General features: G+C 33.0%; 1 long non-coding RNA gene across 1 annotated transcript; it reads left to right on the forward strand.

Annotated features, from left to right (window-relative positions):
* Nucleotides 1-14,453: 14,453 nt before the first annotated feature.
* Nucleotides 14,454-45,697, forward strand: LOC127710415 (uncharacterized). The gene is made up of 4 exons (XR_007986176.1): nt 14,454-14,526; nt 26,328-26,370; nt 31,834-31,924; nt 45,654-45,697. It is a non-coding gene; the product is annotated as an uncharacterized LOC127710415 (long non-coding RNA).
* The last annotated feature ends 26,392 nt before the right edge of the window (nt 45,698-72,089 follow it).

A 72,089-nucleotide genomic window follows, 5' to 3' on the forward strand; every position in this document is an offset into this window, starting at 1 on the left:
GAGATGTGAAGGCTAACATAAAAGATGAAAAAGCACAGTGATGGAAATGAAACGTCAAGCGTTAGATAGGTCAACTACATCGCCATCGTTTGAGATGTAAATTCAAGTTCTAGAAATAAAAAAGTCTTGCGCAAGAGATGTAAAGTCAAGTGAGATTAGAATTCCGGTGTTTGACATTAAAAGTCAAATATTGGCGATGTATAATCTAGCGCTGGAGATGTCATAATTTAAGATGTAAAGTCAAGGACATGTTTATTCCAGTACTTTAGATGTTAAGTCAAGAGCTTGAAATGTGAAATATTTTACGAGACCAGCAGGTCCGTACTAAATAGCCTTGTGTTGAGGCGTTCAGTAATTGAGTGAGACATAAAATTCTACGTTTGATATTGATTCCAGCAATTAATTGAGATGTAATCTTTAGCGCTTTTCGTAAAATTAAAGGCTGGTGATGTAAGGTCCAGTAATGCATATGTAAAATCTGTTCGAGACATGTTCATTCTAAATCCTCTCGTCTAAACAAGATCAATGTATATCTATTAAACATTATATCTAGTATATAGATATATATTAAATTCTTACAAAGACTATCAAAGATCTCACATTGGCACTAAATTTACAGAAAGGACAAATCAGTAGAGCAAATGTTTTTCCTCAATCATGCGTCAAATCCATGAACAGATGACTTCAACATTAAAAAGCATAAATGTAAAAAGACAGCTGAAAGATACCAAACAAAACGAAACGAAACGAAACAGAAAACGGCATCAAAAATGTATTGTGAGAAATGAAACAGAAACACAATGAACGAAACGAAACGATACTGAGTTGTGCTAAAATGAGAAACGAAATAGAAACAATGAACGAAACGAAACGAAAAATGGACGAAATGAAACGAAATGAAATGAAACGAAATAAAAATCATTTTATATTATTCAAAAACGATCGAATATATGTAAACATGTATGAAGAAAAAACAAACGAAAGTCAATTATGACAGAGAGCTACGATCGACAACAACTTAGTTGAAATCTCCTGATTAGGGACAAGCACATAAAAAATGCGGCAGGGTTAAACAGATTTGCATAATTGTCCGATTCGTAAATGTTTATGATCTGCTAACTTTCCGGAGCACATAGGATCAAGCAGGATTTTTTTGGGGGGAAAAGGGTGTGGGGTAGGATTCGTGTTGCTCAGTCTTAAGTTTACTATGTAGTGGTTTGTGAATTTGTTTTTTTTTTGTTTGTTTTTTTTTTTTTTTTCGTTTATTGCCATGGTACTGTGAGTTTCTCTTCGACTTATGAGTTTTGAAGTGTCATCAGCCTTTTTTTTACCATTTTGTGGTATACTCGAAAACCAAATAGCAATTTTGGCATTTTATAGTCTAACATTTAGTTCTAACCTGTCCCGTTTACTAAGTGCCTGTGTGGTGCTTGCTATTCCAGTGCACGGTTGTTGTTTGTTATCTCACATCTTTGTAATGCAAATTGTCTTTGGTGTCAGTAGTACTCGCTTAGAAATCCCAGTAAAAAATCTCTAAACTGTAACTTACTGGTAATATAAAAATGAGAAGATGTAGTATGATTGTCAATGAGACAACTCTCCATCAGAGACCAGAATGAGGTAGAAGGTTAGCGGCTATCGGCCACTGTACGGTCGCCAATAATGAGCAAAACCTTACCGTATAAAAGACATCGAAATGACAAATATGTAAAACAATTCAAACGAGAAAACAAACAGCCTGATTTAAGTACAAAACAATAAACGAAAAACAAATATAATATATGCAACAAACGTTGTTTTTTTTTTTGTGTGTGTTATAAGATGTGCTCATTGCATACCATGTACTGTATACAGCTCATGAACATGAATTATTACGACGTTTATGCATGTTTACTAGTGAAAGATGTATAAAAATTGGCATCACTTTGCATTGACATTTCTAGTATACATGTTTTTTTCTCTAATATGGAATAAACGTATAATAAAATAAATCATGACAGACGGAGATGAAAATCTTACAAATAATTTTATATGCCTTATGTTCTAAAACTAAGTTTAACGTTATTCAGATAGATGATATTATTATTTCTGTTTTTATTCTCCAACCTTGGTGTTTGTCACGTGAAAAGGTTCTCCAAACTCTTGGAATTTGCGATCTTCCCAACTAAAAAAAGAGCGTTAAACGTCATGTCTAAAATTTTCAAGTCACAAAGTGTAGGCGTCTTGATTAAACTTTACATTTAAGTCAGATGCGGATCCAGGATTTCGAAGGGGCAAACTAGGCAACATTTGGAGTGGGACAAATAAAAAGTCTATGCATTCACAATATATGTAGCTCCATAAGAGGGGGGCGGTTCACCTCCCCCTAAATCCGCCTCTTTGTGTTTTTCGTCACAAAATGACTTGACCATACACCATAGGCACATGATAGGAGCTCGACCATTAGATTTTAAGAGTGTCATTTTTTGCATGCCCGGCAGCATTTATTTGTCTTTGTAAAAATAAATTTCTATTTGTATCCGTCAATAATATCATAATTATTTTTATTTGATATTTTTCACATTTTCTTAGTGACACATTCTTTTTTTGGGATCATGCCCAGGCCATTTTATATCAAACTATTAAAAATTCGTGTAACTAGGCAAAAAAAAAAAAACAACCAAAAAACACCAAAAATAACAGAGAAAATAATAATTGAGCGACACGAACCCCACCAAAAACTCATGAAGAGGATTTCTGATATTCCTGTAGGATCAGTAGTTCCCAATCCACTAGTGACACCAATTATGTAACCTTTGCGTGAAATAACCATTGATGAGTCATTATTCTGTATAATGAGGCGTCGTAAGAAAGAAGATTGGATATTTTTGTCTTGTCTAACTAAAACCAAGGCATAACCAAATGCTTCAACCGTCGGTACAAACCCGAAATTGTTAGGACAAATTTATTGGATCCATGTAACTTGACGGATCGCGAAATATCCAGTCGATATTGTTTTGTACATATGCCTCCACGGAATAAACTGTAATATGTTATTGTGTTCACTTAGTAGAATAGGGTGCTATGTGGTACTCTTGCTCCAAAAAGTAGAACATAAACAATAGGAATCCATTTACAACAAATATAGGGATGAACTAGGTGCCTTCAGTAGGATAAGCAGTTCCTGCTTAGTGTAATCCGTATGACAAAGAATAATATTTTTTTTATTCCGGAAATGAATAATTTCACCGAATATCTTCGATTTATTCTTACGGTGTGCTTTTGATGCAAAAGAAAGAAATGATTATGTTTTGCGTTTATAAGAACCCAAAATGTAATAATATTAATAGATAAGCATGCAGAGAAAGAAACAGCACTGGTGATGGAACAGTTTTTCTAATTGTTCGATCATATACATTAGACATACACCACCAGAGTATATTAGTACAAAAGGAGTCACTTAGTAAATGATTTTTACAGTACAAAAGTAACTTAATGTAATTTGAATGTTTCTCTAAATATGCATGAATTATTTGTCACTGCATTGTGTGTTTTTTTTTTATATATAGGAATGTATAAATACCCTGCCACGTCTGGTCTGTGTTTTGATAGATATTTTTTTTTGTTGCTTTGTATCGATCTGATGAGCTAATAGATATAAGAAGATGTGGTATGAGTGCCAATGAGACAACTCTCCATTCAAGTCAAAATTTATAAAAGTAAACCATTATAGGTCAAAGTACGGTCTTCAACACGGAGCCTTGATTCACACCGAACAGCAAACTATAAAGGGCCCCAAAACTTACTAGTGTAAAACCATTCAAACGGGGAAACCAACGGTCTAATCTATATAAAAAACGAGAAACGAGAAACACTTATGAACCACATCAACAAACGACAACTACTGAACATCAGATTCCTGACTTAGGACAGGTGATTAAGCCCTTTTCAGCTGATTTGGATAGTTTGTTCATATTTTTTGCTGTAACACCCTTGTCTCAGGCTAGGGAGGCGTGGGGAGGGGTGAGCTTTCACAAACATGTTCAACCCGCCACATTCTTTATGTGCTTGCCCCAAGTCAGAAACCAGTAGTTTACTGGTTGTCGTTGGTTCATGTCTGTCATATTTTGTTTTCGTTAATTGTTACGTTATTAAATAGCCGTTAGATTTCTCAATTGAATTGTTTCACATTTCTCATGTAGGGGCCATGTATAGCCGACTATACGGTGTAGGATTTTTTTGTCATTTTTGAAGGCCGTAACGTTGCCTATAATTTCTTACATACACTGATTTTACACTTAGGCGGATAGATATCTTATTGGCAATCATATCACATCTCCGTAATTCTATATGATATATTTGCAACTGGACATTAAACAATCAAGTAGATATAAAAATAAATGTTTATATATAAATATACTTATGCAAGAGGTTAAACGCTTAAGACTTGCACGGATTTGGTTTGACTTTCTCAAGAAGCTTACAAATTTCAACTGTATATTTTAATAGATAAGCATGCAGAGAAAGAAACAGCACTGGTGATGGAACAATTTTTCTAATTGTTCGATCCTGCACCAAAAGAAAAATTATTATATAATACGGTTGGTAGTAAAGTGTGTCCCTCGGACTTTTTCCTTAAGTAAGTTAGTCTATGTTCATAATTTTGATAGGACATTAATTTTCTGTGGAACCTTTCCTTTGATAATGAGTCCATGGTAAGATGAATATGTCTGGAAATTATTTTCCTTGTTTTCCATGTGAAATTCTTCATATATCAACGTGCTTCGTTTTCTTGTAAAACACGGAACTAGTCAACCAAGGAGCAAATTCGAATTCAGTTCATGGTTATTATTGTTTGTGAAAAGTAGCAAAAGTTCAATATTATTAATTACTTGAAATATATGAAAAATTTAATAAACAAAACCCCGTAACTCGTAAACGTTTAATCTAAGATTTATAAAAATCGAAAGGGAGCTTACATTAATGAATATAAACAATTCGCAAAGGTTGCATGTTAATTTGTTAAAGCGTTTTTGAGTTATTGTCCGACATGTTGACCGACTGACGGACAAACAGACAATACCCTCATATACATTAGACATGCACCACCAGAGTATATCAGTACAAAAGGAGTCACTTAGTAAATGATTTTTACAGTACAAAAGTAACTTAATGTAATTTGAATGTTTCTCTAAATATGCATGAATTATTTGTCACTGCATTGTGTGTTTTTTTTTGATATATAGGAATGTATAAATACCCTGCCACGTCTGGTCTGTGTTTTGATAGATTTTTTATTTTTTTTGCTTTGTATCGATCTGATGAGCTAATAGATATAAGAAGATGTGGTATGAGTGCCAATGAGACAACTCTCCATTCAAGTCAAAATTTATAAAAGTAAACCATTATAGGTCAAAGTACGGTCTTCAACACGGAGCCTTGATTCACACCGAACAGCAAACTATAAAGGGCTCCAAAACTTACTAGTGTAAAACCATTCAAACGGGGAAACCAACGGTATAATCTATATAAAAAACGAGAAACGAGAAACACTTATGAACCACATCAACAAACGACAAGTACTGAACATCAGATTCCTGACTTAGGACAGGTGATTAAGCCCTTTTCAGCTGATTTGGATAGTTTGTTCATATTTTTTGCTGTAACACCCTTGTCTCAGGCTAGGGAGACGTGAGGAGGGGTGAGCTTTCACAAACATGTTCAACCCGCCACATTCCTTTTGTGCTTGCCCCAAGTCAGAAACCAGTAGTTTACTGGTTGTCGTTGGTTCATGTCTGTCATATTTTGTTTTCGTTAATTGTTTTGTTATTAAATAGCCCGTTAGATTTCTCAATTGAATTGTTTCACATTTCTCATGTAGGGGCCATGTATAGCCGACTATACGGTGTAGGATTTTTTTGTCATTTTTGAAGGCCGTAACGTTGCCTATAATTTCTTACATACACTGATTTTACACTTAGGCGGATAGATATCTTATTGGCAATCATATCACATCTCCGTAATTCTATATGATATATTTGCAACTGGACATTAAGCAATCAAGTAGATATAAAAATAAATGTTTATATATAAATACACTTATGCAAGAGGCTAAACGCTTAAGACTTGCATGGATTTGGTTTGACTTTCTCAAGAAGCTTACAAATTTCAACTTTATATTTTTGCAAATGATCAACCTCTTTTCAGAAACAGTTTATCTAAAATTGAGAATGGAAATGGGGAATGTGTCAAAGAGACAACAACCCGATCATATTTGCCTTCTTGTTGTGGGATGTATGAGTACCCTGCCATGTCCACTCCGTGTCTTTGGTAGATTGTATTCCTATTTGTATCCATCTGATGAGTTTAGCCTTTTTCAACTGATTTTTATAGTTTGATCTTATGTTGTACAGTAACAACACTCTGGCAGGTTAGGGGAGGGTTGGGTGCCCGCTAACATGTTTTACCTCGCCACATTCTATATGTCCCTGTCCCAAGCCAGGGGCCTATAATTCAGCCGTTGTCGTTTGTTTCTGTGTATCATATTTTTTTTCGTTAATTATTTTTACATAAATTAGGCCGTTAGTTTTCTCGGTTGAATTGTTTTACAATTGTCCATTTCGGGGCCTTTTATAGCTGATTATGCGGTATGAGATTTGCTCGTTGTTGAAGGCCGTACGATGACCTATATAAATATAGTTGTTAATTTTTAATGTCATTCGGTCTCGTATGGAGATTTGACTCATTAGCAATAATACCACATCGTTTTATTTTTTTATTGGCACTGACTGAGTTTGTGTTCTACAGCAACTATCTAACTATGTTAAGAGCCTAAACAACGCTTCGTCGGTTTTGAAGGTAGAATATGCTGTAGCAAAACCCGAATCAGGGTTGAATTAAACATATTATTATCACATCACCGACATTGTTAGTCTTTAAACAACATTTTTTTTTCTGACGGCTTTAATTTAGCTGATTGTGTGTAGTGGGTGAACCTACTAGTTGCATAAGTAATATTGCATGACTATTGTACTATTTCGTGAAATTCCCCCTGTTAACCTTACTGAAATGTTCCTCTGGGGAACACATAGCGTTATATTCGTCTAGGGACACATCTATCATTTATTGAAATGGTATCCTGGGAACACATGACAAAAGTTATCATTTAGTGAAGTGTTCCTCAGGAGAACATTGTAATGAAGACTACATATACAGTATAAGAATTATGACTTACCCGAGAGTTATAGATTAGTCAATGATTTCTCTTTTATAATATTCTCCCCCAAAATTGGCAAGTCTTAAGTTATTAAATATTTACTGCTAAGAGGGATATCATATTGATCATTTAGTCATTTAATGTGTTCCCCAGAGGAACATTTCACTAAATAGTTCTCCTGGGAAATATTTTTGTGTTTCAAAGAGGAAAATTTCACTGAATGGTAACTTTTGATGCGACCCCTTTAGATACACTTAGCTGCGTGTAAATGTTTTTTATGGTAACATTTCTTTATGGCAACTTTTATCGTGTATTCCCAGAGGAACGTAACAATGGAAATTTGAAACCAGTGCGGCAAATTTTTAATTTTTAATCCAATGCCGAAGAGACAAAGTCGAGCACTGTATCAAGCAATTAAAAAACTGTCAACCTTCAGTTCCCAAAATAGGCTTTGAACAATAGACGCATATACTTATTAAATGGGTTAGCTTTTTTCTATTCAAATATTATTCGTACGATGTACTTAACATCAGCAACCAATGAGTTTACGTCTCCAGTGTCAGAGTTTAAATTTTCATATGATATTCGCACTCATATAATCATTACATGAGTGAACTTGTTATTCTAATGCTATGGGAAAAGTACCACTTAACCTGTGTACGTACTATTAACCATGTTTAAACGACGGGTACCATTATTAGAGCATGAACAAGTCACTCATCCGGAGCATCAGAGTTCATCTACGGATTTAGTTTAAACATATTTATTTATAGTGGAATGGGAAACAAGTTATTACAACTTATATTAATCCCTTTCCACTTTGCTGGTGCGAGTGCTGCCTTGTATCGGCATTAGCCTGTTCTTTTTCGATATCTACAAGGGTGTCTTTTAAGTGCAAAATATATTGCTCTCTCTTAACACGGGTCAGCCATTTATAGTCCCCTTCCGACGGACTATCATCATTTCTCAAGACCATTCTCGCAAATGGTGTCAAGGGAGAGCGGAAAATTCAGCCCCTAAAATTTTCTTCCCGGAACGGAGATCAAACCAGGAACCTTTTTTGTTTGTAGTCCGATGCGCTAACCACTACACAATGGATTTGATGCTGTTATATAAAAATAAGAAGATGTGGTATGACTGCATATGAGACACCTCTCCACCAGATTTCGAATGACATATAAGTTTACAACTATAGGTCACCGTACAATACCTTCAACAATGAACGAAACCCAAACCACATATCAGTTATAAAAGGCCCCGAAATGACAAATGTAAAACAATCAAACGAGAAAAATAACGGTCTGATAAAATAATGCAATGAACGAAAACGGATATGATATACATTAACAAACGACAACGACTGAATTATAGACTCCTGATTTGGGACAGGCTCATGCAGAATGTGGCTTGTTGGTGCAAAACCCTCCTCCAACCTGGGATCTTTCAAAATAAAATTCTTAGTATAAAGTTTTTACTGTTGTTTATCCTTTTGATGTTTTTCTTTTGACAAATGTGTTGTGCATTTTTTTCCTTGACATGTTTTTTTTTTTTATCGCTGGGTTTCTTTCGTCCCCTTTCTTTTTATATATGTCCAGAACGATATATGTTTTGTTTGCATTAAATCCTGAATAGAAATTCATGACAAATATAAAGCAACAGAAACACGTCGGACAGCATGTTTTGCTTAATATACAGTGGCGGGTCCAGAAATTGTTTTAAGTGGAAGCCCACTGACTGCATAAGAGGGGGTCGCTCCAGTCATGCTTCAGTGATTCCCTAAATAACCAACTAAATTTTCCCACAAAAAAGAGAGGCCTGCTCCCCTTAAATTCGCCTGTGTTATATGTATATATACCGGTGTCCGATATTTTTTATACAGGTATGACCGGACTATTTGGACTGTGCAGTGTGAAAATAGTTTTAAACAACATTTTATTTATTCAATTGTTTTAATGTATATTTAGGTTTTGCATTTATTTTATTATTCTGAACTTTGTCGTAAATTTAGGCATAAGTGTTTTACACGGATTATGTGTCATAATCTTGGACAAAGGACTTAAATTCATTTACTCTATTCATTTAATTATTTATTCTCTGTAACAGTTTAGACAATAATTTACTTATACGTGTCGGACACCAATTACTCTTCTAAACTATTGTTATTTCTATTTGGCATATGTTAATCATCTTAATCCTTTAATTGCTTGTGCTTATATATATTGTTATTGTTTGTATGTTACTTTACATTTGGTTTGGAGTTTGTTGTTCGGTCTAACCGGACTGCTGAAAGAAAAGTTTAAGGAGCGAAATATTCCTTCTTGATTTCCATTTAGCCGGAACGCCATTTTACCCGGCTATATCTGGTGTTAGGACATCCGGGCAACGCATCTATCGGATACCTTGTTCTACCTGTAAAGCTGATCCCCCAGCAAACAGAAAAATGGATACGCGGAGAACCAGAAATTTTGGCCGAGACTGGAGATACCTGATGTCTGATCATGGAACTATTTTTTAGGCAAGAAATTTTCAACATATGGACAACTACCTATGTAAGTTTTGTGGAAAGACTGTGAACAATCAATTTCATTTTAGACAATGTATAGCAAAAACGTCATTTTGCTATAAGTGCAGAAATTTTGGACATTTCGCCAGAATGTGTAACTTTCACAGACAACCGGACGTGAAAGTTGTTAAAGTTAAATCCAAATCGAAATTACGTCGTGACGCAGAAAGAATGATAAAATTCAAAGAACAGAGAGCTATGTCAATTTTTCCTTGTGCGGAACTCAATACTATTGAACTGATGGACTTCTTTCCAACCTTAGAATATAATAGGGACTTTATAGATAACGTTAGACTCAGGCACGACCGAGTGAATTCAGAGAGAGTAAAATTTAAAATCAAAAGTGAACACTATGAGAAGAAGTTTAAAGAGTTAAATCAAAAGCATACCAGTGTTGTTAGCAATCTAGAAAAACTTCAAAAACAAGGTGCAGATGATAAAAAAGATATGGAAAAATTACGGGAACGCATTACTGATCTTGAAGAAGCTAATTTTCGGATTTACGATCAAAGATGCGAAGCAATCGACCAGCAATACCAATTACAACGCGACAAAGAACATATGCGGGATCGAATCACTGAACTAGAAGACGAATTGGACAATTTTCGAAATAATACAAGAGAAGATAATCATCCAAACCAAAACTATCGTTACAGAGGACGCCACAATCACAGAAGAAACTTTCGGAACAATTTTAGATGAACATTAAGACCCGGGTCGTGTCTTCAGGGGCCGCGGGAATATATGACCGGACTATTTGGACTGTGCAGTGTGAAAATAGTTTTAAACAACATTTTATTTATTCAATTGTTTTAATGTATATTTAGGTTTTGCATTTATTTTATTATTCTGAACTTTGTCGTAAATTTAGGCATAAGTGTTTTACACGGATTATGTGTCATAATCTTGGACAAAGGACTTAAATTCATTTACTCTATTCATTTAATTATTTATTCTCTGTAACAGTTTAGACAATAATTTACTTATACGTGTCGGACACCAATTACTCTTCTAAACTATTGTTATTTCTATTTGGCATATGTTAATCATCTTAATCCTTTAATTGCTTGTGCTTATATATATTGTTATTGTTTGTATGTTACTTTACATTTGGTTTGGAGTTTGTTGTTCGGTCTAACCGGACTGCTGAAATAAAAGTTTAAGGAGCGAAATATTCCTTCTTGATTTCCATTTAGCCGGAACGCCATTTTACCCGGCTATACAGGGACTCATATCAACATTATATACTTGTAAAGTGAGAAATACATGTAGGTTAATATAGTTTAATTTACGTTCTGTACTTAAGAATTTGTACTAAACTATGCATCTCATTTGCTACACTCGTAGTTACGTTGTAGCTATGTCGAATCAAAGCTCAGCTTATGTTTTTACAGTTTGTTAGGTAACATATTGACTGCAAATAAAGCCAACTTATTTTAACGGTTCTATGTGGTTATAGTAACCTCAAATTCTGACACACATATACCCTCCCTTCCTTTCGCCAATTTAAAATTTCAAGTTAAATGATAACAGATTATGGACCATTTTCGTTGGTTTTTGATGCATTTTTTTTTTATAGCAAGCCTGAAAGGAAATTGAATGAGTCGCTTTGAATAAACGGTATAAAAAGACGCAATGAAGGTATTAAATCATAATGATAATGACAAAAAATTGGATCAGTATTTTTTGTTGAAATACATGCTTTAAAATATCAACGATATTGATGATAATTAAGTCAGTATATATGGTAAAAAAAAAAATTGACATAATGATACGGACGAATTTGAAATAATAAGTCTTTTCTCGGCTACAGAAATGACCCTCCCCCTTTTCCCCTTAAATTTCATTGTTGCGTTCTTAATTCCAGTTTTTGTAACATTTTGATACTTTAATTAATAATTTTCTTCAATTAAAATATTTATCAAAATATTGTATTTCATTTGGAAAGATTTTAAATGATAGGAAATGTTCAATTAGCACAATTTTACTGTATTTTCACACTTGTCAGGCGCGTCATAGGTTTTTCCGAAATTTGGAGCCTCGAATTTGACACAAATTATTTTTGAATATTTGTATGTTCTGCCATTTTGTAAAATTTGGTAATTTGAATATATATTTATTGCATTCGTCGATTATATCGATATTTTGCTACACAAAACAAGGAATTAGCTATCATTTATATAGTTTATTTGTTAAACGGAAGCGTTATCATTAAAAAATGTGAGTATTTGATATGATTTAATGTGATATGTGGATTTTATGATAACCAAGCAACTTTCGAAGTTTGCATACAGAATATATACAAAAAGTTTAGTATTTTCGGGAAGATTTCATGTAATTTCAGTAGTGTATACGTAGTATGAAAATGAAAAAGGTTTCATGTATGCGTTAAGCATTTTAAGTACACAATTACTAATCAAAATATAAGGCATGCAAGTATAATGTGTGACTTATTTGTGTACAGTTTCCTGTAATATATTCCGGCCAATTTCATTAGCGACAATACAACAAAAGGTTCTTATGTGATTATCGAAATGAACTAGAATTCAATTTTATTAACCATTTGTTTAAAATAATTGCAAGTATGGCATTACATGTATTCATAATTTGTATTTGTGAGCATGGTGAGAAAGAAAACATTAAGCTGTCAAGATAAATCATCGGTGATAAGAGTGCAATGAAATAGATGTTGAAATGTGGTAATAAAAATAAGATATACAGTCGGGTCGCTTTACAGTACTGAGGATGGAAACAGTTTCTTAATCATAAATGATATAAATATTGAATATTTACTTTCTAGCCAAAGTATCAAATCCAATATTGCGCTAAAGACGAAAATTAAAGTGGTACATTAATCAGAAGAGATACTATGCTGTTATTTTATTTCTTTTTTAAATCACCTTTCCTTTGACAAGGTGTGCTTTTGCCAACATTTGGCGTCCGTCGTCGTCCGTCCGGTGTAACATATTCCAAACAACTTTCTCTGAAACTACTGTACCAATTCGCCGTTTCAGAATCTCATGCATTCTGGGTAATATTTTCACAAGCGTACATCAAAACGTTGTGATTGGTTTAAGATGTTCTAAACTATGGAAATTCAACCAATGACGTAACGTTATTTTCATTTTGGTGTACGAACAATGGTCCTTAAGATTCTGAAAAGGCGAATTCAAACCACACTTAAGCGGAATATCTGTAGGGTATCGAGAATAAAGTTTGTGTTTTATTTTCTGTTTCGTCAAAAACATGGCCGCCATGGCTATTTAAACATAGAACATATGGGGAAAATGCAGTTTTTTCGCTTATATCTAAAAAATTAAAGCATTTAGAGCTTATCTGTTTTAAGGGATAGTCAAGTTCTATTAGCCCTGAAATTTTCAGATGAATCTAACAACAATTGGGTTGCTGCCACTAAATTGGTAATTTTAAGCAAATTTTGCAGTTTTTGGTTATTATCTTGAATATCATTATAAACTGTCAACCGAAAAAATGTGCAGCAGAGTAAGATATACAAATAATTTTATATGACCAAAATTGTCAACTGATCCCTTAAGGAGTTATTGCCCTTTAAAGACAATTTTTCACACTTTGTTTATCTATAGATTTCCAACTTTGAAAAATTTTCTCCTCTGAAACTACTGAACCAAGTTAAACCAAACTTTTTGGCATTTTTAATTAAGCCACCCATTAATATATATTGAAAAGCAAAAAATAATCATTGATGAAAGATTTAATCAAAAAGTACAGGTGAGCGATTCAAGCTCTCGAGAGCCTCTTGCTTTTATATCTTTCTGATTTGTAATGAGATGATATAATGGAAACAACTTTATAACTTCAAGTAATTTCCACACCAACGGGATATTTATTGGTGATGTGTGTTGAGTAGATTATATGTTTTGGATAAAGGATATTTCAATTGAGAGCAGCAATAACTGGTATTCGATTCCTAATAAACAAAACATATTTAATTTAAAGGCAACGAGACAGCAGCCCAAGACATAACTTTAATCGAAATTAAATTGGTGACTGAAATGTAATCTCTGCTGGCACAAAGCATAAACGTGTTACTTTTTGTCGATCAGGATGTATGCATTATACTGTTTTTATTTTGCATATTTAATTAATTTGGCTAGTTTTTTCGTAATGAATTATGTTAAACTATGTCGCCGGCAAAGATAGAAAAAAAAAAAACAACAGATAGAAAAGTGATATTGCACAGTCAGTTTTTTTTCAAATATCTTAAATTTAAAAGCTTCAATTCCTTCAATCATGAAAACCAATCAAACGAATTCCTGCTTTATTTAAGACATATTCAAAAAATATATATCTAACAAAAAAATAATTTTTTGTTTGTCACTGTGTTAAAACAAGGAATTGTATATTTTAGATATACAATTCCTTGGTTAAAATATGTGTATCCTTCTGCTGGAAAACATAGTGATACGTTCACAGACAGTAGATTTGTTCAAGATAAAAATTAAAAAAATTAGAATAACACAGTATAAATTTCATGTACACGAAACGATTTTTTTTAGGATTGATCTTCGTTACGAACGCTCAAAGTCGAACATTTGTAAGGGCCCGAAATCGAGATACAGTCTGTCTCATCTGTATACAGAACAGACACGGAAAAAAAATTAAGATTCCCCGTCACTGAGTCTTCATATTATACCCATCTAAGCTTTTGAAAGTTTATGCAGACGGAAAAGTTAAAAATAGTGGATCCTTAAGACATGTTATTTTGTACAAAATGAAAGCAGATCGAATGGTAAGAACGCGAATAATATAGAATACTAAGATGTTTGTGAAACTATAGTGCATTTTGAGCGGGTTGACGACTCAAGGTATACGTTCAGAACAGACATGGAATTATTTCGTGTTGTTTTCATATTATTTCCCGTACATTAGATCACAATGCCTATGCTATTATGTTACTGTTACACGCCATTATTCCGACAGTCCATTAGCCCGACAGCTCATTAGTCCGACGGCCCATTCTTCTGACAGCCCATTAGTCCAACAACCCAAGTCCGACAACCCAATAATCCAACAACCCATTGCTTCGACAGCCCAATAATCCGACAACCCATTAGTCCGACACTAAGAAATAATTATTGTGCGGCATCAGGGTAAAACAAAAAATGTCTGTCTGTATTATAACGTATATGTAATTACATATGTACAGAAATAATTACGTATATATGTACTATATGATAGGTATAGTTTGAATACTTTTTATATACTTAATTCAAAATCTGTATATACGTAATTAAAATTTGTGTATAGAGGTATATTATTCAATTATGTATTTTCGCGCCTTTTCGTATATACAGAAATCGTTTATGTATTTACAGAATTAAAAAAACGGATATACAGAACTATTTCTGTATGGATCGAATTCCGTATATACTGAATTATGACGTAACAATTTTTTTCATACGCAAATGCAGACTCAGTCTGACTATACAGAATTTTAATTAAGTATATATATACATAATTCAAATTATGTTATACAGGGAATTTTTTATACGGATTCTCATCAAACTATTTTCAACAAATTAGGCGGGGTCAGAATATGATTTGCATTATAAAATACAGAATCTATTCTATATATTGGATATTGTGTGGCTCCAATTTGCCCATATCTGACTTGTTTCCTTAGGGATTAGGTGGGCGTTTCTGTGTCTCATGTAAAACAACCTATGACTTTTAAAAAAAAAAATGATTGATTGGTTGATTGGTGATTGCTTTACGCTGCATCAGCACAAAAAGACTATATCGCGGCGAGAAAAAATCTTAAATTTGCTTAAAAGTGAGACAAACTGATGGATGCATTTTTTTTAACGCAACCTAAGGGATTCTACTGGGGCCCCTTATTGTGATGCATTAACATCAGTGTACATTTTACAAGATATTGTCAATAATAGCAGTATCTGTTTTCTTCAATATTCACATTTTGCAATTGACCTTCAGCATCACACGCTTTTTTCAGAAACATCTTTCAATCAGTTTAATTGAGGTCTGGAGCTGGCATGTCAGTAACTGCTAGTAGTCCATTGTTAATTTATGTATCATTGTCATTTTGCTTAGTTTCTTTTGTTTTCTATTCTGACATTGGACTCGGACTTCTTTTAAACTGAGTTTTACTGTGCATATTGCTGTGTGTTTCTTTATTCTACATTGGCTTGAGGTATAGGGGGAGGGTTGAGATCTCACAAAACATGTTTAGCCCCGCCGCATTATTGCACCTGTCCCAAGTCAGGAGCCTCTGGCCTTTGTTAGTCTTGTATGTTTTAAAATTTTAGTTCATTTGTATGTTTTGGAGTTTAGTATGAAGTCTATTTTCACTGAACTAGTACTCATTTTTATTTAGGGGCTAGCTGAGGCCCACCTCCGTGTGCAGGATTTTCTCGCTGCGTTGAAGACCCATTGGTGGCCTTCAATTGTTATCTGCTCTTTGGTAAGGTTGTTGTCTCTTTGACATATTCCCCATTTCCCCAGTTTACTCCAAAATTACAAAAAAATCTATACATTAGTGTTATGCACAGTCAGATTGCCTCAACAATTTTCTTGACTTAACCAATGAATGGCAGACAAACCAAGCGTTAGTCCAGGAGAAGGGAAATCATTTGACAAAGACTAACGCGGGACAAGAAAGACCCACAATGTCTTAGACACATGATTTTTTTATTAGTTGTTATTGGCTTTGAACTAGTATCAGTAACTGCGAGTACTCTCAGATCTGTACTTTGTGTTTTTGTTGTAATGAGGGATGTATTATAAATACCCTGCCACGTCAATTGTTTTGTTATAAATTAAGCTGTTAGTTTTCTCAATTGAATTGTTCCATATTTTTCATGTCGGGACCATTTATAGCATTATACGGTATGGAGTTTTCTCATTGTTGAAGGCCGTACGGTTGCCTATAATTGCTTACATCCACTTCATTTGAACTTTGGTGGTAGTTGTCTTATTCATTTTATTAGCAAGCAAACCACATATCCTTACTTTTATATTACACAAGAACAAACAGCCAATTAAATTCAATAAAGAAGTAGTCACAGTTTGCAACGGTCCAAGTTTGTTGTGGTCCGAGATGTCCCTATAGCTTGAAATAACCAGCACATAGAATATCTTATATTACCGTTTTCTGCAGCAGAAAACGGGAATACCAAGGCATCAACCATTTGTCTTTTATAAGGAGGGGGGGATGCATAATTTTTTTCTAGAGTCTATTTTTTTCTTTTAAATGCAAAGCAAAAAAAGGTTTTAAATAGTTTAAGTAATATTGGTAAGAAACAGTATTCATTCAACAGGTACACAGCATTCATATTAAATAATTTTTTGGGGCTTTATTTATGAATAATTTTTTTTTTTTCAAATCAAACAATTATGAAAAAAACATGCCCCCCCTCCCTCAAAAAAGATAAATGGTCGGTGACTTTAAGATTTACGAATTTAAGATGATTATAATGATTTAAGCTGATTGGGTGATCTAGGTTAAGATGCTGTACAACGTACCATTGACTGCTTTTTTTTTTAGAAATCACATGTAGTCCACCAAAGAACATTTCTATGATATTTCCATCAATTGGTCATTGCCATAAATTTTGCATAATCAGGGGATCACTGCATACAATCTATTTTAGGAAAAATAAAGGGCTCTGGATCTTTATAATAGATCTACAGCCCTGAAATTTCAAGAGGAAGTAGAAACTACATGTGAGTCATGAATTTTGTTTGAAACGTTCACAAAGATGGTGAAGGGCCTATAAAAAACTATACAGGTATAGAACCACTAATTCAGGCCCGGTCGGAAAGAACATACAAGAAAGTAGTACATATTTTAAACAAAATAGTTCCTACGCATAGCTGTATCTTTGTCTATAGTGGGAATGTTTGGGTAGTTTTAGTATCAAATGAAAGCTTGGGGACTTGGGATCACTGTAGAACCCTTGTTGAAAGTTTTATTTGAATAATAAAGAAGTATATGAAATTTTAATAGGAGGGCTCATTTGGCCTGTTGTTCAGATCAGAAGTTCCTGTTTTTGTACTATCAAACTTCCGGGAACCAGTACGCTCTAATATGCAATTAAAGGTATGTTGATTTTTTCAGCACAAGTCAGCATAAGGTACAGTTTTGACATGAAATAACTGCCACTTTATTTGAACTTCAGACAAAGTAGCCATTTATGCTTGAAATTGCAGAATTTAACATAGAAAGCAATGGGGCTATGAATTAGTGGTTTTATACCTACAGAACATATCAAACTCTTATGTTTTACTTGTGTTTGTATTGTTATTTTCTATGTACATATCTGGCTTTAATATATCTTGTTATTTTATACTCACTTTATCAGGACCCTTGCCCTCAATGGACTATTTGCTATCCCTGTTGTACATGCAATTGTACGCGTGTATCTTTCTGTCCTTTACAACCCAACAACAAGATGTCTCATTCGTCTGAAAATTTCAGGGCAGATAGATTTAAGCCTAATGAACATTTTTACTTAAATATACCTCAAAAATAGTGGTTGTAGAACATGTACAACTTATTATCTTTTTCTTAACAAAAATTGTACAGGTAATTAGTAATTACCTGTACAATTATATTTGTAGAAGTAATAACTTGTATGATGGCATCCTACAAGTAATTGCTCGTTCAAAGTTTTTGCAGAAGTAATAACTTGTACAAAATAATAACATGTACACAACGTCTTTCTCGTTTCTTCTGTAGATATCTATAATGAAAATAAAAATTGAAATATTTGTCTTCAAACAGAAATTTGGGAGTTCAAACAATTACAAAAAATATATTACAAGCTATGTTAAAGGCGGTATGGAAGTATAAATGAAAAATGAAAAAAAAATAATCATACTTTGCTAAAAATTTTAAATAATATACGAGGTTATAGCTCTTATAAAGTGCTTTTTGAATATCAAAAGAAAAAGTGGGACATCATACGTTTTTTTCGACAATAACATTTAATAGAAAATTGCTTGTAGATTCCTTTAAAAATTGTAGAATTTCTGAGTTACCTCCCCTTAATACGCTTAGATAAAATAATGATTAAGCATTTTACTTATTGAGGTGCTTAAATGAATCCTGGACGCACAATTTTTTTTAGATGCATCATATCATTAACCTGTGCATCCATAGGACGCGTCCTGGTCCTGCTGAGTCCTAGCATTATCAAGATTATCCTTTAGCTGTTAAATAGTATTTAAAAATATGCTTGTCAATATGTTGTCAATATTGTTTTTAACCAGAAATTGATTTCACTAATTATCATGCATGCTTGCAATAATGGTAAATTCCTAGAGAAACACAAAATGGTGATACAATTTAACCAGGCACATAATCACATAGTAAGGCCACACCAATTTAATTCCTTGTTCAACGGACCCGCCCGCACATAATTTTTTCTAGAGAGATTTTTTTTTTTTTTTTAATATTCCCACTTCCCGCATGCGGAAAAGTAATCGTGTATATTTCCCGTGCCGTTTTTTGTTGTTGTAAAAAGATATTAATATTGGTTTCCTTCCCCCTTACTTACATTCCCCTGCAAAATCATGCTGATTTTCGTTTTTAGAATAAAGTATGCAGAACTTCTGAAAGAAGTGTTGCCTTCAACTGCAACATTGTTTGCCGGCGGAATAAAACTATCCAAACCCACTGAATGGTCCGGGTACACAGTTATCGTCCTTTGATTTTCGTTGTCCACGAATATAGTCCCCAGTGTGGACAGTGTGTTACTTGTCGATTTTTTTTATACCCCTTTCTCCATGTTTTATGACTCAAATAGTAAGTAGGGGGGTGAAATGACACTGTAAAAAAATTTGGGTCATGAATTTTAAAGTAAAGTAGTGATTTGGTCCAGCTGAAAAATGTTAAAAATTAGCACTTCGGAAGCTGTCAAAAGATTTGAAGACCCCCTTAACATGAAATTGTCCATATTTTGAGTTAGAGCTGATGAAGTTTTCTATAATTTTGATATAATTTGTCCCAAAAGTAGTACAACACACTGTAAAAATATTATTGAGAAAGCGCAGGTGGGATTTTTTTAATTTTCATTTATTGTCTAAAAGAAATGCACTACGAAATAACTGTGTACTCTGACCTAAGAGGTGAAATCAGGAAATATAGAATCTGTACTTTGGCAACTTCCCTGAATGATTTGATGGTGTCAATTTATCAAATAGCATAAAACTAAAGGATTTAATATGATAGAATTTCTGCAAAAATTACCAATTTTGGTATTTTATGGTCAAAATAAGCATTTCATAGCTTTTTCAATTTTGATGCATAAGTGGCATTCTGACTTTCTATCTGACAGGTTTTTATGTGTCAATATTTGTGTTTCTATGCTTCAATCCGTTGTATTACTCATTTGTGAACTCTGAATCTACAGAAAAGAAGATTATCTCAGACAATATGTGCAAAATGTGTTGTATATATATATATGATCCTCGTCTAACGCCCTGTTTGGATCAAGTTAAATGTGAGGAGCTTGGAACATAAAAGTTGAAGTCCATTATAAAGACCTCACTTAATTTGTATAAAAAGCGCTTAACAATGTCTTTTGTACCTGTCTTATGTCACATAATATCTTTCTTTTCTTCTGTAGGATAGCAAGTGGTTCAAATATAAGCCTGTTGAGACTAAAATTGCATGCATGTTTTTCACTAAAAAGTGAAAAATCTTTGTATCAGACCATACTGTCTGCAAAAAAAGTTGAATGCAAGAGTCTTTTTGTGCTCAGAATTATTGTATCATGTCACCTGAGTAAAGAAATGATAGAAAAGACACAAAATTTTATTTCCTATAGCTTCAATATGCATTTTTAAATGTAAATATGTGATACGGCCTAAATTGACCCTAAATTATTTTCAGTCTTACTTGGCCTAAGACCCTTTTAAACTAATGTGATATGTTATTTGTAAGTTTTCTTTCCATTTAAAGTACATTAAATACATACGTAAGGATTATTTATAACCAAAAAGCTTTACAAATTTAAAATTGCTGGAAAATATTACATCTTCATGTAAGGCTCCCCTTCATTGGAAAACCTCCATTTTTAGCCACAGGCTCATATAAATTTGACTTTTTAATAATTATGATAAGTCTGATAAATCAAATGAGTACTCTATTGCTTTTAATACATAATAAATTATATATTAAGGCATTTCAAAAGTATTCTTTTGCAATATTTTAATTTTTTAAGCCCCAAATGTTGATAGTTGATAAAATTTTTCAATTTTAACGTCTAAATTTAACATGCAAAGTTGAATATAGAATTAGTCATATTGTCTATAATATAAATCCTATTGCCATGAAACTTTGTAAGCAGTCTTATAAATTAATAAGCTTTGGTCATACCAAGTTTCATTAAGATTGGTCAACTTTTTCTACCCTATTAGGTCCAGTTCACAGTTATCGTCCTTTGATTTTTGTTGTCCACGAATACAGTCCCTAGTGTGGACAGTGTGTTACTTGTCGATTTTTTTTATACCCCTTCCAAATTTATTTCTCCATGTTTCATGACTCAAATAGTAAGTAGGGGGGTGAAATGACACTGTAAAAAAATTTGGGTCATGAATTTTAAAGTAAAGTAGTGATTTGGTCCAGCTGAAAAATGTTAAAAATTAGCACTTCGGAAACTGTCAAAAGATTTGAAGACCCCCTTAACATGAAATTGTCCATATTTTGAGTTACAGCCGATGAAGTTTTCTATAATTTTGATATAATTTGTCCCAAAAGTAGTACAACACACTGTAAAAATATTATTGAGAAAGCGCAGGTGGGATTTTTTTTATTTTCATTTATTGTCTAAAAGAAATGCACTATGAAATAACTGTGTACTTGGACCGAATGTCTATGCACCTATCCTGAGTCAGGAGCCTGTTGTTCAGTAGTTGTGGTTTGTTGGTGTGGTCCATAGTTATTTCTCCGTTTGTATATAGATTAGATCATTGGTTTTCCTGTTTGAATTGTTTTACACTAGTAATTTTGGGGTCCTTTATAGCTTGCTGTTTGGTCTAGGCCAAAGCTCTGTGTTGAAGGCCGTACTATGACCTGTAATTGTATTAACTCTAAATACATTATCAGGTTGGGAACAATCTTCCAAATGAATAATCCCTTAAATGAAAGACTGTCCCTCATTTTACTGTTGTAGAAAAGAAAACAGAAAAAACGTATATTTTTTAACCTAAAAGGGGGGAAAATTCATCATATTTGGAACAACTTTTCTAAAAGAGGGGTCCACTTATTTTTAATAATAAAGAAGATATATATAATTAAAGTCCATGCAGGACTATTAAAGGTGTCAGACCACCAATTAAAAGTCCCTATCTGTTCAACCAAAATTTGCAATTTTCACAGCTTTCTAAATTTTTTACCTTAAGTTTAATTTCTGGAAATCCTAAATTAGTATACTATGGAGTGCATTAATCCTCACTGTTGAATGCAAACTCATAGACTAGTTAATTTTGGCTCAAAATGGTCTTAATATATTTCTCTTTCACCAAAAGTTTCATTTCTGCCAATTTGTTGGTTAGTTTAAGTAAACAATGACATCAAATGCACTATTTTTTGTCCGAGTAGGCCTACTTTCACATACGTTCTAAATTGGAGGGAGTAATTGGTGGTCTGTCACCTAAAGAGCCAAAAAAGTTGATCAGAAATCTTTTGTTTTTCTTTATTCTTAATCCATAGTCAATTTGTAGTTAAAAACATCCTATCTGAGCATAATGCGACTTATATTACAAATTTTACAGCTCAATTTAAACTGACTGTAATGTATGATTTTTTTAGAAAATACTTGAAAATTTCATTTTGGACTACAGGAACATAAACTTTCAATATCAAGATCAGTTTGTGTTGATTTTTCCTTGCTTGTTCTACTGCTTTAAAGACTTTCCACAATTTTTGCAATGAGTTTAGTAAAAAATCCAAGGTATTGAAGAGTCAAGGAATATTGACCCCCCTTTTTTTCACCTGGTGTCAGTAATGGGACTATTAATTGATCAAAAGTGCAGTCATGGTCATTAAATTGTTTTATTTACTATCAGTCAATAAAATTTAAGATACAAAAATTTTATTTGAGATAATAAATGGGATTTTTGTGAGTTTATGCAGTGTTTACATCAGGCTATGTTATCTGCCAAATACATGGTATGACACAATGATATAAGGGGTAAAAATCAAATAATTTCATTAAATCTTCATGACAACAATTTTTGTTGGGTAGTAAACAACCGATGTTTTCATGTTTAACACCATAGAAACAACTTACTGTGCATTTATAACAATTTTGGACATTTTTTTATATGAAAGCATATTGTCAGGTTGGGAAAAGCTAAAAATAGCACAAATTCAGGTTTAAGGCTGTTAATTTGCAATATGTGACTTTTTGACCCAAAAAAGATTGAAATGTGGCTACTATCATTTCAAATGATCAGTTAAGACAAAAAAAATCAATTGTTTTCTGATTTTGGGGTTTAACCGCAATTTCCCTTTAAAGGTGTCAGACCACCAATTAAAAGTCCCTATCTGTTCAACCAAAGTTTGCAATTTTCACAGCTTTCTAAATATTTTACCTTAAGTTTAATTTCATAGAAACCAGGTATATCCTGAATTGTACATGTATCAGCTTTCTACATGCCAATTTTCAACATACCTTTAAAATCATATAAGAAAGAAGAGACCTCCCGAATAGAGGTACCACTAAAAATAACCCCTGGTTTTCTGGAAATCTTAAATTAGTATACTATGGAGTGCATTAATCCTCACTGTTGAATGCAAACTCATAGACAAGTAAATTTTGGCTCAAAATGGTCTTAATATAATTCTCTTTCACCAAAAGTTTCATTTTTGCCAATTTGTTGGTTAGTTTAAGTAAACAATGACATCAAATGCACTATTTTTTGTCCGAGTAGGCCTACTTTCACATACGTTCTAAATTGTAGGGAGTAATTGGTGGTCTGACACCTATTACAAAATTCTTGGACATGTTTTGACCATATAATACCAGATATATGTATAGTTCTTTGGGAAAAGGTTCTTCGAATGATATAAATATGTGCCCTTTTGAACTAGAAAGTGGTTTTTACAAAAAAAAAAATACTGTATATCACTTGAAATGTACTCCTCCTAAAAAAAAGAGTTATTACATTGAGAGATTACCCATCTTTTGAGGGGTTGTTCCCAACCTGATTATGACTTGGATGGAGAATTGTCTCATTGGCACTCATACCACATATTATTTATATACAAAGTGCCAAAAAGAAAAAATAGACAAAGAACTAAAATGAGAACACCAAAACGACAGAGACACAGACAACCATCATATAACATAAAGAACTAAAATGTACACAGCAGTTCCTGCTTCTTGCAAGACAGCCACCATGTTGCTAGTTAGAAGTCATGTCTGTAAAGGAGGAAAGACATCTATGACAATTCAATGGAGATCATTTAAAGCAGTTGAAGTAATTATTCAATTATCTTTCTTGGTGAACAGGAAAGAAAAAAAAACACTTCATAAATTAAAGAAATGTCAAAGTACAAGTGGTAAATCAAGTTTTATACCATCGTGTTTTGATCAATATTGTCAAAACCTATATATGTTTACGAAATAAATATATTCACTCGCCTTTACTTTTCAAGCTTCGCCTCAAAAATTTGCAAATTAAAGTTTTTTTTATTAAAATTTTCCAACCCGCTCGCCCCAATTTTTGGAGTCGAAAAAAAAACGGTAGAACAAGAATTTAATTGGTGTGGTCTAATAGCTCATGCCATCAAACCAGAAATCTGAAGAAAATTGAAATTTGTTTTCCATTTCACACCTTTAACAGCAATATAGTTGTCAAAGAGGCCAATTAATCATTGAATGATTGCAAACCAATGTACTTAAATAAATAATTATGTTGTGCAACTCTTTTTATAGGTCATTAGAGGAAATCAGATCTAATTAATAGTTTTCCGCTTGTCAATAAAAAATTATATGTTAATTCTATTTGTCCAATACCTTCATTTAATTGTCTAGGTCAATCTGACAAACAGTAATATCAAGCCCTATCCATACACCTTTTCTCCTTCCTGCCCATTTGTTTCATTCTGGAACAGCCCTTAATGTTTAATTACACCCCATGCAACGAAGTTGCGGAAGGTATAATGTTTTTCAGCTGTCCATCCATCCGTCCATCTGGACGTACGTACGTACGTACGTCCAAAAATTGGTTTCCGTTCTCTAACTTCAGTTTTCCTCAACCAAATGTTATGAAACTTATACACAATGCTTATTACCACAAAACACATATCAAGGTTGAATTTTGGTGGCGTCACTGTAACTGTTCCAGAGTTATGCTCCTTTACAAATGGAAAAATTGCTGAATTTTTTCTTTACCGTTCTCTAACTTTAGTTTGCCTCAACCAAATATTATGAAACTAATGTGCAAGGCTTATTACCACAAAATACAGATCAAGTTTGAATTTTGGTAGCATCTTTTTTTCTGTTCTAGAGTAATGCCCCTTTACAATGGGCAAAATTGCTGAATTTTTCGTTTCCGTTCTCTAAGTTCAGTTTGCCTCAACCAAATGTTGTGAAACTTATACACAATACTTATTACCACAAAACTCAGATCAAGTACAAATTTGGGTAGTGTCACTTTTACTGTTCTTCATTTATGTCCCTTTATAACTTTATATGATATGCAAGCGGGGGCATCATCTGTGTCACATGGACATATTCCCCATTTATTTTTCTAGGAGTTATGCCCCTTTAACTTAGAATTTGGCCAGTCCTGTTCTTGTCATCGCAACTCCTCTGAAACCGCACAACAGAATTTCATGAAACTGAAGATAATAAGGACATGTTACTATGCAGATATTCATATCAACAGGAAATTACGATTCAATTTTTTTCTAGAAGTTATGCCCCTTTAACTTAAAATTTTGGCCAAAATATACTTTGTCATCACAACTCCTCTGAAACCACACAACAGAATTTCATGTAAATTTGTAGATAATAAGGACATATTATGTAGATGTGCATATCCACAGGAAATTATGATTCAATTTTTTTCTAGGAGTTATGCCCCTTTGAACTTAATTTTGGTCTAAATATACTACTGCAACAGTTTGTAATCGCAACTCCTCTGAAACCACACAAGACAATTTCATGAAACTTTGTAGTTAATGAGAACATAATATGTAAATGTGCATATTCACAAGAAAATTTTTATCAGTTTACTTTTCAGTTTGTTTTGTAGAGTTATGAGTCTTTGAACTTAGGAATCTGTTGAGATTTTGTTTGTCCAGTGACAATGTGGGGGCTTTGGGGTATGTGAGCGTGCTCACAAAGGTTCTTTAATTATACATGCGATGTACATGTACATAAAACAGTACTTCATATTTTTTGGCCCCATTTGGTGATCTCTCATCTTATCCTATATATATACACAGATATGTATATTCTTTAAATTAAATCAATATGATTCAGAAATTTCTAAAATAATTTTGAAATTGCTCAAACATATAAAATGTATTAAAATGAAATATTTTTTATACAGGACAAGGAAAAGTGAACGTGCCCAAATCAAAGGCCAGAAAAATGTAAGTATTAATAAATGAGTCATAACAACAGTGTAGGTGTGTTCAATTAACAAATTTTTACTAAAAGTACTTGAAAACATATTAAAAAGTGGATCTTAAAAATGCATAATTTCAAAATAATTTCATTTTTATGCACCACCTTGGGGTATATGTTTTTTCTGTCTGTGCATCCATTCATTTGTCCGTCCGTCCATCCGTACGTCCGTTCGTCTGTCCCGCTTTAGGTTAAAGTTTTTAGTCAAGGTATTTGTTAATGAAGTTGAAGTCCAATCAACTTGAAACTTGGTACACATGATATGATCTTTCTAATTTTAATGCCAGATTAGAGCTTTGACTTCAATTTCACGGTCCACTGAAGATAGAAAATGATACTGCTAGTGGGGCATCTGTGTAACCTGTATACTATGGACACATTCTTGTTTGTGTGTGTTATCTAGGTTATTAGTCTTCATCCTCTGCCAATTTTTAGCTCACCGGGGCCCTAAGGGCCCCATGTGAGCTTATGCCATCACTTGGCGTCCGTCGTCGTCCGTTGTCTGTCGTTGTTGTCTGTCGTCGTCGTCTATCGTCGTCTGTCGTCATCGTAAACTATTTAAAAAATCTTCTCCTCTGAAACTACTGGGCCAAATACCTTCAAAATTCAAATAAATGTTCCTTAGGGTATTTAGTTTATAAATTGTATCCGAAGTTTTGATCCATTTACAAACATGGCCGCCATGGCTAAAAATAGAACATAGGGGTCAAATGCAGTTTTTGGCTTATATCTCAAAAACTAAAGCTTTTAGAGCAAATCTGACATGGGGTAAAATTATTGAATTGGTCAAAATCTATCGGCTCTGAAATTTTCAGACGAATCGACCACCCATTGTTGGGTTGCTGCCACCGAATTGGTAGTTTTAACAAAATTTTGCAGTTTTTTTTTAATTTTTTGAATATTATTATAGATATATATAAACTGTAAGCAGCAATAATATTCAGCAAAGTAAGATCTACAAAAAAGTTAATATGACCATAATTATCAATTGACCCCTTAAGGAGTTATTGCCCTTTAAAGACAATTTTACACAATTTGTTCATCAAGTTTGCTAACATTTAAAAATCTTCTCCTCTGAAACTACTGGGCCAATTACCTTCAAACTTTAACTTAATGTTCCTTAGGGTATCTTGTTTATAAATTGTATCCGAAGTTTGTATCCATCGACAAACATGGCCGCCATGGCTAAAAATAAAACATAAGGGTCAAATGCAGTTTTTGGCTTATATCTCAAAAACTAAATCTTTTAGAGCAAATGTGACAGGGGTAAAATTGTTTAATTGGTCAAGGTCTATCAGCCCTGAAATTTTCAGACGAATCAAACAACCCATTGTTGGGTTGCTGTACCGAATTGGTAGTTTTAACAAAATTTTGCAGTTTTTTGTTATTATTTTGAATATCATTATAGATATATATAAACTGTAAGTTGCAATAATGTTCTGGTAAGTAAGATCTACAAAAAAGTTAATATGACCATAATTGTCAATTGACCCCTTAAGGAGTTATTGCCCTTTAAAGACAATTTTACACAATTTGTTCATGAAGTTTGCTAACATTTAAAAAATCTTCTCCTCTGAAACTACTGGGCCAATTACCTTCAAACTTTAACTAAATGTTCCTTAGGGTATCTTGTTTATAAATTGTATCCAAAGTTTGTATCCATCGACAAACATGGCCGCCATTGCTAAAAATAGAATATAAGGGTCAAATGCAGTTTTTAGCTTATATCTCAAAAACTAAATCTTTTAGAGCAAATGTGACATGGGGTAAAATTGTTTAATTGGTCAAGATCTATCGGCCCTGAAATTATCAGACGAATCGAACAACCCATTGTTGGGTTGCTGCCACCGAATTGGTAATTTTAATAAAATTTTGCAGTTTTTATAAGACCGCAAAAAAATTTTTGTGGTCATATATTGGTATGACGTTGGCGTCGTCATTGTCGTCATCGTCGTCGTCGTCGTCCGAAGACACATTAGTTTTCGCACTCTAACTTTAGTTTAAGTGAATGGATCTCAATGAAATTTTACCATAAGGTTCAATACCACAAAAGGAAGGTTGGGATTGATTTTGGGGGTTATGGTACCAACAGTAAAGGAATTAGGGGCCAAAAAGGGGCCAAAAATAAGCATTTTTGTAACTTCCAGACATAACTTGTGTGTAAGTGTATGGATCTCTCTGACATTGTACCACAAGGTTCCATATCACAAAGGGAATGCTGGGATTTATTTTGGGGGTAATTGCCTCCAAATTTTAGGAATTAGGGGCCAAAAAGGGGCAAAAAACAAGCATTTTTTTAGTTTCATGACAATAACTTGTGTGTAAGTCTATGGATCTCTCTGAAATTGTATCACAAGGTTCTATATCACAAAAGTAATGCTGGGATTGATTTTGGGGGTAATTGCCTCCAAATTTTAGAAATTAGGGGCCAAAAAGGGGCAAAAACAAGCATTTTTCTAGTTTCATGACAATAACTTGTGTGTAAGTGTATGGATCTTTATGAAATTGTACTACAAGGTTCCATATCACACAGGGAAAGCTGGAATTGAGTTTCGGGGTAATTGCCTAAAAAGTTCAGGAATAAGGGGCCAAAAAGGGGCCAAAAATAAGCATTTTTCTAGTTTTCAGACGAAAACTTGTGTTCAAGTGTATGGATCTCTCTGAAATTGTACTGCAAGGTACCATACCACAAAGGGAAGGCTGGGATTGATTTTGGGGGTAATTCCCTCAAAATTTTAGTAATTAGGGGCCATAAAAGGGCAAAAAAACAAGCATTTTTCTAGTTTCAGGACAATAACTTGTGTGTAAGTGTATGGATCTTTATGAAATTGTACTGCAAGGTTCCATATCACAAAGGGAAAGCTGGGTTTGAGTTTGGGGGTAATTGCCCTATAAGTTTAGGAATTTGGGGCCAAAAAGGGGCCAAAAAACAAGCATTTTTCTAGTTTCCAGACAATAACTTGTGTTCAAGTGTATGGATCTCTCTGAAATTGCACTGCAAGGTACCATACCACAAAGGGAAGGCTGGGATTGATTTTGGGGGTAATTCCCTCAAAATTTTAGTAATTAGGGGCCATAAAAGGGCAAAAAAACAAGCATTTTTCTAGTTTCAGGACAATTACTAGTGTGTAAGTGTATGGATCTTTATGAAATTGTACTGCAAGGTTCCATACCACAAAAGGAAAGCTGGGTTTGAGTTTGGGGGTAATTGCCCTAAACGTTTAGGAATTGTACTGCAAGGTACCATACCACAAAGGGAAGGCTGGGATTGAGTTTGGGGGTGATGAATCATAAGGGGGTTTAAAAAATTTGGGGGGGATTTTTTTTTCCTTTTTTTTCTTTAAAATTTACCATTTTAAATTGGTTATTTCTGATTTATATATAAAAGCAAATAATAATGATATGGTTTGAATAGGTAAATTAAAATTTTTTAAGTTCTTAGACCACTTTCATTCTGTGTCAGAAACCTATGCTGTGTCAAATATTTAATTACAATCCAAATTCAGTACTGCATTAAGCTTGAATGTTGTGTCCATACTTGCCCCAACTGTTCAGGGTTCGACCTCTGCTGTCGTATCAAGCTGCGCCCCAGCGGAGCATTTTGTTTGTTATTATTTTGAATATTATCATAGATATATATAAACTGTAAGCAGCAATAATGTTCAGCAAAGTAAGATCTACAAAAAAGTTAATATGACCAAAATTGTCAATTGACCCCTTAAGGAGTTATTGCCCTTTAAAGACAATTTTACACAATTTGTTCATCAAGTTTGCTAACATTTAAAAATCTTCTCCTCTGAAATACAGGTGAGCTATTCAGGCTCTTGAGAGCCTCTTGTTAGTCTTACTTTCCATGAAATATTTGATTAGGATTTTATAAAACATTTTTAACTTTTTGAAAATTCCACATGACAACCGATCAGACAATAGTTTTAAATTGACTGAATGCAGAAAAATACAATAAATGATGCTCAATAGGTAGTAGATACATTTAGCTTTTGAAATACAACCAAGGCATATAATGATCATATTCATGGTGCTATGTGAATAAATTTATCGGTTTACAAGAGCTAAATTAGCGTCATCACTATAAGCTATGTACAATGGCTTCCAGGTTTATCATACTTTTTGGTGAGTTCTTTGAATTTATCTTCATTCACTCTTGTCCTCAGTCCCTGGTTCATATGATTGGCTAAACCATGATTAATTTTTGGACCTGTCTTTTCATCAGAATTTATAATAAAATCTTTCATTGGTTCTAAGACATTTGCATTTTCAGTTTTTTCTAGATCTGCTTCATGTTCATCATGATCATTGTTCTCCGAACAATCTTCATCATTGCAATCTTAACTTTGTTTGTCACTTGAAACATCTGGATATAATTCAGAAGGTGCAGAAATATTATTGTTTGTGTCAAACAAACAGTCCATTTGTGATTGATAGTTATCTTTTCTAGATTTATTTTGAACGACCTTTCTTGGTCTGGCCATTGTTGCCAATTGTCTAGAATAAATCTTTGGTGCTGTCTGAATAGTATATCAGTTTGTAAATTCTGTTTTTGCATCAAAGTTTGTATGTATAACTGATTCTGTAATAACATATTGTAGAAATCCGATATAGCTACTTCCTGTGTTTGATTGACAGGAGTATTACACATGGCTCCACCTCCTACAATAATGTTTTCAATACTCGCTTGAAAAGCACTGTTTTTTGTTATCATAACCTGGCGAAATAAGTTGCCTGTGGTCATAATTTGGGCTGAAAATATTGTCACTTTTAGAACTTGTCTTGGCCTTGCCAGAAAGTTCCGTTACCGTTCCATTAGCAAATGTTTGCTGACAACGTAACAAAATTATCCATCACAAGCTACATCGTTAGAATATTAATGAATCCAAAAACTATATCAAATCGTAAATATCGTATTCCAAATGTCACAAATAAATTAATTTCCAAATAAAAACAAGTAAGATATCCATTATTTCCAATAAACTTAAGAGGGATAAATTTCATGAATTGACCTCATAAGACCAAATACGCTAGTGACCTCTACGATCTGCTTGTGCATCTCATGGTACTCTCAGCATATAGGTTCAATAAAATTAAAAGGTGCGCAGATATAATGCTACTTTTTCCTTCTTATCAGAGTCCAATCTTTAGGAAAATTGCTCCTGCACATCCAAATGTGAGGGACAAACTAGCATCTATTTTTACACTAAGTGAATCTCTTGAGAGGCTATTATTGACATCCATCTTTTGCCTTTTAACTTGGCAGTTGAGCCTCCCTTGTGAAAGAATTCCTGGATCAGCCTTTGCTTTATAAATCTAGCTAGCATGTATTAAACCAATCTTACTTCATAAGTTAATATATATACATACATAACATATGAATTCAAACAATCATAGAATTTTCATTTCTTTTTCCTCATTAGGTGTCTAGTGCAGTTAAAGAGGCAGAGTTGTATATTAGACAGGGTATTGACAAGGATGGTTTTATTGTCAAAGATATTAACCCTGAAATAGGTGAGTTTTGTTAGAATTTTATGTGTTGTCCTCCATTGGTATCTTTGTAACAATACAGCCTTCCATTTCAGTTTCTAGGTAAATTCTAACATTTTGGCATCAAAGGTACAGTGAATTAGAAATTATTGTAAGGTTTCCATTAATTTTTCGGACACCAATTCACCCACTTCAACTTGAAAATGCCTGTACCAAGTCAGGAATATGACAGTTATTATTCATTCTTTTGATGTGTTTGAGCTTTTGATTATGCCATTTGGCTATGAACTTTCCGATTTGAATATTCCTCGAAGTTCGGTATTTTTTGTTATTTTAGTTTTTAGAACATATGCTGTTATTTACTTAAACTAGCAAACATATTTGCAGAAATGAAATATACATATAGACCAATTTGAACATAAATCATGCCTTAAGTTTTCTTATTTAAATTGTTTTACATTTGTCATTTTGGGGCCTTTTATAGCTGATAATGTGGTATGGTTTATAGTCATTCTTGAAGGCCATACATTGACATAGTTGTTAATTTCTGTGATGTTTGGTCTCTTGTGGAGAGTTGTCTCATTGGCAATCATACCACATCTTCTTATTTTTACATTAATTTTGAGTTAAAATTTACAAGTCAAAGATTATGCTTTAAAAATTGAGGATTAATGTGCTCGATAGTATGCTTATTGAAGATATTCAGAAAATGGGGTTTATTTTTAGTAGCACTTGACTTCTGAATGGTGGTGTTTCACTGCAAGACTTTAAATATTTAAACATTGGTTGAAAATTGTATCAAAGAAGGATGACTATCACAATAATATAAAATCACAATCCATATATACGAATACAAAATTAAAATTATATCTGTTTGCATTTTTTTCATGAAATTGCAAAAATTAATCTTTAATTTTGTATGGTCATGTCAAATTCACAATAATATATTATTGCAATAATTTCTCATTGCAATAATTTCTGATATTTCAGTATTCAACTTAGATAAACTTCATCAATCATGCTAATAAAGTACCATTTTATTTTGTTAAACATATTGTGTCCTTTTGCCTGTCATACAAACATCCAACAAAAACACACTATTTAAAACCTGCACAGGAAACATTCGCAACAGGTTTCACTTTGTTTAAAATATATCCCTAATTTTATTTGGAATCATCATATGTGTGAGATACTTGTAATTGTCTGAAATTCCTAAACCAATGGAAGAAAAAAGAACCATTTTAACTAGATTTCTAATTTAAATCATGTCTGTAACTCATGCTGTTTAAGATTGCAATATTTTGAACCTGCCAACTGACTGTTTATTTATGTTTAATGTTTTTGAAGTGATAAACAAGCAACTTGAATAAATTTCTCTGTTGTATTAAATAATTATATGTCTGCTGATTTATGGATCATTTAATTTAAACTGAAGTAATCCTGATTCTGAAGAGTAATAACCTTAATTCCATTGAATACACTGTATACTTCTAAAAATGAATAATATAAATTCAAATCAATACATCCTCACTATAGGAGAGGGAACTATATTGCAATAAATGTTGGTTGTGTTTCTCTCAGGAACTGCAAATTAGAGCTCATGAAATTTGGTTTTAAGCTTAGGAAAGCATGCTACTACATATATGCATACTGCGAAAGTATTTTTATTCATGGTTATCAATTTTCATGGATTGAGCAAAAGTTACATGTTCATGGGTTCTTAAATTCATGGATTTTAGTTTTCTGAGAAAAAAATTTGGGTGAAAATTGGATCCCATCAGAAACGAAGTATCTTGAAAATAATCATATGGTGTTCATTTTCACTTACATGTTAGTCTTTAATTTTCTGACAACATTCATCAAATTTTTTATAAAATAATTGCTTTCAGAAATAAGCTGATTCATCTCTCAATACAAATTGTCTCATTGAAGAAAATTGCAAAGTAAACATTTTGATTGTTGCACACGTGTAATCAGAAGTGGTGACACCAATTAACCCGACATCGAATAATCAAGAGATTAACGATCATCAAAAGTGTTAATTGGGCCATAAACATGTCATCTAAAGAAAAAAATTGCATAAAAATGCTACAAATGTACTTTGAAGAAAATTGAGAATGGAAATGGGGAATGTGTCAAAGAGACAACAACCCGACCTAACAGCAGAAAACAGCTGACGGCCACCAATGAGTCTTCAACACAGCGAGAAAATCCCGCACCCGGAGGTGGGCTTCAGCTGGCCCCTAAACAAAATGAATGAATACTTATGAAATAATACTTTTGAAATAAAAAAAGCAAGCCCAATATGCAACAATTATTATTTTTTTCCGTGAGAGAATTATGAGCAGATAAAATTAACACTTCACCATCATACATCTTAACCGGAAGTCTGACTTTCATTTTTCAAAGCTAATTTTTTACTTTGGTTTATAATTTAAAAATTAAAATCCTGTCTGAAGTTGTACATGCTACACTTTTGCTACGCCACTGCATATAGTTCATAGTGCGTTTGCTGATATTTGATGTTTTCTCTAGAAAATATGCCCGTATCCATGTAGTCGAACCTACAGGGGATTTTTCCATGTCTTGATTTGAACAACAGTTGTTATTATTTCGTTGGACACTTAAATTCGTGGATAAAACCTTCCACAAAAACCACGAAAATTGGTACCCCACGAATAAAAGTACTTTCACAGTATTCGTGTGTGTGTGATGCATGAGATGCACTAATATATTTCTGGTTTACTTATAATAATGTATATATGTGGTAAAATAATTAAGCAATGGTATTGTTAAAGGGCACAGCTTATAGGATGTAAAGCACAAAAATACTTATAAATATATTATTAGTTTTCTTGTTTAATTTTTTACATTTTCATTTTGGGGCTTTTTATAGCTGACTATACAGCATGACTGTTTTATCTTTGTTGAAATCCATACAGTAACCTTCAATTGCGTAATATATCCTTTTCATTTGAACTTTGGTCCCAGGATATTTGTCTCATTAGCAGTCTTACCATATCTAATTATTTTTATATGTACTTATAGACTGAAACATGTCTTTCCATATCTGTCCTGGTATCATCCCAAGACACTAATATTAGCTAAAGGCGCAAGCTGAGGGCTCATATGGATCAAGGGATGATACTAGGGCCCATATGGAAAAGAACATGTCATATATTTATAATTAAATACATATGCTTAAGGAAAGAATTTTATGATTAGTCTGGCAAGATCATAAATGTTTTTCCACTGAAATAATTTCACTATTACGAAACTCAAAATACTTGAAAATTGTAATGTCATGTGAGATTTTCTTTTAGCAGTTAAGTGTTAGTTATCTTTATTTATTTGACAAATTAATTTTCATTGATTTTGAAAAAATGAGCACCTCTTCATCAGTCATTGCTGTTAGAAATGCTTACAACATCATTAATAACCAAATGACAAGGCACAATTAACTGGTTATTTGGAAATATAAATAGGGCAAATCTGTGGTTATATATATATATATTGTGTAAATATGCAAACCCCAATGTTTCATAACAAATATATGATAAATGTATTCATTGAATATATTTTAGCTTAAAAATATAAAATTACATATTGAGTAGTTGCATATATACATGTAAGATTACTATTCAGTGATATATTTAGCAAATTAAGCTTGAAAAAATCACCTGAATAACAATGAATTAAGAGATGTGGTATATAATTGCCAATGAGATGATATCCACCAGAGTTCAAATGAAGTGGATGTAAGCAATTATAGGCAACCCTACCACCTTCAACAATGAGAAAAACTGTCTATAAAAGGCACAAATATGAAAAATATGGAACAATTAAATAAGAAAACTATTTATTTGTACTTCAACATGTTCAAGGTTCAAAATTTGAAAGAAACCAAGGTCTCTGCTCTTTGGTCGGGTTGTTGTCTCTTTGACACATTCCTCATTTCCAATTCTCAATTTTACTCATTAGAAAGGTCCTTAGTACACCGGTAACCTGTTATACTCATTATGAGTCAGCCAAAGAATGGAAACTTTGAAAGTAAACATGAGTTATTAAATAATTTATTACACTCCAGTATAAAAAACTGGAAGATTACAGTTTAGACTTAAATTTTTACTGAACAATTTAGCAGAAATCATTTAAATTTATTTATAAATCAGTGAGCACATTTTTCAACCCTGATATTTTTCTGATTCGAAACAAATGCCATTAATGAATTTTACTGTATGACTCTTGTACATTCTAGACAGTGCATGATGTAAAATTCCCACACTTTTGTAAAATGTATCAGACTAAATTTGCAAATGGAATGTTAGCACACTAATTTCTGTGTAACTATTACTTTTCCTGTCTGACAGGGTCACATGACCTTAACTTCATTTTAATGAATCAGTAATCATTTAGTTGTTACTATATCTAGAACATTATTTTGTAAGGTGTAAATTCCATCTGACAGAGATGTTTGTCTTTGATAAAAATTAATTCATAGTTCAGTGTTAATGATTAGTTTTCTTGAACAGATTGAACATGTTGAAGAAAGTATATAATCTCTGCAACCCATATGTTTCCTACACTACAAATAAAAAGGAAATGGGAGTGGAAGAAAATGACATGCCAAGTAAAAAAAAAATAAATGGAAAACCATTCTTACATGCCTTAAATTCTAATTGCTAATTAACTCAAAGGAAATGATATATTTACAATCTTTATACTTATAACTGAGAACAATAACACATAAAATATGTTACAATAAATACATAATAAAATATTAATAGAATTAAACAAAAAAATGAAAAAAAGAGGGATTCAATGCCATATGCACATAATAATCTATAATGGTTAATGAATTCCAATAAATACAAACCAGAGGCGGATTGGGAGGGGTAACAGGGCTTGGATCCTCCTTTTTAGCTCACCGAAGGGCCCCATGTGAGCTTTTGCCATCACTTAGCGTCCGTCGTCGTCGTAAACTATTTCAAAAATCTTCTCCTCTGAAACGACTGGGCCAAATACCTTCAAATTTTAACTAAATGTTCCTTAGGGTATCTTGTTTATAAATTGTTTCCGAAGTTTGTATCCATCGACAAACATGGTTGCCATGGCTAAAAATAGAACATAAGGGTCAAATGCAGTTTTTGGCTTATATCTCAAAAACTAAATCTTTTAGAGCAAATGTGACATGGGGTAAATTGATTAATTTGTCAAGATCTATCGGCCCTGATATTATCAGACGAATCAAACAACCCATTGTTGGGTTGCTGCCACCGAATTGGTAGTTTTAACAAAATTTTGCAGTTTTTTGTTATTATTTTGAACATTATTATAGATATATATAAACTGTAAGCAGCAATAATGTTCAGCAAAGTAAGATCTACAAAAAAGTTAATATGACCAAAATTGTCAATTGACCCCTTAAGGAGGTTTTGCCCTTTAAAGACAATTTTACACAATTTGTTCATCAAGTTTGCTTACATTTAAAAATCTTCTCTGAAATACAGGTGAGCCATTCAGGCTCTTGAGAGCCTCTTGTTGAGTGTTATAAATGATAAATGCATAGACTTTTAACAAGCTAGTTTTATATCTCTATGTTAAAAACATCCTGGCTGATAAATTAAAGATAGATTAAGACTGATTTAAGCAACATAATGTAAGTAAAACATCCATTTCAGGCTATTGTAGTCAATCAATTTATTTAAATTCTACACTCTTCTGCATTTTGTCCTAACTTTTATGAAATGATCCAGCTTGATTTACTTTGAAAATATTTTTTATATATATACAAGTGTGGACACAGACCAGTGTGATAGTATGTTTGGATGTTTGACAGTGATTTCTGACACAAACAGTTCTCTGGTTTTTCCCCATAGGGTTCTATGTTGAACTGTTGTGCACAGTGACAGCAAACCTGTACCAAACACTGAAAATAGCAGTGTCTTTTATTTAATATTGAGTTTTAATGTTCAAGACTGTTATGGAGGAGGCACTACTTTAAATCAGTTTTAAATTTTAGTATGCGAGATGGTGTCTGTGAACCTGCATGCACGTAATATTTGTATGGTTCTATTTATGTTCCTTTGAGGTGATAATTTCTTACTTGGGTTTGTCCACATAAAACTGAAAATTTGTTCAGGATCTTCCCAGTATCATTAGTAAAAGATTTTGTTTAAATGTGGAAATTGTTTCTATGAAGATATATTATGGTCTTAAGTAATGATAATATACCAGATCCGGCAGATTCCAATACAGATGCTCATAACTCCGATCCTACAAACTGATTAAAATTCTTTTAGATATGAAAAGGATTTACGGACAAAAGGATTAAAAAAAATAATTTATACTTACTAACATTACCGGTATGTATAAGTGAATGATCATTTACACTCAGGACTCATCAGCAGGCAGCACAGATGTTTAAAAAAAGTGTTACAAAACCACCTAGCATCATATTGTTAGTAGCACGAGTAGCATTGTTTGGTTAATTTGTGCTTTTTTTATTTGGCTTCTGGACAAAATATGTTTGGTTCAAGTGTAAATAAACATGATAAAATGCTTTAATCTCCCCTTAAATACTTACATTGAATGGATGGTACAACTGCTTGTGCTGACAGATTTAATCATCTTACCTTGCAGCAGATCATGTGCAGATGTGAGTTGTCTGTCAAATCTTTATTTCACAAAGAATGCATTTGCATAACAATGAACTGAGCTCAAAGCAAAACACTTTAATAATACACTTGGACAAAAAGCTCAATCCAGTGATATACTTTGTAATAGAGGACTGTCATGAACATTCACCCTTCATAACCACCTCTATGATCTAACAAACATGCCAAACATGGATCAGAAGTCCTGAAAAAGACACGTATTTTTTTATATTATATGTACGTATATGTATTCCAGTTAAAACATACAAAGTTGTGGTAAAAACATTCAGTTTCTAGCAAGTAGTTCATGCACAAATTAATAATATTTGCTGAGTGCCTGCCTCTTTTTGAAATAAGAACATACTTCCACCTAATCATTGAAAACAGGTGAACAAACATTCCTGAAGTCGACATCCAAATCTGACGTCATAATAAAATAAGATTTCAAATCTACATGTATGACCAATTATATATCCCTGAAATAGACATCTTTTTTGTTGTTCTCAAATTAATGTCCCAATAGTATTGGTATCTCTAATTGATGTCTTTTTTACAGACTAGCCACAATGAAATCAAAGTTTTATAAAATGTTAGATTGACCTAATACTCAAAAAGTTGTGAAAGATATAATATTTTAAATCTTGCAAATACATGTAATGATACATTTCAGCAATTGGCTGTACTTTTAGTTTTTTTATTTTGTCTATTGTTTGAGATAGTGTATTGACCTCTAGAAGTCTTTCAATTATCTTTGGCAGTGGGTTGTTTTCTTATTGTTGTACATGTATATTAATAATAATCCTTGTGGCATTTATTTAAATGAATATGTAAGGAATGTGACAAAGTAGATCGAGAGGATGAACTTCTTTCACCAAAATATTAATATGCATGTACATATACATGTAATTTTTAAGATGATGTTGATGGTGGTCTTATTGTAATTTTCTGAGGTTTGACCTTTTAATTTTAAGCTGTAACATGTCCAAGATTTAATGTCAATATATCACGACAACCATGACTAAGGGGGTTGACCAACTAATCCCCATGGATGAGATGTTGGAATTCTGATACATGTTCAACAACACACCAAATATTATTGACTTACCAGTACTGGTTCCCCACAAACTGAACTAATCAGATTCAGTATATATAACAGAGCTCCACATAAGAATTCACAAATTGGGGTTTTTACCCATTATTTTTTATGTAATTGAGTGAAATAGTTTTTTCAATTGCATTATTAACTCCAATTCACCCTTCAAGCAAATATCAAATTGGGGTTTTCACCACCAAGCTCTTTAATGTATTGGGTTTTTTCATCATCAAGATGTTGAATTTAGGCATGTTATAATGAAGTTATATCAAACCGAGATGTTCATCCATGATTTAAATATGTTTCTTTCATTATATATGTGATGGCTGTTTTATTTGGTTTATACCTTGATGAGCAATTGTTCATTTAAAGTCTGGTTTGTTTTAACTGTTCAGCCAGTTTTGTATTTTCTCTCAAATTTATATAATCTGGTGGCACTAGTGGGGCATGCAGTAACTAATTACCTTTCTAGAGCACATTCGATCACCCTTCGGTTTATTTGGGATAGGTGCAAGTGTGGTTAACTTTTTAGATTTTTATATAGTACTTGTGAACATTGGATCCTGTAAGACAGTTTTGCCAGTCCTATCGCCAGACCTACTTTAAAAAAAAAAAAAAAAAAAAAAAAAAGTTGGATTAAGATACCTTAAACCTTGACTGGAACAACCAGGTTAAGGATATCCCCAGCGGTGGTTTAATGACTGTGATCACACTCAATTTAAATGATCCTGCAACATCAGATAAATAAATGACAATGTTGTACTACACTTGATACTTGAATGTTTTTGTTTAATTGTATTTACATAAAAGTATCTGGTCATTGGTTGTCCCTTATTGTAACTTTTGGTTTCCAATGCTATTCAACTATATATTTGATTTGGTGTTTCACTGTTACAACTGATTTTATTGTTCCACCGTTGATTAGTCATATGGAGACGAAACCTGTGTTTGTCATACTAACAATATTCTTGTTAAGGCACGTATAGTCACCCTGGACGCATGGTTTTCTGTCTGAATGAGCTATGCATGAACCCGTGCGTCCAAGGAACGCTTCCTGATAACACTAGCTGAGTCTAGTTATCATAACTATCCCTCAGCTATCAAAAAGAAGCTAGAATAATAAAATTGAGAATGAAAATGGGGAATATGTCAAAGAGACAACAACCCGACCAAAGAGCAGATAACATCGGAAGGCCACCAATGGGTCTTCAATGCAGCAAGAAAATCCCGCACCCATAGGTGGGCCTCAGATGGCCCCTAATGGGGCTGAATAGTGAAATCTGTGTTTTGAATAAATATTCCTAAAGCAATGAACATAGAGATGTTCTCGCTTGGACACACACTCCATTATCTAGTATATTATAAGAGCATAAACCTGAAGCACGGAGAGGCAACCTACTGTCTCCACACAGCACTAAAGACAAACTCTGTAAAAATTAAATTGGAAATAGAAATGGGGAATATGTCAAAGAGACAACAACCGGACCAAAGAGCAGATAGCAGCGGAAGGCCACCAATGGGTCTTCAATGCAGCTAGAAAATCCCGCACCCAGAGGTGGGCCTCAGCTGGCCCCTAATGGGGCTGAATAGTGAAATCTGTGTTTTAAATAAATATTCCTAAAGTAATGAACATAGAGATGTTCTCGCTCAGACACACACTCCATTATCTAGTATATTATAATAGCATAAACCTGAAACATGGGGAGGCACTCTACTGTCTCCACACGGCACTAAAGATAATCTCTGTAAAAAATAAAATTGAGAATGAAAATGGGGAATATGTCAAAGAGACAACAACCCAACCAAAGAGCAGATAACAGCCAAAGGCCACCAATGGGTCTTCAATGCAGCGAGAAAATCCTGCCTCAGCTGGCGCTTAATGGGGCTGAATAGTGAAATCTGTGTTTTAAATAAATATTTCTAAAGTAATGAACATAGAGATGTTCTCGCTTGGACACACACTCCATGAAAACATGCTTCTATTCAATATTTTTAGCGGAAATTTACTTTTGTTTTAATTCATTCATAATTTCATTGTCATAAATCCCGAGCAATACCAAAATAATATGATCACTTACACTAAGTTGATAAACACAGAGAAGATCGAAATCTATTTACATCAGCAAGTTTACCATTTTGAGCAACAGACAATTTAAACAGGGACCCAGATCAACTATTTGATGTACATGTAACACTCTATATTTGGAAAAGGAGATTTCCAGTTATAAATATTACAAAAATAGATTTACGTGAAGATAATGTATAGGTTAGGGTAAATAACGCACAGGAAAACGACTAGAAGGGTTGAGAACCCATGGTTTTCATACATAATTGGGTTTTCCTTTGCATGAATTGGGTTTTTGAACGCTGCAATAGTCAATTGCATTAGGTTTTCAATTGTTTTTATTGTGTAATCACGCAAATATGCAGCTTATCTAGATCTGGAGCTCTGTAATATAAACTAACCAATATTTTTTGGGGGCAAAAGAATGAGATATTCAAATGCTCCTTCAGCTGCATTATAGTACATGCACATACCATGTATCTGACTTCTCTTGAGTGTTTCCTGTTAAAATAACCTATATGTAAACAAACAGTAATGTGGACTTATTTCATAGAAGGAGAAAGCCAGAGAGAACATACAAAACATGGGTTGGAAGACTGACAATCATAGTCAATAAAGATTAATATATTTGAGTCAAAAATTGTAATTATAATCTTTAACAAATTGTTAACTCATTGGCTATGCCAAAAACAGCATACATTTTTTTGTACCTTAGTTAAGCTTTGGGGACTTTGTTGCAGCAAGACAAAACAAACAGACAACTTTCGAGTTAATTGCATTTCTCTCAAAAACTTTGGTTTAAGTGAACATCTTTCTTGCGTTTAGGGGCGTCGTCACTTCCGTTCCTATGTTGAGCGATTGGTTGAAAAAAAAAATAATGCTTTATTGCACCAATCATTTTAGCAAATTAAATTCTTATAATTGATAATCAGCACTTCTGTCATTAGAGAAATGACACAAATGTTATTAAGTTCTTTTTGGAACAAACATTATTTATTTCTAGTTCATCTTGACGATCACGAAGACACTTGATGAACTTTAATAGTGCAGGGATACGTTTTGGCTTCATACGTAGCGTTTTATTGTTCATTATCATACAAAGGACAGGTTTGGGGGATAGACATCACGTTTCTGAGTGTTACAAACATAATACTCCTTACTTGGGACCACTCAATGTGCATTTTAGAAATACGTGTACTTTATAGAATACATACTGTCATACATGTACATTTTGTAATACTATTTTGAAGGGAAAAAGCATTTATACAGAAATTATATGCAACCAAAAGCAAAAGATGAATTGGATCGGGGTTCTGTATTTTCACATTATTTGTACAACTCTCCTTACTCTTGGGATTTTTTGGAATTTCCGTGACCTAAATGGTTCGCGAAAATTAATATTTTTATATATAGTATAGTAATAAGGGTAGGAATGGCAATTTTTGTCAAGCATCAAACGTATCTTTTTCACTACTGTTAGCGTCAAATGAGCTTTATTTTTTATGCCCTCACCGTATCAGAGGGGCATTAAGTTTTACCCTTGTTCTTCCGTCCGTCTGTTGGTATGCCCCAAAATTGGTTTCCTTTCTCTAACTTAAGATTGCGTCAACTATGAAACTATAAACAATGCTTATTACAACAAAACACAAATAAAGTTTGAATTTTGGTGGGGTAACTTTTATTGTTCTAGAGCTATGCCCCTTTACAAATGGAATATTGCTGAATTTTTGTTTCAGTTCTCGTGACTTTAGTTTGCCTCAAAAAAATGTAATGAATCTTATACACAATGCTAACTTCTACAAAACACAGATTGAGTTTGAAGGTTGGTGGCATCACTTTTGCTGTTCTAGAGTTATGCCCCTTTACAAATGGAAAAATTGCTGCAATTGGCAGGTGCCATCTGACCTTGACTTCATTTTAATAGTTCAGTGGTTAAAATTCAGTTTTTGTGTTTTGGTTTTTGTCGAGCATATAAATATTATTTTTTAAATTAAATTTTAAAATTTAACATCATACACTTATATTATACTTTTAGTATGAAGGTTACTGTAATGCTGATGATGAAAATAAGTTTTCTCATTTAAATTGTTTTACATTTTTCATTTCGGTGACGTTTAAAGCTTGCTTTTGAGCTTTGCCCATTGTTGAAGGTCATTATATGTAACAGTGACCTATAGATGCTAACCTTCTAATTCATTTGGCCTCTGCTGGAGAGTTGTATCAATCATACCACATCTTTTTTTTGTTTCAGAAAGCTCGACATAGCGATAGTGATCTGCCGGTGGCGGTATTAGAGAAAATGTTCAGAATGTGGAAAAATTTACTTATTGTCTATTTTCATCTAAACTGTCAGATGACTTATAGGAATTATTACCAATTTTTGTTCATTTTTTCCTATAATCTTAAAAAGACTAGTAGATAGAGAGAAAATTGGATAGCAAAATTGATCAGCAAGACTAGAGCTACAAATAATTCACATGCCTGAAGTTATCGGATCACTCTTTATTGGAGTTATTTCCCTTTAAATGACAATTTTTTTTACACTTTTTTGTCCCCATTGTGGAAGATGCACATAGACCTCTGTGAGCAACAAATACCCTTTACAGCCTTTAGTTTTATTCACTTTCTGATATCATAATTAGATATAGAAGGAACTACCAGACTACATGAATATTTCAGTTTTTATACGACAGCAAAAAAATTTTTGGGTTTGTATAATGCTATGATGTGGTTGTCGTCGTGGTCATCTAAACACACATTTGGTTTCTGGACAATCACTTTAGTTTAAGTGAATGGATCTCTATGAAATTTTACAAGAAGGTTAAATACCACAAAAGGAAGGTTGGGATTGATTTTAGGGGTTATGGTACCAACAGTTTAGGAATTGGGGGCTAAAAAGGGGCCAAAAAACAAGCATTTTTGTAGTTTCTGGACAATAACTTGTGTGTTAGTGTATGGATCTCTCTGAAATTATACCACAAGGTTCCATATTAAGAGGCCAAAAAGTGACCAAAAACAAGCATTTTTCTAGTTTCCAGACAACAACTTGTGTTTAAATGTATGGATCTCTCTAAAGTTGTACTATAAGGTGCCATAACTCAAAGGGAAGGCTGTGATTGAGTTTGGGGGTAATTACTCCAAGGGGGGTCAAAAAGTTTGGGGGTATTTTTTTTTTCCCAATTTTTTTTTTTGGGGGGGGGGGTAAAGATGATTACTGTAAGATCTAAATAATCACTTATTAATTGTGATGTACATGTGAGTATGTTAAAATTGTGTAGACATTTTAAATACACAAAATGTTGTTAAAAAGTAAATGTCAATATTTCAAACCCTAGCAAATTTTTATAAAAAGGAAAAAACATCTCTCTTACCCCTCCCCCTGAAATTACAATCTGAATGATGAATTAAAATGTTTTCTCACAAAATATGTATTTAAAATGTCTACACAATTTTAACATACTCACATGTACATCACAATTAATAAGTGATTATTTAGATCTTACAGTAATCATCTTTACAAATGCAGGTGACAGTACCCTTACGATGTTGATTTAGCAATATAATGTGTAGCAATTGAAACTTGACGGAAATATTGTACACTTGCTATTATGGAATTGTTAAAGTTATTTTTTTTTTCCAAAATTTTTGAATTTCAAATTTTTGAAAAGTTTCAAGAAGAAATCTTCAATTGAATAATATTACGCAATAGCACAGTATTGCGTAATAGATTTTTAAGATCTTTGACCACATCTATTTTGTGTCAGAAACCTATATTATGTCAAAAATTTGATCACAATCCAACAGACAGTATCAATCTTGAATATTATGTCCAAACTTGCCCCATCTGTTCAGGTTTCGACTTCTGCAGTCATATCAGGCTGCAATCAGCGAAGCATTTTATTGTATTAAGTAGATATAAGCAATTCTTTTTCATTTCAGGAAAAGGGGTCTTTACAACAAGAGCTTTTATGAAGGGAGAATTTCTACTTGAGTATGAAGGCAAGTTGATGTCCAGCGAAAAAGGAGACAGGAGACTTGACAGCCATGTAAGAAAAGGCCATGGATGTTATGTTTTCTTTTTTAGAGATAATGAGGATCAGAAGCTGAGGTAAGAAAGCTGCATTGTTTTTTGTTTCAAAATGATGATGTTGTGACTTTTCAGGATTATTCTAAGCATATTTTGTGAGAAAACATTTTAATTCATCATTCAGATTGTAATTTCAGGGGGAGGGGTAAGAGAGATGTTTTTTCCTTTTTATAAAAAGAATAAAAAAAATGCTTATAAAAATTTGCTAGGGTTTGAAATATTGACATTTACTTTTTAACAACATTTTGTGTATTTAAAATGTCTACACAATTTTAACATACTCACATGTACATCACAATTAATAAGTGATTATTTAGATCTTACAGTAATCATCTTTACAAATGCAGGTGACAGTACCCTTACGATGTTGATTTAGCAATATAATGTGTAGCAATTGAAACTTGACAGAAATATTGTACACTTGCTATTATGGAATTGTTAAAGGAATTTTTTCCCTTTTTCCAAACTTGGTTATAATTTTTGGCAAAGTTAACAAAAGAGGGATCTGTTTTGTGTAAACAATTCTGCCTTCAATTTTAAATTTAGATCCCTTAAACTTCACAGAATTATTGAACACATATTACAGTACTAGTTGTGCACATGATATTATTGAATTGTATAATTGATTGATTGTTGGTAGCTTAATGTCTAGTGGCAAATATTTCATGCATGTTCAAAAATAAAAAAAATGTAAGAGGATATGAACTTTGCAAAAGATGAAAAAAAAGCATTTTGCTGTACAATTTATTCACTTCATTTACATGAAATTCTCAGAAAACAATAGATAAAAACTAATTATGTCACAATATTGTTCAAGCTTAAATATAATATAACTTTGTTCTACAAATACCTCAAAAGAATAGTTGAAGGATAAATGTGTTTAAATGAGTTTCAACTTGTTACATCCTTCTTTGAACAGCTACCACCAGTTCTGATTTTGAAGATTTGAGAGAGAAAAGGTCATTAAAGGATCATAATCAGACCCAAATAATGGCTATGTTACATGTATTAGGAATCAGTATCAGAAAACTTTACTTGTCAGCAAAACGTAGAATATTATGAAAATGAGAAGAATTTGACCTTGTCCTGACTACCCATTTGTTTTTTCAACTGCTTCTGGAGTGCCTATATCAGGTGATGATGCTACACAGTAGTAAAGATCATTAGGGCCCCGCCTAGTGGCAGGTTGCCCTATAGTGATCAGTCAGTCAGTCCATCCATCTTTCTGTCTGTTTGTCCAGTGTCCACACCTAACAAATTGTGTCCGCTCTATGTCTAGAGAAACTTCATACATGTACTTTCATACTTTATACTTGACATGTATGTTAACCAACACCAGAGGGAGTGTCATTATGTTTGTACAACTTCCTAGGTCAAAGTTCAAGGTCAAAAACTTTGGTTTCAGTTGATAACCCCATGTCCTATGGCGCAGACTGTGTCTGCTCTATATCTTTAGAACCATTATGATTTCAAAGTTAACTAGAACACACCCGCGAAATTGCAGGCATTTAGAGCATTGTTGAAATTATGTAAACTGTTGTAGGATGAGTTTTTAGCCCTTCCCTTTTTTCCACAGTCCGTTATTTTTTTCTATTAATTTCAATTATTTTCACGTTTTTCTTTATACTATGAACAAACATGTACCATAAGTAAATTATATTTGCTATTTACTATCATTCAATTCCTAGTTTACTATGCACGGCGGTCACTTGTACATAATAAAGAGACTCTATATAATATAAATGATAGTAAATAGCAAATACACTTTATTTATAGTATATGTATGATCATAGTATACAGAAAAACACGTAAATAATTGTCCTGTCCCCAAGTACTTATGAAAATTATGTGTAATGTTAAAACAGTCCTAAAAGGAGGTCTTGTCTATGGCTTTAAAGTCCGTCGGATGACGGACACAATATCTGAATGCCTTTATTTTTCATTTTCCTCCAAAAATAACCCAAACTGAATAATGAAAAGTGAGGATGACAAACACGACTATGCATGATACCTATGGGACACAGAGGCATGATGATTAATTTATCTTGGAAAGCAACACACAAAATGAGGTCTTCTCATATAATATTATAGATACTTGACATATATATTAACCAACACTAGAAAGTGTGTCATAATGTATGTACAACTTCCAAGGTCAAAGGTCAAGGTCAAAAACTTTGGTTTCAGTTGACAACCCCATGTCCTATGGTAAAGATCGTGTCCGCTCTATATCTTGACAACCGTTATGATTTCAAAGTTTATACTTGACATATGTATATTAACCACTACCAGAGGGTGTGTCATAATGTATTTACAACTTCCTAGGTCAAAGGTCAAGCTCAAAAACTTTCAGTTCACAACCCCATGTCCTTAGGTAAAGATACAAATTTTTTACCACAGGTTATTTACAGCAGGGACCACAGAGATGGCTCCCATCTCAATGATGTCTAGTTCTCCATTGTTTCAAAAACATTCTGTGCAGCATGATCATTTTTTTTTGTGTCAACTGTAGCATTGGTCAATGTTAAGTTTCTGAAATTTGGTCCTAATCTCAGATACAAGAATAAGAAATAGGTCAACTATATTTGGTGTATGTAATGATTGTAAGGTGTACATATGGAAAAAAGGACATGGTGTCTGTCTGTTTGGTAGGATTCTCTGATCTTGACTTCATTTTCATAGTTCATTGGTCAATGTTTATAGTTTTTTCTGGTTAAGTCTGTTTCTTTGATACTATGATATGATTAGGTCAGTTTAAGGGGAACCACTTGTTGTAAGTTATTGATATTTGGTATACAGCAGGCCTCTACAATAACTTTTTTTTCAACTTGTCCAGTAGGACAAGTACAACCCAAAACTTACTTGTCCGAATGAAATTGTAACTTGTCCAAAACAAATCTTAATAATAAACTTTTTTGCCTTATAAGTTGATTCAAGGAACAAAATGAATTAAAACAATAGAACAGAATTTGATTTATATCTTTTGAAATACTTTTCAAAAATATGAGTCGAGAACAACTGAATCTAGTCATGTCACAGGGCTTAGGTTCTAGTTTTCATCAATGCCAAAGTCTCATCAGACTCTGCACATGAGGCACCGTCTGATAGGCCTGTCAATGTTCACTCATTGGATTTGTATCCTGGTTGTTTAAGTTGAAAAAAGATTATTCAAATGCAATCAATAAAAAAAAGAAGATGATGTATGATTGCCAATGAGACAATTCTCTGCAAGAGACCAAATGACATAGAAATTAACAACTATAGGTCACTGAATTGCAAGTATTGTTTCTTTCTACATATGATCAAATATGATTTTGTGAATATTATGGTAAATGATTTCTTCATTTTTATTTAAAAAATATTTTTGTTAAAAAAATTACCGGTATGGTATTTATTATAATAATATAAAGCAACAGAATAAGGTGGGAAACCAGGTACTGATTTTTTCTTGGTCCCAATTGTTTCCTGGAATTGTCTCCTGCGTTGCCAAACTGTCTATTAATCATATCTATTAAATATGTCTCCTACGGTGCCAAACTGTCTATTAAACTTAGGAGCCGAATCGTTTCCGAGCTGGTGAAGAACTGTCTTGTAAAGTAACCTTTTCTACAAAGCGCATTGCTGATTCGGATCAGTAAAACTGGTTTCCGAGAATAGTATGCCTTTTATTTATTAAAAAGTACCTGACAAAGAACCAGTTTAAAATTATCGGTTTGCAAGTAAACATGTCAATTTAATACTTGTTTTTATCTTCTTTTCTTGTTTTTTGTTTATAACTACTTTGTTCATCAAAGTTGGATTAAATTTATTTTCTGCAGAATAATTTTACTTGTCCCGTCGGACAAGCTTGATATAGCTTTTACTTGTCCGACCTTTTTTTCCTCTGGTACCGGACAATCGGACAAGCGTTATTGTCGAGGCCTGTACAGATGTATAAGCATTGGCACATCAAATATCAATGGTGAATATTTGGCTCAATACCCCTCAGTTATTGTCTAATGGCTTTAAAACATTTGCTTGAATTACATGTATTTGAATAGTTTGCACCAGCACTTTCAACTATGGTTCATTGAATTTGATTGTTTTGCATAGGGTACATGATATTTCCATTTTAATTTCAATATTTTTATTATACTATCAAAATTTCAAAAAGGTTAAACACATCTCTGTGTCAACAGTTGATTCTTTTGATATTTTTTACATTTTTCGTCATGTTTTGGGTTTTGGTCATTGTTGAAGGCTGTAGGGTGACATATGGATGCTAACATCTGCATTGACACAGGTATTTTTCATGTCCAGTACTAGCTCTTGTATATTTTGATCAATTTACTACTAATTGTACAATATTGTATAATATGCCATGACAGGCTTTACAAAACTGCTAATTGATCATTGACAATGAATGTTTATTGTGAAATTTCATTTTTCAGCATTGATGCTACAAATTCAAAATTAATGGGCAGGTATGTCAATGATGGCGTTGGCAGAGAAAAAAATTCTATTATGAGGCGTATTCATGTGGATGGTAATCCCCATTTGGCATTATTTGCCCTCAAAGAAATAGTCAGGGGAGAGGAGTTACGCTACGATTATGGGGATCAATCTAAAAACCTGCCATGGAGAAAAAAGTCCAAAACAACAAATGTAAGCTTGATTTTTAAACATTTTTCTAACATTTTAAATGACTGAATTTATTTGAATTATATTATGATATGAGTTATTGTTGATGATCCATTTTGATTTTTTCTAATACCATTTACATGTTTAAAAGAGGCCTTGTCAAATTTATTTGGTTTTCAAACAAACTAAAAACTGGTTATTAATTTGGGGTAATACATGTACAGTACAGGTTATTAATTTGGGGTCATACATGTACAGCACTAGTTATTAATTTGGGGTCATACATGTACAGCACTGGTTATTAATTTGGGGTAATACATGTACAGCACTGGTTATTAATTTGTGGCAATACACGTACAGCACTGGTTATTAATTTGGGGTCATACATGTACAGCACTGGTTATTAATTTGGGGTCATACATCAGAGCTCCAGATAAGCTGCGTATTTGCGTGATTACGCAATAAAAATAATTAAAAACCCAATGCAATTGCCCATTGCAGGGTTCAATAACCCAATTAATTCAAAGGAAAACCCAATTATATGCCAAAAACATGGGTTCTTAACGCTTTTATTCGATATCGTTTGCGTTATTTACCCTTACTTGATTACAGTCATCGCGTAAATCTATTTTTATAATATTTTATAATTGGAAATGTCCTTTCGTTCTAAAAATAGAGCCCTGCATCAAGTAGCTGTAATGGGTCCCTGTTGGAATTTTCCGTTGCTCAAAAGGTACACGTGTTTATGAAAAAATTTCGATCTTTTCAGCGTTTATCCAATTAGCGTGTGACATGCTGTCATATTTTTTCGAATTGCTCGGGATTTATCATAACATACAATGAATTAAAATGAAAGTAAATGTCCGGTAAAAATATTGAATAGAAGCATGTTTTCGGCTTCTTTTTGATAGCTGAGGGAAAGTTATGATGATAACAAGACTCAGCTAGTGATTTTAGTAAGCGGCCATTGAACGCATGGGCGTGTTTGCGTACCATAACGAGAACATTGCTAGAGCGATAAACACAGGGTTCCGTCAAAAACGAAATCAGTTGGAAAAAGTGAAAGGCCAAATCAAGGATTTGTATAGTGGACTATACAAATTCTTGGCCAAATCAATTATGACATGATATGTAGTTTGAAAGCATCGGAAACCAAAAGATCTGATAAGGGACAACTTAACCCAGATTTATGTAAATCGAAAACAGTTTATATATTATTTTTTTCATTTTAGTTGATGAGTGAATACACATATCCGTTTTTTACGTCAATGCAGCTTGACACTTTCTTTGTTTTTGGTCTAATTGTTCTAGATGCTTAAGATAGTTGTCTTATTGGCAAGTGCAGTATAACATTGTCATTTATTTACTTGATGTTGCAGAATTATTTGTAAATTTAAGGTTTTGGGGGTATATCTTAAATCTGGAAACTACTTTTTATTTTTATGAAAAAGTAGATCTGGCAAATAGGTGAAAGGACTGGCAAAACTTTCTTACAGCACCTAAATTTCACATATATTACACAAAAATCTAAACACTTAGCCACACCTACCCCAACTATAATTAAACTGTAGGGTGATCATATGGGATCTAGAAAGGCAATTAGTTCCTGTCCAACTAGTGACACCAGCTGCAGTTTACATAAGTTTTGAGAAAATAACAAACTGACAGAACGTTAAAAACGGGACACAAATTAAATGTACAATTGCTCGTCAGTGAATAAACCAAATAAAACAGCTAGCACATATTCTACAAAGAAAGAAACACATTTAAGATGGAAACACATCTGGGGTTGATATAATGTGATTATAACATGCCTAAATATTCAATATTGTGTTGATGAAAAAACCCTATACATTAAGGAGCTTGGTGGTGAAAAACCCAATTTGATATTAGCGTGAGGGGTGAATTGGAATTGATAATGCAATTAAAAAACTTTATCACCCAATTACATAAAAAAATGGTGGGTAAAAACCCCAATTTGTGAATTCTTATCTGGAGCTCTGTACATGTACAGCACTAGTTATTAATTTGGGGTAATACATGTACAGCACTGGTTATTAATTTGGGGTCATACATGTACAGCACTAGTTATTAGTTTGGGGTAATACATGTACAGCACTGGTTATTAATTTGGGGTAATACATGTACAGCACTGCATGGTTATTAATTTGTGGCAATACACGTACAGCACTGGTTATTAATTTGGGGTCATACATGTACAGCACTGGTTATTAATTTGGGGTAATACATGTACAGCACTGGTTATTAATTTGGGGTAATACATGTACAGCACTGGTTATTTATTTGGGGTAATACATTTACAGCAGTGTCAGCAGGTTTTTTGGCCAGGTTGCTCCAGCTGTTTATGATAATGATCACTTGATAAAACATCAATCAATGATTAACTTTTTTTTTATGTTGTTACTGATTAGAAAATGGTGGTCAAGTTCCATTTTAATAATGTGTGTATCACCTTAATGTACATGATGTAGTAAAAAAGCAAGACTCATAGCAAGACCTGGTATGCTGTTTCATACAGCGCTTTCATCGGTGGCATCAACAATGTTTTAGTTTGTGATTAGGTCAGTTTATGTAGAACAACTGGTGGTAGGTCAATGATATTTGGTGTGCAGTTGTATTAGCATTGTCACATCTCATTTCTTTGTCTATTATTTGGCCCAGCCCCCTCAGTCATGGTCTGTTGGCTTTGAAACATTTGCTTAGTTTACACATATTAGTTTGTGATTAGGTCAGTTTATGGGGAACCAATGGTGGTAGGTTAATGATATTTGGTTTGTAGTTGTATTAGAATTGGCACATCACCTCATTTTCATGGAGATTATTTGACCACGCCCCTCAATCATGGTCTATTGACTTTGAAACTTTTGGTTAGTTTGCATGTATTAGTTTGTGATTAGGTCAGTTTATGGGGAACCACTAGTGGAAGGTCAATAATATGGTATGCAGTTGTATTAGCATTGACACATCTCATTTCCATGGAGATTGTTTGGCCCTGTACCTTTTTTCATTGATTCTGAATATTTTGCATATCTTGCATGTTAAGGTATTGCTATTTTGATTTCAACATTTGCATTTTACAACAAAAATAACAAAAAAGCGAGACATATATGTGCGTTTATCACTGTTGTTGATCTGATGTAATAGTCCTTGATTGATTAAGAAATGGCTTTATTGATGAAAATTGCTCAACCAGGCCAATTGCATTATGATTTACATTTTTCATATTTTGTTAGTTATGCTAAATTTTTCCTCTGCTGATGCAGACTTTGGGATAATCTTTAAAGTTTGCATACAATCCTAAGAGAAATTTATACTTTGTTGAATATTTGAATTAACTATTCATCTGTACCCACAAAATCCACAAAAACTGTCCTCAAAGATTCACAATACTACACATATTAAAGCAAGAAACAAAGAGACTTGATTTTATCTGAAGCATCATTTAGGGGGAATTTATAAAAAAAATTGTTGTGTTTTTATGGTTTTTTTTAATGTCCCATTTCGAAAGCAATTATATGAAAATAAGGAGATGTTGTTTGATTGCCATTGAGACAACTATCCACTGGAACCAAAAGACTTGGATTTAAGAAATTGTAGGTCATATTTACTCATATTACTGCAATCAACATTGAGCGAAATCCATGCATACCTTATAGTAAGACAAATAAAAATGTGAACATTCAAACGAGATTACCAACAGCATGATTTATCCTAAAAAAAATGAATAACAACAAATATAATAAACAGTAACCAAAGACAACAACTGAATAACAGGCTCATGTTATTTATGGGGAAGAGAAAAAATATGTAGTTGTGAATTGTATAGATGCCTGATAAGTGATGCAAGATTCTTGTAAGCTACATTGAATTGATTTTTCTTTTCCAGTCTGACAAGAATAGCTTGAAGACAGTTAAAGCTTCACATGATAAAGGTATCTATCATTCAGCTAAATTTGTCTTTATTTGTTTTCTGTTGTCCATAATTTAATAGTCACCTACTGCCCCAACGGGAATAATGGTTTGCATTTAAGGCAGTCTTTGGATGATATTTTGGCTCTCAATAATGACGACTTCAGTATGTATACTAAAGAAATTTATCCTGTTGAACTTACTTTAAATAAAGCTAATACTAACAATGACCACTGCCCTTTCCTCGATCTTGATATCTATATCATTAACGGAAAGCTTAATACTAAAATATTTGATAAAAGAGATGATTTTTCATTTCCTATCGTTAATTATCCATTTTTAGATGGTGACGTTCCCTTGTGTGTTTATATATCTCAACTTGTACGATTAGCTCGTGTATGTAACATTGTTTTAGATTTAACGAGAGAAATTTATGTATTACTGAAAAATTATTACACCAGGGTTTTCGATACAACAAACTAGTCAAAACATTTACTAAATTTTATCATCGGTATAAGGACATCATTCCAAATATAGCTCAACATGCAGACTTCTTATACGTACAGGTATTTCACATCCAATTTTTTATGGAAATATTCTTTATAAAGCACAAAAATGTCAGTATTCACCTCTGAAGCTAACAAAACCTTTAAATAGACTTATTAAGAAGGGATATAGTTACGATACTGTTGTCAGGTCATTAAAGATTGCATATTTTGGCGTTAATATTGATTCATTTATAGGGTCTTTGCATCGGCACTAAACACATTTATTTAAAAACCAGTTGTTGGCATGACACGGGTTATGTTCTTCTCATATATGTTATGATGGTATGATACTAAACCCCTAACGGGAAGGATTGTGCCTGATATTCATATGATGAAGACATAATCTTTCAATCAGTTTAATTGAAGTCTGGAGCTGGCATGTCAGTTAACTGCTAGTAGTCTGTTGTTATTTATGTATTATTGTCATTTTGTTTATTTTCTTTGGTTACGTATACATCTTCTGACATCAGACTCGGACTTCTCTTGAACTGAATTTTAATGTGCGTATTGTTATGCGTTTACTTTTCTACATTGGCTAGAGGTATAGGGGGAGGGTTGAGATCTCATAAACATGTTTAACCCCGCAGCATTTTACGCCTGTCCCAAGTCAGGAGCCTCTAGCCTTTGTTAGTCTTGTATTATTTTTAATTTTAGTTTCTTGTGTACAATTTGGAGTTTAGTATGGCGTTCATTTTCACTGAACTAGTATATATATTTGTTTAGGGGCCAGCTGAAGGACGCCTCCGGGTGCGGGAATTTCTAGCTGCATTGAAGACCTGTTGGTGACCTTCTGCTGTTGTCTGTTCTATGGTCGGGTTGTTGTCTCTTTGACACATTCCCCATTTCCATTCTCAGTTTTATTGTCTAATTTGCTATGTAAAGCAATATTCTTGGAGACTTATATTATCCCAAAACTCATGATTTTTTGAAAATTTCTTGATACGAATGCACATGATTCTGATTCATGGACTAAATAAATATGTATCTACATTAAACCATGGCTTAAATGATCCTTAATTATGACATATTTATTGCATAATAGTTTGTGTGCCATTACTAATTGTCAATCAGTAAAGGACAAGGTATGATTAGGGTCACTTTTAGCCCTCTCCAAGTAAGTTAATGTTTATATCATTGATGGTCAATGCCCTAAGTTACTTGAAGAAAAAAAACTATTGCGCTCCTGTTAAAAAAAAAGGTTGCCTATATATATATAGCTAGCAACAGTTTTTATTAGATACAAAGATTATCACATATTAATTGCTTTATTAGTACAAAATTAGAACAAAACAAAATAATATTGTTTGTTTAAGAAGAATTCAAAGCTTCCGAATAAAGGCTTGTATAGTCCACAGTTTTATTCTCCAAAAAATGAACCTGCCATACAGGGGTGCGAACCATAGAGTGCAATAAGCAAGAAATAATAGAAAAATTCTATTTCGCGAGGTGGTTTGTTTACGTTCTGCCATGTTTGTTATTATTATTGTAGAGGGCGATATTATCATTTTCAAACTTAATAATTTATCTTATCCATATTAATATGTTATTTTCATTCAATATCAAGTTAAAACTGATAAATTTAAAAACTAAATGCTTCACTACAAATTTCTCTTTTCTTTCACTGCATTGCTTAAAATAAACTGGAATCTGTGTTTTGTATTAGCTTAAAATCCTTCAAACATCAGTGTTATATAAATATTAAACATTGTTTTACACAAGAATGGAACTGTTTTACTTTTAAAGTCGTATTCTAGTGATATCTATTAAATACAGATTTTTCCGTACACTCTCACCGTATTTATTTTCTTTTACATGAGCTATTCAAACTTCTGGTTTAAATATACACAAGTTTCTAAATTGCTTTTTGTGTGATATTGACCTATTTTAACAATCATGACAATTGTGAAGTGTTCTAGAACCATTTACAAGCAGTTTCAACTTCTGTTTGATGATGGAAAACGATACCACAAATTACCACACAAGATTTGAAATTACTGGAGTTTCATCAGACATTTTGTAACAGTTCAGAGTTTATACCCAGCTTTAAAAAAGTGGGGGTAAACTGTTTTACCTCTGTCTGTCCATCCGTCCGTCCATCAGTCAGTCCATCCATCCATCTGTCTGTCGGTCCGTCCGTCCGTCCGTCCGTCCCATGAATAATTTTTCGTCTCATTTTTCTAAGGAACGACATTACAAGGATTTCAGAAAGTTGGTTTCAGGGTTTGTATAAGTCAGCTATACCGTGTGATGCGTTTTCAGATTCATCACTCAACAACTTCCTATTTACAGAACACTTACATCATTGTACAAATGACATCCAAGTTGAAAAATGTTCGTCACATTTTTCTCAGGAACTACATTACAAGGATTTCTGAAATTTGGTTTCAGGGTTTATATAAATCAGCTATACCGTGTGATGTGTTTTCAGATTCATCACTCAACAACTTCCTGTTTACCGTCAAGTATTTGGGCGGGGGTATCATCAGTGAGCAGTAGCTCACAGTTTCACTTGTTTTACCTGAAATTTCGTGGCGAGAAGGGGGGTTTCGGATAATGTACCAGTGCAAACTATACAAGCCTAATTACGGGACAAATGAATGGTGACCCTTAGATTTAGTGTACTAGATGCTTATAACAGCCTAGCAATGATACAACAATTGCTTAACGAAAAACATTTAAAAAAAGGCTTTTTATCCTTGGACATGGCAATCCATAATAAATGTCTTCCACAAAATTCTAAATTTGAAATTGAGTCAAATAAGAAGTGTTCGAATATGAACAAATTAACAAATAACTTTGATTTCATTATTCCCCATATTTCTCTGATGGTCCCTTCTAATCATTTGCATTGTGTCACTGTGAGTGGAATCAGCTCTTGTGGTACTTGTTCAGGCACCATCAGTTAATAACGTCAGACAAAAGCTCCCTCTTGCTGTTCTCTGCACTATTATTTAATAACATAAATTTAGAATGTTTATAGTATCAAGGTTGTTATTTTCATTGTACTATAAATATTTATTTTCTGTTTAAATTGGGGTAAATTTTATATATAGTCCACATATGCAACAGTATGTGGTCATCAGATGTCGATGGAATATTTCATACCTTAATTATGAAGAATAAGAAGAAGAAAACTAGGCTCTCTCTGTTAAAATCTCACTTTAAATTCATGCAATTATAATAAAATGGACTACTGTGTTCCTTTTCTGATGATTTAAAGTCATTAAGAAACCTACCATTATCCTGATTATAGTATAAAGAAAAGGCTATTGTAGGATGAAGTGAATACTGGAAATCATTTCCGGTCTGCTGTTCATTTAGATATTTTGATGATTCTATATGATAGTACCACGATTTATTAGCTCATCTGGCCCATTGTGAGCTTTTCTCATCACTTTACATCCGTCGTCGTCCGTCGTCCATTAACTTTTACAAAAATCTTCTCCTCTGAAACTACTGGGCCAAATTTAACCAAACTTGGCCACATTAATCATTAGGGTATTTAGTTGAAAAAATGTGTCCGATGACCCTGCCTGCCTATCAACATGGCCCATAAAAATAGAATATAAGGGTGAAATACAGTTTTTGGCTTACATATCTGAAATTAGGGCATTTAGAGCAAATCTGACATGGGGTAAAAATGTTAATCTAGTTGAGATCTATCTGCACTTAAATTTTCAGACGAATCAGACAACCTGTTGTTGGGTTGCTGCCCCTGAATTAATAATTTTAAGGATATTTTGCAATTTTTGGTCATTATCTTGAATATTATTAATGATAGGAATAAACTGTACACAGCAGTTATGTTCTGCAAAGTAAGATCTACAAATAAGTCAACATGACCGAAATTGTCAATTGACCCCTAATGGAATTATTGCCCTTTATAGTCAATTTTTAAACAATTTTCATAAATTTTTGTAATCTTTTACAAAATTCTTCTCAGAAACTACTGAGACAAATTTAACCAAACTTGGCCATAATCATCATTAGGGTATCTAGTTTAAAAAAATGTGTCCAATGACCCTGTCTGCAAACCAACATGGCCGACATGGCTAAAAATAGAACATAGGGGAAAAAGCAGTTTTTGGCTTGTATCTCTGAAACTCAAGCAAATCTGATAAGGGATAATAATGTTCATTAAGTTTAAATCTATCTGCCCTGAATTTTCAGACGAATCAGACAACCCGCTATTGGGTTGCTGCCCCTGAATTGGTAATTTTAAGGAAATTTTGCAGAATTTGATTATTATCTTAAATATTATTATAGTATCTATTAATATCTAATATCTAATAGTCTATAGTATCTAGTACTATTAATTATGATTTCAAAAACAACAGTAGATACAGGTGAGCAACACAGGCTCTTGATAGCCTCAAGTTTTCTTCAATTTTTTTAATTTTCAACTTTGGGTGTACTTAATTAAGGTCCCCCCCAAAAATTGAAAGGCATCAACATTTATATTCAAGGAATAGCAGATATGAATATGGGTAAGGCCTGGCCTGAAGGTATGCTCATAGTTTTAAATGCAGAAAAGCATTTGAAAATTGCCATTTTTTCTTATTTTTGCCAATCTGGAGGTGTTTACTGCAACAAAACATGAATAAAACCAAAACTATTGCAGTATAGAATAATATAGGTTTCACACTTTAAAAATATAGTCAGGATAAAATAATAATTAATATGGCACTTCACCTATAATTAGAAGGAAAACTGGGGCTGTTCTCTGATACTTATCATACCTTGTCCTTTGACCTTGACCGTTCAATTCATCTTAGTTGAAAATTCAGGTTTATTTAATTGCAATTTATTCTATAAATAAAAAATATGATTTTAGCATTCTTGATGAAGAAAAAGCACTTAGGAGGCATATAATTTATAAAGTGTTATATTCATCTTTTTGGGGACATTTTTGTAACAGCACAAAGTAATGACTAACTGTGAAATTGTATAATTATATCTTTGTCATGTTTGTCACCCATCAACAACATTTTCTATTTGTAAATTTTCTCTGCATGTTTTCATGTTATGAGTTAATCTGAGTTTATCACACCTTTATAGACTATGAGCAATGAGGATTATTTAGGTGGAACCTTTAAAAAAGAAAAAAAAAATATATATGTGCCTTCTGTAAGAGGTCACTTCTTGTCCTTTCAAAAAGGGCAAAATGATTTGCTGCTAAAATAGTTCTTGTCCTGATTGTATAATTTCTAATTTGACTATAATATTTAAATTCACTTCTAGATTTCAAGTCAGAATTCTCTATATTGTGAATATCTGTATTATGTAATTTTCATTGGCAGATGGATGCAATGTTGCTATGATAGTCTTTATCTTGTAGGTTATAGTTTTTACTTTTTTCTTACATGCTATATATAGTCATTGTCAGTGACATATAATATTTACCAGTAGAGTGTAATAGTTTTGCCTTCTGTTATGCCTAAATTTACAGATTGCCTTTAAACATTTGCAATATCATATGCTTACAATTCTATATTTGAATTAAATAGGTGAACCAAGAACTCCAAACATGTTGGAAGACTCTTTGTGTACTGTCCATGAGCAATCTTCGAAACTTCAAGTAAGACAACAACTTTTATAAAGTTAAAGTCAATCTTCCATAACAAAAAGTATATAACAAAAATACCAAACTCCAAGGAAAATTCAAAAAGGAAAGTCCCTTATCAAATGGCAAAATCAAAAGCTCAAACACATCAAAGGAATGGAAAATAACTGTTATATTCCTGACTTGGTACAGGCATTTTCTCATGTAAAAAATAATGGATTAAACCTGGTTTTATAGCTAGCTAAACCTCTCACTTGTATGACAGTTGCATAAAATTCCATTAAATTGACAACAATGTGTATAAAATTCCCTCAATGACAAAGTTATTTAGATAACAAAAGACAACAAGTAACAGGGATTTGGTTTATAGACATTCATAAGACAAAAGTTTGGTATGATCAACTACCTAACTTTTTGAGATCTGAGTCTCAGCTGTCCTTTATAATTTGGAACTGTTGAATAAGAAATGGTACATTTCAAGTAAAACCAAAAGTACAAGAAATACACTTGTTTGAAAAATATTGTGTCAAAGAAGACTTTGAACTACTGACAGCAAGCTGAAGTACTGACCATGTTGAGGTGAATTCAATCTGGCCTTGCATATCATTTTGACTAATTGGACAAAAACATTAATATATATATAGGATTAGTTGTTGTGTTTATTGGTTAAGAAACAAAAACACAACAATAAGATAATCAAAATTAAGATGTTAAAAAATAAAACTAAATCATTCAAAATAAAAGACATCATAAATGAAGATCATAAGGATTTTCTCAGTCTATATCTTATAAATGTTTTTGCTTGTGCAGATGTATTGCTATGTTATTGATGTGTACCTCTTATTTTGTTATTCCCCACTTCGGGGCATTATGTTTTTTGGTCTGTGTCCTTTCGTTCATCCTTTCCTCACTCAGTTCGTTCATTCTTTCGTCCATCCATCTGTCCCGTTTCAGGTTAAAGTTTTTGGTTCAAGTTTTTGGTCATGGTAGTTTTTGATGAAGTTGGAGTCCAATCAACTTGAAACTTAGTACACATGTTCTCTATGATATGATCTTTCTAATTTTAATGCCAAATTAGAGTCTTGACCCCAATTTCATGGTCCACTGAAAATTGAAAATGATAGTGCGAGTGTGGCATCCATGTACTATGGATACATTCTTGTTTTATTTATATTCTGTGTAAAGAGTCTGCAATAAAAACGTTTTGACTGAAAAGCCTAAAAATCAGTCTTATATAAGATTTCTTGAAAATTATGTTGCTTATGAGGCCTGTTTTCAAGAAAATTTATGTCCAGGCACAAACACATTTTGGATGGCCTTAGTCGTAAGATTGGTTTATGGATATGTATGCTTAAACTAAGTTTAATGGAATTTGCCAGTTAACCAATTATATACCTTATTCAGACTGGAAATAATTTCAAAAATAATATTTTCAGATGACAAAGAAGTGTTATGTCAGTTTGAAAAAGTTTTCAATATCAGAACTGAAAAGTAAGTATTTATTTTTGGTATGTAAAATGGTTTACCTTTCAATAGAATGTTCAAAGTTCTGAGACCATTCAGTTTAAGTACGGTTAGAAATAAAATCACTATTCACAACATACTATAGACCAATGCAAGTTCAAGTGAAAATTCACTTTTATGGTTTATCTTAAATGCATGACTTCACAGTTTTCAATCTAGCTTTTGATAGATTAGGAAAGTTCTACTAACTTTGTACTGCGTGATATTTTGTCATCTCTGCCATCCATAAAAATGAAGAGCCTTTCCTTGTGGACTGCCTGATTAGTCTTCAGGGGTTAAAAAATTGTGTTACAGCTCACTAGCCCAGGACTTGTTGGTAGCAGGATTTTACTAGCCCTGTTAGTAGAACTGCTAGCCAATCAAAACTGGCCTGCTAGCCCGAGTATGCCTTACAAATTCAGAATTTGTTGCATAATACATAGTAGGTGTCCTTTGTTTTGAAGGCGGCAATATACACTGTATCTAATAAAATAAATTAAATTAATTTTTGTTTTATTAATTATAACAAGGATCTCTAGACATCTTTTTGGATTTCCCTTGTACTATGGGTTGTTAAATATTTTCGGGCACAGAAAACATGTTCATTGGTCTTGTCATGTGAAACCAGTGATTCAATTCCCATATTTGTAGTTCCCACATACAAAGCAGATTTTTTATCAGCGTGATCAGGAAAATAACGGCAATATTCACAAAACATCATCTCTTGTTTATCATCAGTAACAGCCGACCTTGCCCAATGGGAATCTTTCTGTCCATGACACTATAAATGTTTTTTTCCACTTTTCCTGGTCGTATTTAGCATTTTTTGGGATGAATTTTCAGCCTCATTACCCCCTTCATCTACCGTTTTTCGTTTTGAAACTGAAAAAGTTCCTGTGGTGGCCGTACTAAAATATTTAGAAATAATTTGTGCATGGTTTCAAGCTCAACAGCTGTCCGACAAGACAGGTCAATATCGATCATTACATTATACACCCAAGTACGATTAATTGAAAATCTCGGCATAAGCAATGTACAATACCCCCAGTACTGAGAAATTGATATTGAAAGTACGTGAATTGCGATCAATACATGATACCGGTCCACCCAGAGTTAGTTGTTCTATTTTTAAAACATGGGTTCAAATTCTTGGACTCCCGGATGAAGTAATTGAATTTGTTTGGCTAAGATAGCTATATATATAGAATAGTGATGAGGGGATTTTTTGTGACTAGTCCGTTGGGCATATTAGGTTACAAGTTGTAATTGCCCGAGGTGTAATAGTCTAGTCCCGGGCGTCGGGCTAGTGGATTTTTTAACCCCTGGTCTTGTGGTGGCAGTTTGCCTAGCGTGTGTGGGAGGATTTGGGTTCTATCCTGAACTGTGTCAAACCAATTAATTGAAATGTTCTGGGTTGGGTTGCATGTTTTCATGTTGACTGGTAGTTTGGGAAATACTATTGTTGAAATTTTGACTCAGCATGTCTATCTTGTTCTAAGCAGGGATTCACATTTACATGTTTTCATCCCATATGCATGTTATGTTTTCCACTAGACATTAAACACCAACCCTTTCCATATACATTTCTTCATTTACACCAATTATTCAGTGTCAGATAGTATACATATTAAAAGGAGGACTAAAAGATGGCCCAAATATCAAATTATTATGTATACAAAAATATTTTGTCAGCAAGTAAATCTTTCAGCTGTCATTCATCATATAATTAAAAAAATTATAGAATTGAAAACTAATTGATTTTTTGTTTATTGTCTTTAGGAGGAAGATTTGTAGTAGGACTGCCAAATCAAAAGGGTAAGACCCTGTGAAAAATGCGTAGAGGCAAAGTTTTTAGCACCACCAACCAATTCAGGCTTGTATAGTCAGCAGTTTTATTCTCCAAAATTGAACCTGCCAGATAGGGTTGGACTATAGAGTACAATAAGCTAGAAACAAGGGAAATTTCACATTACTCATTGTTCAATGAAAGGGAATGATCAGTTTGGCTCACATGTTATTTCAATTGATTGCACGTAGAGACCCAGGTCCAGACTGAGTATTTGTTTTGTTAATGGTCCGACACCTGAACTTTTACATTGATCAGACAATAATTTTTGTTTAGTCAATAACCTTCAATTTAAATTCGTTTTAAATTTCACTTTAGATTAACCCTTTTTACACATAATTATCTGTTTTCAGAATGATTTGTATTTATTTTAGGTAAATCTTGTTCACCTGAAGGTCCTGATCTCATGGTGGCAGATGGTTTAATCCAACCTGAAGAGACAAAAAGTATGTTTAATATTTCTTATAATAAAATCAACAAATTTTATCAATATACCATTTTCAAAATTTATTCACATCATGAAATTTTCGTTTTATTTTTCAGTTGAATATGTTTTGCTAAAAAGTTTAAATGTTTAGAGAACATCATTGAAATATAGATCCTTATAACAAGTTTTGTCAGACACAATCATCCTTATTTAAGTAATATGATTTCTGACCTCAATAAGTAAAAGTAAAACAAAAAACAAGTGTCCAATGATTTGACAAACTACAAATTGTTGGTAGAAGTAACCCCAGTGACCTAAAAGGCCTTTTGTATGATAGCAGTCGTACAAACAGACAGGCTCAATTGTGAAATTGGCAGACGTCTTTAAATTTTGTCAACGTTAGAAACCAACAGGTCGGAGTTGGTTCTTATGAAGTCTGCTTATAAGAGCATATATCAAATAATGTGTAACTTTATTATTTTTTCATAATTATGGCTTGGTTTTTAGCTCACCTGGTCTAAAAGGCCAAGTGAGCTTTTCTCATTACTTGGCGCCTGTTGTCTGTCCTTGTCTGTTGTAATTGTCCATCTTCGTTGTTGTCGTTAACTTTTTATATTTTGAACTTCTCCTAGAGAACCACTGAATGGAATGAAACCAAACATTGCATGAATATTCCTTATGATGTGCTGACCAAGTGTTGTTACATTGTAGGCGATCAAACATCCAATATGGCCGCCAGGGTGGGACTTTGTTTAACATAGGACCATATGGACAATACATACAAATGTCTTCTTTTATAGATCCACTGAATGGAATGAAACCAAACATGGCATGAATATTCCTTATGAGGTGCTGACCAAGTTTTGTTACTTTGTAGCTGATCCATCTTCCAAGATGGCCACCAGTAGGGTACTTTGTTTAACATCGACCCTATGGACAATACATACAAATGTTTTCTTTAAGAGAACAAGGAATGGAATGGAACCAAACATGGCAAAAATGTTCCTTTTCAGGTGCTGACCAAGTGTTATTACTTTGAAACTGATCCATCATCCAAGATGGGAGCCAGAGTGGGACTTAGTTTAACATAGGACCCTATGGGAAATACATACAAATGTCTTCTTTTAAAGAACCACTAAATGGAATGGAATAAAACAAGGCATGAATATTCCTTATGACCATAGTTGCCAACTGACATGATATTCGCGTGTAATACATGCTTTTTCAACGGTTTACACGCGAGGATTTTATCACATGGCATGTACACGCTTTTCACCACTTTACACGCAATTACACGCTTTTTCGTTGTTATGATTTTTAGGTTGTTAGTGATATCGCGATTCTCGGGTTTTTTCATTATAACACGATAAATACCGAAATTTCGAAGTAATTGTTTAGCCTGGCATCCTGACCCAATCTAATACTTTGTTGATGTCAAACAGTTGGCCAGGATCCCAGGCTAAGTAATTGTTATGTGGCCATTGTTTATTTTTCTATATGGACGAACAGCAAAAGTTCTCAAGGTAAGTAGTTTGTGATTAGTTTTTACAATTTTGGGACTTTCTTTCTTTCAAATTCATTTTCAATTATAAAGAAATTTACCCTGAATTCTGATCAGAACTCGACAATGATATATTGTGTGCCTTGTTATCAAGTAAATGTAACCAAACTAGCAGGTGTTTTGACTATGTGCCTAGTTGTGTTGCTTAAAAAGCAGCAAAACAGACCACTGTTGAATACAATAAAAGTTTACAGTTGAATATTGTTTTTTATATTAACAAATTTGCATATAATGTGAAATTATGAACATTGTTCATATTAAAAAGTCTGCATTTACGTCACGCGTTTTCACACGCTTTTTGACATGTCATGTCATGTCATGACATGATTTCTCATTGTCAGAGGTTGGCAAGTATGCTTATGAAGTACAGACCAAGTGTTGTAACTTTGTAGGCGATCCATCATCCAAGATGGCCGTCAGAGAGGGACTTTGTTTAACATCGACCCTATGGACAATACATACAAATGTCTTCTTTTAGAGAACAAGGAATGGAATGAAATCAAACATGGCAGAAATGTTCCTTATCAGGTGCTGACCAAGTGTTATTACTTTGAAACTGATCCATCATACAAGATTGATGCCAGAGAGGGACTTAGTTTAACATAGGACCCTATGGACAATACATTCAAATGTCTTCTTTTAGAGAACCACCAAATGGAATGAAACCAAACATGGCATTAATGTTCCTTGTGAGGTGCTGACCAAGTGTTGTTACTTTGAAGCCAATCAATCTTTCAAGATGGCCGCCATTGGGGGACTTAGTTTAACATAGGACCCTAAGGGAAATACATACAAATGTCTCCTTTTAGAGAACCACTGAATGGAATGAAACCAAACATGGCATAAATGTTCCTTATGAGGTGCTGATAAAGTGTTGCTACTTGTTGCTGATTTACTGTTCAAGATGGCCACCAGGATATTTTTATTAAATTACGGGGCCAATATTAAACCTAAATCATTATTTGGGTATCTGTTATGATTTTTATCTATTTTTACATGATTTCGAAAACCAAAGTAGAGTCAGATGAGCGACACAGGCTCTTGAGAGCCTTTAGTTAATCATTAATATGGAATATGAACTTACCATTTGAAGAAAAGATACAATAATATTGACATGAAGAAAGTCATTTAGAACTTTTTACCTGCATTGCCAATTGTGAAAGTTTTTCTTAGCAATCTATCCATGGAAATAAGGTTATATTTGGTCTGCAGCCTGATAATGTTATTTTTTACCCTGTTAGCAAAGAAGTAAGTTTGGTAAGGGTCATATTTGGCCCCGATTATTATGTTAAATGTTTCAAGACAATAAATGTTTTAAAGTGATAAAAAGACATGTGAGAAAGTTGAATAGAACTTTTTTGTTAAAGTTCTAGTTTAAAAGCGTTGATTTTTACATCCTGTAAAGATCAAAATAGAGATCTTTGCGAAATTTAACAAAATTGTCCAAATTTCAACCAAATTATGGCCTAGGAAACTTAGAGCACAGGCGTCGACAAACTGAATATTCAAGTCAGATATGTAAAATGTGATAACAAACATTTTGTTAAAAAGCTTTTTTGTTGACGCATGAGCTTTATGTTTCCTGTCCAAAAAATCATTGGAAATTGACCCGTTTTCATTGAATTTTTGGTCAAAATCAAAATGAGTGATATTTGTGACATCATGAATAGAAAGCAAGTACGTAAATTTTCAACAAAAAGACATATTTTCTATCTAGTCATTGTATTAGCTATGATTCATTGTGATATTGGTCATTAAATCCTAATTTATAATTGTAGCTAGAAATAGGGGTCGTTTTAGGGTGTTATTGAACATACTCCTTTGACATTTGTAGTTAAGCCACTTCCTGTTTCCAGATATTTAGAAAATTTATAAAACACATGTGCAAGGAAAATTATGGTCAAATTCGGTCAAAACTATTGAAAGGAATGATTTTATATTAGGTCTGTAGCTTGATCATGTTAAGTTTTAGGGATTTTAAGGTGTAATTATTTCTTTTCTTATTCGGGAAACCCTGTTTGTATACCATCTTTATCACTAATTATTACTGTGGCTCACGTTGGCAGAGGCCTTTTAAAACAAAGGATTGCAGTCCAAAAATCAACTACAATTTCTATATTTTGACGCTATCAACACACTTTAAGCGACCCAAAATCAGGTTTCTGATTTCATGAAGATAAAATACGCATGTGCTACTGAAGAACAGATACATAGAAATCTTTTCTGATGCTCAGTTCATTTATGTCATGAAAATGATTTTGTGACAAAAAAGGGGACCATATAAGGCCCTTAGTGTACCTTGTCCTTTGGTTTCAGGGTTTATATGAGTCAGCTACACAGTGTGATGCGTTTTCAGATTCATCCCTCAACCACTTCCTTTTTACCAAACACTGACATCATTTTACACATGACATCCAAGTTGAAATTTTTTCATTTTTTCTCAGGAACTACAATACAAAGATTTCTGAAATTTGGTTTCAGGGTTTATATGAGTCAGCTATACCATGTGATGCATTTTCAGATTCATTTCCCAACAACTTCCTTTTTACCGAACACTGACATCATTTTACACAAGTCATGACACCCAAGTTTCAGGGTTTATATGAGTCAGCTATACCGTGTGATGCGTTTTCAGATTCATCACTCAACAACTTAATTTTTACCGAAAACTCGCATATTTTTCCACTATTAAAATTATCCAATTGCGGCTTGGGTATCTTCAGTGAGCAGTAGCTGACAGTTTCACTTGTTAATCCTACATTTCATTGCAGTAAAAAATTTCTGGGTCATAAATATATATCTTGGGTATTTCAAAGCATCATTATTTTTTTATTTGGGATTTCTATAGAATATTTTGGAAACTTGGTTACATGGTTACTAAAGCTTGTACACAGGTAAATAAGAGTTGAAAATTTGATTGGTTAACTTCCAGTAATGGTTATTTTCTTATATATATGGAATGAAATGTTATGTGAAATTTTGTTTATAGTACTGGACAGAATAATGCTCATGCCAAGTATTTCTTTATTTGAAACAAAGATAAATTCTGCATAATTTTTTGAAAAGTGCAAATTTAACAAAAACTAATAAGGGAAATTCAATGGTGGTATTACACCTTCAGCAGTTGTTTCATCTGCCGCAAAAGTCACTTCCCTTTTTGCAAACACTTTAACATTTACAACACTGCTTGTACAAGGACAATTGTAAAAGTGTTCTTTGGCTTCAATGAAAGGCAATGACCAGTTATGCTTGGTTACACATTTTATTTCAATAGACTGCATGTAGAGACCCATGTCCAGAGACAGTATTTGTTTTGTTAATGGTCTGACACCTGAACTTTTGTGTTGCATAAATCAGACAATAATTTTTGTTTAGTAACTAACCTTTCAATTTAAATTGACCCTTTTTTCCACATAATTATCTGTTTTCAGAATGATTTGTATTTATTTTAGGTAAATCTTGTTCACCTAGGCCTGAAGGTCCTGATCACATGGTGGCAGATGGTTTATTCCAACTTGAAGAGACAGGAAGTATGTTTAATATTTCTTTCATAAAATTAACAAATTTCTATAATATTCCATCTTCAAAAATTATTTACATCTTGAAATTTTGGTTAAAGTTGATTAGCCTACAAGTTTAGTTAAAGGCTTCCAAAACGGTGGTATTTTGCAGGACAAATTTCAGTTTACCAGACTGTCCGACTGGGCAAAGCATGAAACGGTATCCTACATGGGTTTGCCATTTTAACATTCATGTGATTCAGAAAAATCAACCAATAAGACTTGACCTTTTGCCTTAAACAGCCACACTTTTCTAGTCATAAAACTGACAGTAATCTATAAAGAAGCACTACTGTAATGGGCAGAATCAATTTGAGCCCATTACAGTTTTGAAAAGGTACTTATTGCACCACTCTCCATTTTTCTGATGGTATTAATTGCGCCAGTAAATAGAATCAAATTGCGCCACATTTACCTGTATATTTTTACCTATATCATTCATGTAACCGTTAACCTATCCACTTTAGATTAACTGAACACTCATCAAAATTAAGAAAACTCACCAATACATAAATTGTTCAGTAATAGAAGAGTTTTTTACTTGGAAATATGTCTAATACATGTATATCGTTTTATAAAATAGAGTCCGAATAAGGGAAACCTATCATCATTGTGGTAGATCACAAAATCCGTCATGCATTTAATTATTAAGAAAAATGAAGAAATAAGATGGAGATCTCGGAAAAAGCTTTAAAAAAACTAGTGAGAGGAGAAGTGGGCAGAAAGGAATATGTTTCTATTTTAAATTATAAATACCAGCCTGAACATAGACATTTTATAGTTTTAACTGTATGTATATATGAGTGAGCAATTTAATTCAGCATATATTTTGTATTCAAATGACTTTATTCTGCCAGTCGATAAACTGTCGGACTTAAGCCTGGATAAAAGAGATTGATAGATATATAAGTAAATGTAAATAAGTTCATAAAATTGGCACAAATGATACATATAGTTTTTAAAAAGAAGTGGCACTGAAGTAGTATTGGCGCAAATAAGCTGTGGCACAAATGAGTTCATATTTGGCGCAAAAAGATATCGCCCACTGTAATCCCCTCTCATTTCAAACAATGTTAATTAAGTGTCAAACAGGTGAGATTTACCTGTGATCACCAATGTTGAGTAACATATTTGTATCAATCGATCTTTTTGGAAGATATTTTTTTATTGAAATTAAAAACATTCCTTGTTTAATTCTTACTACTTTTAAGCAAAATAAATTGAGACTATGGAAAAAATGTATTTAAGACAATAAGATCATAATTTTCAAGCAACAGGTAAACTATTTTGTACCAGATGTTGATCGCTCTATTTATTTAAAAGTTTTTTTGTTATTTTTTAAATCAGCGGTTTGCATCTTATCAATTTAGTCAAAAAAGTTGATATTATGTGAAATACACATACATGAACATAATTTGATGAAAATTGTAAAAGGTAGCAGTAAAGGTTGTAAACCAAAAATTGTTTGAAACTAGTACATGTGTGCGCATGTGCACAGATGTGAGGTTTAATTATGCATCTGATTTTTTTTTAAATGCTAAAAGCATCAATGATACCTTAATCTAACATGTCTAACGTTACAATATTTTCCTGAAGAAATATAGACAATGAAATCAAGGGATTTTAAGCAGTTGTTTCATCTGCCACATAAGCTACTTCTTTTTTGCAGTTGGAAATTTTACAGCACTGCTTTTGCAAGGAAAATTGTGAAAGTTTTCTTGTCTTCAATGAAAGGGAATGACCAGTTATGCTTGGTTACACATTTTATTTCAATAGACTGCATGTAGAGACCCATGTCCAGAGACAGTATTTGTTTTGTTAATGGTCTGACACCTGAACTTTTGTGTTGCATAAATCAGACAATAATTTTTGTTTAGTAACTAACCTTTCAATTTAAATTGACCCTTTTTTCGACATAATTATCAGTTTTCAGAATGATTGGTATTTATTTTAGGTAAACCTTGTTCACCTGAAGGTCCTGATCTCATGGTGGCAGATGGTTTAATCCAACCTGAAGAGACAGGAAGTATGTTTAATATTTGTTTCATAAAATTAACAAATTTCATCAATATTCCATTTTCAAAAATATTTTCAATATTCCTTTTTTTACAAAATTTTTTACAATCTTGAAATTTCTGTTATATTTTTCAGTTTGTAAGTCTTTTTTGCCTAAAATGTTAATTGTTTTGAGAACATCATTGAGATATAGATTCTTATGATAATTTCCGGCAGACACAATCATCTTAAGTTATGATTTCTTACCACAATAAGTAAAAGTAAAACACGAAACCAGTGTCCAATGATTTCACAAACTACGAAATGTTTGCAAAATGACCACACTATCCTCAATTTAATCAATATTACATTTTCAAAAATTGTTTACCTCATAAAGTTTCCGTTTTTAAAAAAAAAAATTTCAAAGTTGAATCATTTAAGCTGACAAGTTTTGTTGTTTCAGAACATTATTGAAATATAGATTCTTAAGAGTTCCTGAAACTTTATTTTTTTTATGTCAGACTAAATAATTTAAAGTTATGATTTCTGATCACAATAAGTAAAAGTAAAACAAGAAACCAGTGAAGTGTGCAACAAACAGTTGGTTCCGAGGTACAACATGAAAATATTACACTTTTTCACATGTGCTTATTATATCTCTAGGTGATAAAGAAGATGTTGCTGAATCAAAGACAGTAGAAATGAAGACGCATGATGTAAGACAATGATTTTTTT

Source organism: Mytilus californianus, unplaced genomic scaffold (assembly GCF_021869535.1).
Source record: "Mytilus californianus isolate M0D057914Y unplaced genomic scaffold, xbMytCali1.0.p SCAF_77, whole genome shotgun sequence".
Taxonomy (NCBI): Eukaryota; Metazoa; Mollusca; class Bivalvia; order Mytilida; family Mytilidae; genus Mytilus; species Mytilus californianus.